A 72,089-nucleotide genomic window follows, 5' to 3' on the forward strand; every position below is an offset into this window, starting at 1 on the left:
GGATTATAATGAAGAATAGAGTGACCAGTTTTGGTGACCGGGATTCGAGATCCATTGCCAACTAACACAGAAATTTGAATTAGTGCACGTATCGCTAAAAGACTTGAGGATACCTGTGTCGTTGTGAAGATAAGCGGTAGCCCCAGTGTCCATATACCAATCCGCGTTGCTTGGGTCTTGTAGACTCATGGTATTAATGCTTGAGGTAAATTGGTGGCTTGATCAAATGATGGATGCTGAAAGAATTGCATTTGTTGAGGTGGGTATGTGGGTTGACCAGTAGCGAGAAGAGCATGTGGTTGAGCCGACTGAGATTGAGCCCAAGGTTGTTGGGTCGGTGTGCTGCTGATGGGCCATTGTGGTAGCTGTTGTCGTGGGCTAGAATTAACGGACCAAGGAGAAGCAGTCCATGGGGCCGTGTTGAATGGAGCGGGAAGTATACCACGTTAAGGAACTGGAAAATACACCGGCCAAGGAGTCTGCCCTCCCCAGCCAGCGTGTTGTTGAGAATTGCCTCCATTACCGCCTGACCCGCCTGACCGACCTCTCCCCCTGCCGGAGCGACCACCTCTGCCACCCCCACGGTGGTTCCGACCACCACCTCTGCCAAAATTTTGAGAGTCACGGTTTGGGGGATGTGACTGGTGTACAGTGTGAAGAACAGTCGAGGAGGAAGGGCTGTCTTGAATGAAAGGATTAAGTGACTGAGATTCTTCTTTTTTCATGATGCGTTCTTCCAAAGTAAGCTTCGATCTCATCTGGAGAAAGGTGGGGAAGGGAGATGTGTGGCGGATAGTAAGGGCAATATGGGCATATTTAGATGTCAAGCCATTAATTGTATAGATAACTAGATTTCTTTCATCAACAGGTGATCCAAGATTGGTGAGCAGATCCGAAATTGATTTCACTTTAGAGCAATATTCAAGAATTGATTGGTTACCGATGGAGAGATGGTGCAGTTCATCATCAAGTTCGATGATCTTGGTCTGTTTGTTTTCATGAAAGAGGTCTTGAATAGTCAGTCATACATCAGCTACAGTGGAGTCTGGTTTAAGAACCGATTGAAGCACTGTTTGAGAGAGAGTTCCATACAGCCATTGCTTGACAATGTTATCCACTTCAATCCACTTTGGATCTTCAGGGTTGGAGTCTGTACCAGTGAGGTGATCATACACAGAATATCCAAGACAGTGAGTCTTGAACAACTCTTTCCATGAGTCGTAATTCATCCTGTCGAGATCAAGAATAAGGGGCACGTAAGATTTTATGTTGGTGCAGCCATAAATACGATCAGTGGAGTTTGATTTTAGATTGTTGTCTGCAACGTCGGCCATGATGGAGGGAACAGAGAGAAAGAATAAACGAGTGAAGATGGAAGGAATACGTCGTAGGTAGAGGATCGACTTAGGTTTAAGTCTCTGATACCATGTACGATTAGTATTTTCCCATAAAATCTCGTATATGCATATCATGGATATAAATATACATAATACAATAACAGAGTAGGTTACAAAGTAAATGGGCTCTCTCTAATACAATATGGAGTACAACTATAACATATACGAATACATAAATGTACGCTAACAGGAATTTCGACACAGCCGCTACTTCTCATGTTACGAATGATCAAGGTAAACTCAACAACTTCTCCACTTATTCACCAATGGCGTCAATAATTGTTGGAAATGGTAACAAAATTCTAGTTATGGGTTTAGGATCTTCCATAATACACACACCCTCTAGACCACTCCACCTTAAATCTGTCCTTTTTAATCCGAAAATAATTAAAAACCTTATATTTGTGCGTCGCTTCAATATTGATAATTACACTTCCATTGAATTTGATCCCTTTGGATTTTCTGTGAAGGATTTCAAGGATGGCACGATCCTGAGTCGTCACAACAGTTCGGGTGACCTCTACCCACTCACTCCTAATGCTTCCGCCACCGCTTGCTTCGCTTCAACCAAAGAGTCTCCCGTTTAGCACAACCGACTTGGACACCCGGGTCAACCTGTCATGGAATTTCTTCGTTCAAAACAGTTTATTTCTTGCAATAAAATAAATTCAGCATCTATTTGTCATTCTTGTCAATTATCCAAACATAAGCATTTATCGTTTTCAGATTCTTTAACTCGTACTTTAGTGCCGTTTTCCATTTTACATTGTGATCTATGGACATCACCTATTCTCAGTCATGCGGGTTATAAATACTATATGGTTTTAATGGATGATTTCACACAATACACGTGAGTTTATCCTTTAAAATTTAAATATGAGACTTTCACTAAGTTTACTCACTTTCATCAATATATTGCAACCCAATTTCACATGCCAATCCAAGCATTCCAATGTGACATGGGAGGGGAATTCGATAATACTAACTTTAAAAATTTTGCAAATACAAATGGCATTCAATTTCGTTTTTCGTGCCCACACACATCTGAACAAAACAGAAAAACAGAACGTATGATTCGACGTCTAAATGAAATTATGTTCACATTACTCACCCATGCATCTCTACCCTCCTCGTTTTGGGTTGAGGCTCTTCACACCGCCTCATATCTTCATAATATTCTTCCTACAAAACTCCATAAATTCCACGCCCCCACATCCCTACTCTACCTTCGCCAACCATCCTACGAACACCTTCGCGTGTTCGGTTGCTTATGTTATCCAAATACTTCATCCACTCGTCCCCACAAACTTGCCCACCGCTCAACCGCCTGTGTCTTTTTTGGCTACCCGGCCAACTATCAAGCGTACCAGTGTCTAGAAATCTCAACCGGAAAAACTATTTTTTCTAGACATGTCACTTTTGTTGAAACTCAATTTCCCTTTACCAACCCATCTAAACCTGCACCCACTCATACGTTTCTCGACCCTTCTCCACTCATATTTACATAACCCACTTCCATGTCAAACCATGAGACACCTTCCACCACCCAACCTGACCAAATAAGCCCGCCCCACTCACCTACCAGTCAACCACATGAACCCGCCTTGCATACTACACGATATCCTACTCAAAACCCATCAACCACTACAAACAACCCACATCCTACTTCCCCGCCTTCACAATCCGGACACCACCCACCTACCCCACCACATCAGAATGAATCGAACTGTAACACCGTAAATTTTCAAACCAATTTTTCATTTTTAAATCACATAATTCTCATAATATAATTCACGAAAATCTCATTTATTCATTTACAAAACACAACTCCATGATTAGTTATTTTAAATCCAGGATCCTCATAACTCTTCCTCTGGTGTGTACAATCAAGCCGGTGCCTTCCCGCGATCTTGAGAAAAACCTGAAACACATATCACATAACACGGTAAGCACGAAGCTTAGTGAGTTCCCCAAAATACCACATACAACACATAAGCCACTCAAGGCTATAACTCGGTATGACCCTCCGGTCAATGTGTCTCAGTGGGACCCTCCAGTCTCGTAGCTCGTTGGACCCTTCGGTACGGTCTAGCTCGTTGGACCCTCCGGTCCAGTCTAAATCGTTGGACCCTCCGGTCCGGTCTGATCGAGGACCCTCTGGCCTCATGAGTCGTTGGACCCTCTGGTCCGGTCTATATAACACATAGCATACATATAACACAATGCACATAAATCTCAAACATACACATACACATAAGACCCTCCGGTCTGCACATAGATACCACTCTAGGTAATGTATAGTGAGAAGACTCACCTCGTAAGCTGGCTAGCATAACCTCGTACACGGAATCTTCCAACTAGCCTCCGCCTAATACATAGAATAACTATCTCTAATCATTACTCTGCTCATACTCAAATTCACTATAGGTTGACCCCCTTCTCTCTAATTCTTGGAATAAATAAAAGACCATTTTACCCTTCCATGGTCTCCATTACTCATGTTGGTCAAACCTTAAGTCAACAGCAGTCAAACTCGAGTCACCAGTCCCAATTTGACCTGACTCGCCGAGTACACCCAATGACTCGTCGAGTCCACCTGTTTTTCGCAGAAGTCTCGTGAAGGCCCGACTCAGCTCGTCGAGTTGACCCCCAACTCGCCGAGTTATCGCATGATTCAGCTCTTCGGGACAACCCTAACCAACTCGTCGAGTCGTCTCATTGACTCGGCGAGTTCATACTAACTCAATCCTCATTCAGACGATTATAAGCAGATCTACAACCCCACACTCCATATCTATCCTCCTAAGGCTCGAATAGCACGTAAAGCTGCAAGCTTTACGTTCATGCATGGCATATAAGGCTCACAATGCCAAAACATGATCCAATAAGGGATAGATGCTCAAGAACTTGCTCCCATCTCAATAAAGCTCGGTTCTCTGGACTCACAAGGCCACTCATAGTCCAGATCTGAGGTTCCAACCTCAATCCATACACAAATCACTCCATGACACAAGATAAATGGAAGAAAGGCCTAAAAGTTCTCAAAAATAAGATCTCATGAGGAAATGATCAAGCTAACATCTTTTTACCTCCAACTGAAGCAAAGCCCTGAAAAATCTATGGATCCAAAAGCCTTCTCTTGATCCAAGCCAAGATGCTCTCCAAATCCCTTCCCAAAGTTGCACAAGAACTCCCAAGTTAGCCTCCTTCTCTCTGCAAAATGGATGGAACTGATCTAGGGTTTCCCACAGGCCTCTCTGGAGATAAGGGAGGCGGAAATGAGGGCTTAAGGCCCTTTAAATAGGACACAAACCCGGAAAATTAGGGTTTCTCTTCTCAGCACCTACTCGGCGAGTCGACTCTCTAACTTGTCGAGTCCACTCACTAAAGTCACACGGTCAACTCGACTCTACTCGACGAGTAGGAATCACAACTCGTCGAGTCACTTCATAATTCTTCAAAATTTAAACTTACATTAATGTACCTGAAAATCTGGATGTTACAATTCTCCCCAACTTGAATTAGATTTCGCCCTCGAAATCGCTCTTTAGTCTCACATAGATCAAAACCCAATAGCCTGGGGAGCACCACCAAAGAGGATTTCATTCCACACACTATCTTCCTTCATAACGTCTGAAAACTCATTGCCCTTCTGATTCTCTCGCAGCAACTGATAGAAACAAGTCGATGCCCCAAGAATTCGCCACCGATCACTCATACTAGTCATACTAAGCGCTCCATATCATCCTCCAAGGAGAGAAAGATTCACATTACACCAGAGACCCATCCACTGTACTGCAATCCTAGCTGATCAAAGAACTCTTAACACCCTATCCTCAGACGCGAGAAAATGATCAGGCTCGCTTAGGAGTATCCTCTGCCATTAAATAATCATAAGCCCCAGCTCCCTCTCAAATATCTCTTTCGATCACTGAGCAGCAAGTCAACTCTCGACCCACTGTTGATCCTCCAGAGATTACCCATTGCATATCCCAAAACATCTCACTGGCTTCTTTCTCCCAATTGCTATCTCGGCCCATTATGACACACAAGTCTCGAAATTTGCCTTAACACAAGCGAATACTACAACCTTATTGAAATCGTCACTCTTGACCTCTATCGTCTACTACTCATTAGCTCCATACATCTCGCGGTCCTTCTCATACAATCAAACTGACCTACACAGGTCTAAGACTTCAGGTGACACACCATGCCTCTCAAGGTGAAACCCACCATTAAATTCGGAATCTCATTTCGCCTTCTCGATACGCCACTAGGGCTAACTCGAAATCAAGAGTCTGACTCAATATCAAAGTTGGAACCACTCATTATAACGAAGTACTCAACCCATAGCCCATGACCCGCAACTTATGCGTACGCCACTTCTCCATTTCCTTCTGCTTACGATAACTGCACCTTAACTCATAATATGATAACTCCCGACCATTAGGGAGACCGCAGTCTCGCCCATGGCCTGACCACCAGGTTCCCACAGACTCAATGATAAGGCTACCCAAGCCTAGGAACTCCTCTACGTCGTGCTCTGACTAGCGAAGACTACGGCTCCCCGTAGTTCCACAACGCTCTCTCTTACTGCTTGGCGAATACTATGGCTTCCCGCAGTATCACCACACCATCTCGCTGACTGGTGGACACAGCGGCTCCCCGCAGTACCACCACACCCTCTCACACTAACTCATGGATGCTGCAGCTCCCCGCAGTCTTACAACACTTTCTCTTACTACCCCACGATCTCATCCTCAATCGACGCTATAATACATTCACTAACTCTTGTTCCGCGGCCCAACATAGATAGGCGCACTCACACCCCTCAAAAAAATAAGCACCACTACTCCTGTTGGCAGCCGCCTCGTCAAAACTCCTTTTCTCGCTACAAATCACATTCCTACATAATCTCGCTTGATATCAGTTAGCCGGAGGGCTCCCACTAAAACCATAGATACTTGCTACACCACATTCCATCTCTTAACTCAAAACTCAGTATCATACTCAGAACACCATCACAAAACCTCACGATACCTGGCCTCAATCACTGATCTCATACTCATGGCATCATACTCAGATGCCGCATTACTTCATCGGAATCTCGTAACCGATCTTCCTCTCGTACCACTTGTAACCTCGGCATACTCAATCTCCCAATTTGAAACACAGGGGCATCGTCAATGGCTCCGAACGTGTTGACGAAAACCTCAAGCTTCATCCTCTACAGATCATCACCCATACGAAACTATTGTTGGATATAGTGTCTAACTCCATAACTATATTTGGTATGTACTTGACCCGACCCAACATGGTCCATTTGGGTTGCACTTCACCCGAACAATTTATGGATAATCGTTTGAGAATAGTATAAGTTATGATTTATTAATATATTATAAGTTCTAATATATTAATATAAAATCATATTATTTAATTAGTGTTTATCTATAATAAATTTAGAATTAATTTAGAGATCAAAAGTATGACTAATTAAATATGGGCTCTTGTATTTATATAGTGTGGGCTAATGCTTATTTGGAATGGGCTAGGCTTGCATGGAAAGTCCATGGATACTCCATGGAGCTTTAACCCATGGATCTCATGGAAATGAAAAGACATGGGTATTAGGGTTTACATGGATGTAACCCTAATCCACCACACTATATAAAGGAGGCTTTGGTTCTTGAAATAACACTAGTTGATGTGTGTAAACCAAGAGGGCCGATTTCAAGAAGTTTGTGACTATTCTCTCAAGTTTCCAAGTTTGTGGTGATTTGTGACTTCCATTTGAGGCATCCACATTATTGGTGCTAGGCTCTCAAACTCCAAGCAATCAACTACTACTACAAGGTAAGTAATTCTACTAGTTTTATTTGATTCAAGTATCCCATGCCATGCTAGTTAGGATAAGAACCTTGGAAAAATAATTATTTGCATGTATCTTAGTCAAACATAGATCCAAGGTTTCTAGGGTTGCATGTACACCATAGGAGTGTTAGAATGCTCAAAACCCATCAACTACTCATACCGACTCTAAATTTGGTTGACAATTCAACTACTGCCCCCTCCTGGAGTATAGATCACAATCTATACCTATACCTGCAAATCTCTGCTATTGCACCCTGAATTCAGCGACCCAATCACGCTCGACTCAACATTGCAAACCTGAAATGGCGCTTCATAGTTCAACAGAGTTTAAAGAGCTACGATTGCTGATCGGTTCCTGAAGTCATACTTGCAACTATAGTTATTAGACTTATCCAAGTGGGAGACTGTTGGATATAGTGTCTAAGTCCATAACTATATTTGGTATGTACTTGACCCGACCCGGCATGGTCCATTTGGGTTGCACTCCACCCGAACAATTTATGGATAATCGTTTGAGAATAGTATAAGTTATGATTTATTAATATATTATAAGTTCTAATATATTAATATAAAATCATATTATTTAATTAGTGTTGATCTATAATTAATTTAGAATTAATTTAGATATCAAAAGTATGACTAATTAAATATGGGCTCTTGTATTTATATAGTGTGGGCTAATGCTTATTTGGAATGGGCTAGGCTTGCATGGAAAGTCCATGGATACTCCATGGAGCTTTAACCCATGGATCTCATGGAAATGAAAAGACATGGGTATTAGGGTTTACATGGATGTAACCCTAATCCACCACACTATATAAAGGAGGCTTTGGTTCTTGAAATAACTGATGGGTTTTAGGTAAAACAAATAAACTAGAAAACAATTCCTAAGTTCACATGCAACCTACTTTGGATCTATGTTTTAACTATTGAACATATAACTTTGAATTGCAAAACAAGAACCCTAGAGGAGAGAGGCTAATTTCAAAATTAACAAACTAGGGTTTAGGAGTTACATACCTTTCAATTGTTATAGCAAACAATTGATAATCCTCTTGATCTTGATCTTGATCTTCTTGGAAGCTTAGCACCACAAATGTAATGCCTCTAATGGAATCACACCCAAGAACTAGCAAAAAGGAAACTTGGAGGAGAGAGGATAGAGAGAGTATGCAATTTTGGCCTTAGGGTTTCTTCCAAAGAAAACAGTGACCTCAAATGTGAGCCAGGAGGCTCCTTAAATAGCTGAGGGATCTAGGGTTTAGGGAAAACCCTAGTTATCCTTTGCTTAGGGCCTAAGCAAGATCCAAAGGCCTTATTTGGACCCCTTGGACGAAATCTCTAGGGTTTCCCCTATGGATTTCGTCCACCTCCTTCCAAGGGGGTTCTGGATCCTTCCACTCAACTATTAGTTAATTGCAAACTAGTCCCTGCAGTTTATAACTAATTCTTTTAACCCCAAAATTAATTCTGATTAATTTCTGGCTAACTATTAATTAAACATAATGATTTCTAATTAATATATTAATCTTTTAACATATTAATAAATCATTTATATATATATATATATATATATATATATATATATATATATATATATATTAATTTATTAATCTTATAAATTAATATCTCTCCTTTCATAATTTCCTTGTCCAGTTGCTAGGTTGAGGGCAACCCAAAAGGACTGTGCTGCTATCAATTCAAGTACATACCAATTATAGTTATGGACTTAGACACCTAATCCAACAGTCTCCCACTTGGATAAGTCTGTAACTATAATTGCTAGTATGCCTTCTAAATTTGACCAGCAAATTATAGCTTCCAAAAGCTGCTGCCGAACTCTGACCCAGTCAGTTACGTGTCCTAAGATAAGTGATCATATAATCCTTCGTTCTGCTAGATATCCCTAGACATAAGACATGGAATGTAATCAATCTCTTTGTCCAGAATCTATGTTTCCCGATTCCTGATTTGTGATGATGTAGGACCTCTAATTGAACACATCAATTTAGTCCTGGCTGGGCCCAGCACATAAGTCAATACCAAATCATCGAGGGGCCCACAGATATCACTTTTCCTATTAGGGCAAAAGGAACAAATAAACGTTGACTCATATGCTTGTATCTTTTACTCATCAAATTATACATGACAATACGTTTTATAACACCAAGTTACTGATGCGTTTTCGTATCACCAATGCATGATCGACTTGTAAATTGCAACTCATATATCTTCGTTTCAAGATTATAAGATATTATCGTCTCAGTATTACTCGTGATGAATTCCATGAAGTGATACTCTGAGCGAGGGTTTATCCAGTACTCAAATCTCAATTTCTGAGTACTCATGAACGTTGCAACAATTCTATTGCCATGTCTATCCTTAGACAATCTACAATCCAGTTCATGACAGTCTTAATTCACTACTTACTTCCAAAAGTATGAGTGACTGTGGAGTTTGAATAATCTTATTATTCGGGAAGTAAAACATGCAAAAATGAAACACAATAATAAACAATTGACAAAAGGCAGAAACCAAACTTATAAATAATATTTTATTATTTAATCACCAAAAGTCAATTACATTTACTTTGTTACAAGTTTTAGAATAAAACTAATATCATCTTTCAGTCCTATGCTCCGAGCATGCTGAATATGCTTAGCCCTACTCAGACCCTTTGTGAGGGGATCTGCTGGGTTATCTTCAGATGACACCCTCTTTACTATAAGATGGCCTTCTTCAACTCTATGTCTGATGAAATGGTACTTTCTGTCGATATGTCTGGTCTTACCATGCTTTCTCGGTTCCTTTGTCAAGGCAACCGCTCCTTCATTATCGCAGAACAGTTCTATAGGCTCCTGGATGGTTGGAACAACTCCGAGATCCCCGATGAAGTTCCTCAACCAAGCTGCTTCTTTCGACGCTTCACTTGCTGCTATGTACTCTGATTCACAAGTAGAATCAGCCACCGTATTTTGCTTGGAACTCTTCCAAGTAACTGCTCCTCCATTCAGTAAAAACACCCAGCCCGAATGAGAACGGAAGTTATCTCTATCCGTCTGAAAGCTGGCATCACTGTAACCATCTACTCTCAAAGTATCACTGCCACCAAGCACAAGGACCCGGTCCTTTGTCCTTCGCAAATACTTGAGTATATTCTTAACTGCTATCCAATGAGCTCTACCTGGGTTTCCCTGATAGCGACTGACCATGCTCAAAGCAAATGCCACATCAGGGCGAGTACATGTCATAGCGTACATGATCGATCCGACAGCGGAAGCATAAGGTACATGACTCATGTCATCTATTTCAACATCTGTACTCGGGCATTGAGTCTTACTCAATTTGGTATTGCTCTGGATAGGTAGCTCTCCCTTCTTGGAATTTTCCATACTAAACCTCTTTAGTACCTTATCCAAGTATGTGCTCTGACTAAGTCCAATTAGTCTCTTCTTTCTATCTCTCAATATTCTAATCCCAAGAATATAGGCAGCTTCTCCAAGGTCTTTCATGGCAAAACACTTTCCAAGCCAAGACTTAACTTCTTTCAAGGTTGGAACGTCGTTACCAATGAGTAATATGTCATCGACATACAACACCAGAAAAGTTACTATACTCCCACTAGCCTTGATATACACACATAACTCATCTTCACTTCTAGAGAAACCAAACTCTTTGACTTTCTCATGGAAGCAAATATTTCAACTGTGAGATGCTTGTTTCAATCCATAAATGGATTTCTCAAGCTTGCACACTCTATTAGGGAACTTTGCATCAACAAAACCCTCTGGCTGACTCATGTAAACATCTTCAGCCAACTTCCTATTAAGGAAAGCAGTTTTGACATCCATCTGCCAGATTTCATAATCATGAAAGGCAGCTATGGCGAGCAATATCCTAATAGATTTAATCTTAGCCACTGGCGAGAAGGTCTCATCATAGTCAACCCCTGGGGTTTGAGTGAAACCTTTTGCAACCAGTCGAGCCTTGAATGTGTGCACATTTCCATCCATGTCTGTCTTCTTCTTGAAGATCCATTTGCACCCAACTGTCTTACGACCTGGTGCACTATCAACCAAATTCCAAACTTGGTTGTCATACATGGACTTAATCTCGTTGTCCATTGCCTCTTTCCACTTGGAAGCCTCTGGGCCTGCCATTGCTTCCTTATAAGTGACTGGTTCATCTAAGTTTACCAGTGTTCTGTCACTTATGAATGTGTCACCATCTGAAGTAATATGAAAACTATACAACTCAGGTGGCACACTCACCCTAGTGGATCTTCTAAGAGGTAATGAGTTATCGATTGGTTCAACATGAACTGTTTCCTCTGGTTGAGTGCTAGTGTCATCTAAGGTTCCTTCATTGGCTGACTCTTGAATTTCTTCAAGGTCAATAGTGCTCCCACTGTCCTCTTTGAATATGAGCTCTCTTTCAAGAAAGACTCCTCTTCGTGCTACAAAGACCACGTTCTCACTGGGCCTGTAGAACACATTTCTCACTTCTAGCTGCTAGCTTGTCGTGAGTCTCTCGTCTTACGAAAGCTTCACAACCCCAGACTTTAATATGTGCTAACGAGGGAACTTTCCCTGTCCACATTTCGTGAGGTGTTTTGGCAACCTTCTTTGTAGGGACAAGATTAAGGATGTGGGCGGCTGTCTCTAAGGCATACCCCCAGAAGTGAATGGGAAGCGAAGCCCGACTCATCATAGAACGAACCATGTCTAACAAGGTTCGATTACGCCTCTCAGCTACACCATTTAACTGTGGTGTCCTAGGAGGAGTCAATTATGAGACTATCCCACATTCTTTCAGATAGTCGTTAAACTCGATACTAAGATACTCCCCGCCTCTATCGGATCTAAGTATCTTTATTTTTCTGCCCAGTTGATTTTCGACTTCATGCTTAAACTCTTTGAACTTTTCAAAAGTTTCTGACTTATGCTTGATCAAGTAGATATATCCATATCTGCTATAATCGTCAGTGAAAGTCACATAGAATCGATTAGCATCTCTTGTAGTTGATCTGAAGGGCCCACACACATCTGTGTGTATGAGATCCAACAGACCTTCACCTCTTTCACAAGACCCTGTGAATGGTGATTTTGTCATCTTTCCCAAAAGACAAGATTCACACACATCATCTGATTTTAGGTCAAATGATTCCAACACTCCATCCTTTTGGAGTTGGGCTATGCATTTCTTGTTAATGTGTCCAAGACGACAATGCCACAAGCATGCCTTGTCTACACTATTAGACAAGTCAATATTAAGTACACTATTTCCTAAGCTATCAACACAAGTCACTGTTTCATACACACCATCACAAGGTAAAGCTTCAAACATAAAAACACCATTCTTATAAACAGAAATTGAACCATTCAAATCATTAAAAGAATATTTGAAACCTTGTCTGAACAATGCATGAAATGAAATAATGTTTCTCGTCATCTCAGACGAATAGCAACAATTTATTAAATCTAATCTAACATCATTGCTAAGTAGAAGCTGATAAACTCCGATCTTGGTCACTGGTGAAGACTTTCTGTTTCCCATGATCAAGTTAATCCTTCCTCGCTCTATCTCCTCACTTTCCTTTAGTCCCTGCAAATCAGAACAGATATGAAAACCACATCCTGTATCAAGGACCCATGAACGAGAAGATAATGAGTTATTAGCAGAAATAGTGTAAATACTTGCCGAAGATGGCTTCACTTTGCCATCCTTGATATCTTGCAGATATTGTGGGCAAGATCTCTTCCAATGCCCCTTTTGATTGCAGTAAAAGCAAACGGCCTCTTTTGGATCAGAAACATGGGGAGTGGAACCATTGGGCTTAGCCTTTGCGCCATTACTAGACGACCCAGCTTGAGCCTTGCTCTTCCAGTTTTGCTTGGGAGGACCTTTCCTCTTTTTCCCTTTTCCCTTTCCAATAGCCAACACAAGGGTACTTGTAGGCGTGGAGGGTATACTTTTACCCTTCATTCCTGCCTCAGCTGTCTGCAAAAAGTTGTGCAATTGGGCCAAGGTCTGCTCAGTATTGTTCAAATGGTAAGTTAGAATAAACTGACCATAACAATCAGGTAGTGAGTTCAAGACCATGTCAATGGCCAATTCCTCATCAAAGTGAATGTTGAGCTTGACCAAACGCTCTATGTAGCGTTGCATTCTTTGCACATGTGACACAACCGATTCCCCTTATTTCATCTTGCAAGCCATGAGTGACTTGACTACTTCAAACTTTTCTTGACGAGCTCGCTTATGGTACTTTTCCATATGGTCCTTGTTCATCTCAAAAGGCCAGTAGTCCTCATAGTACCTCTGCGGTTCTGGGGACATGGTTGCCACCATGATGCACGCCACTTTGGTAGCATCATCGTAATGTTTCTTGTAGGCAGCAAGATCTTCAGGAGTAGCTTCAGATTCATCAAGCTCTTTGAGCTCCTTTTCAAGAACATATTCTTTGTTCTCAAAACGAAGAGCCATCTTGATGTTGCGCATCCAATCGTTATAGTTTGAGCCATCCATAACGACTTTGGAGCAGATATTGAGCAAAGAGAAGTTCTGGTTGGAGGAGGATGAAGCAGAAGTGTTTCCAGGAGTAGACATCTGAAAAGAAAGAAAGTTTTAGTTAGATTTCAAGATACCTCAATATAATAACCCAAAGATAAAATATCAAGGTTAGGATCCAACTATGAAGATTCACAACTTAGAAATGGGATGCCGAGATCCAAGTGTAAATTTCATAAAGGTAGGTGAATGACGATTCACCAATTCCACCATTAGACGAAACAAACGAAGTGAAATTCCTAATTCTTTTGAGATACATTGAAACTATTCAATAGCATGTTTTAATCTCAGATTATGCTCTTCTATTTGTGACTGGGATACCGAGGATCACAAACAAGATGTGAATAACCATGCAAATGTGCTTGGTAACCTCATTGTCTTTATCATTAACTATTGATGTGCTGGTAAACCACACACGCTCCATCAAAATGACAATTATGAGATACCCATTACTACTCTTTATTAGTGCCCTTTAGTGTGCTGGTTAACCACACACGCTCCACTAACGACCACTAAAGCATAATGTGCAATTTCATGGATTAGCATACTTTTCACATTTTTCCTAAAGTAACTAGAGTTGGGATTTTAAAAATAATGTTCTAGTACTTTCTTTAATGTCATTATACTTTTAATGAGAAGTAGTTGTCCTATCAAATCCGTTCTGCTAACGACCCTCCACTAATCAAGGAAGCGGTGGGTGAGAGTGGACACCCATTCAACTACCATTTTATAGGCAGTTTCCTTATACCCCCCCTTATAGATTAGCTTCGTGAATGAGGCATACTAGCGATTTGACTGACCATATTCTTATACATATATAATATTAAACTTTTAATCATAATACATATATAGGGTGTGTTTTAAAACATTTCAAAACTTCAAGGGTTTATATAAATTTCGAAATTCAAACTATCAAATTTAAATTTAAATAAACCAATTAACTAGATTTAATATTTATCTTTTAATTAACTATTAATCAAAATATTAAATCTTGTAAGGATTATCTAATTAAATTAATCAATTAATTTAATCCTAATCCTTATCCCTCTAAATTTCAAAAATTAGGGTAAGGATAATTATCCAATTAATCTAATTAAGTAACAATTATCCAAAACAAGAAACCCTAAAACTTCTAGCAATTTCGAAATTTACAAGGGAGGAGGCTAGGGTTTTCAAAACCCTAACCCTTATTTCGATTAGGGTTCTTTGGAGGCTAGGGTTTTCGAAAAAACCCTTTTATCCAAAACCCTAGAAATCGAAAATTTGGCCTTTAGGGTTTAATAGCTATAAACCCTAATTTGCAATTCAACAATTACAGCAATTCAATTTAAAACAAACAATGGCTCTGATACCACTGATGGGTTTTAGGTAAAACAAATAAACTAGAAAACAATTCCTAAGTTCACATGCAACCTACTTTGGATCTATGTTTTAACTATTGAACATATAACTTTGAATTGCAAAACAAGAACCCTAGAGGAGAGAGGCTAATTTCGAAATTAACAAACTAGGGTTTAGGAGTTACATACCTTTCAATTGTTATAGCAAACAATTGATAATCCTCTTGATCTTGATCTTGATCTTCTTGGAAGCTTAGCACCACAAATGTAATGCCTCTAATGGAATCACACCCAAGAACTAGCAAGAAGGAAACTTGGAGGAGAGAGGATGGAGAGAGTATGCAATTTCGGCCTTAGGGTTTCTTCCAAAGAAAACAGTGACCTCAAATGTGAGCCAGGAGGCTCCTTAAATAGCTGAGGGATCTAGGGTTTAGGGAAAACCCTAGTTATCCTTTGCTTAGGGCCTAAGCAAGATCCAAAGGCCTTATTTGGACCCCTTGGACGAAATCTCTAGGGTTTCCCCTATGGATTTCGTCCACCTCCTTCCAAGGGGGTTCTGGATCCTTCCACTCAACTATTAGTTAATTGCAAACTAGTCCCTGCACTTTATAATTAATTATTTTAACCCCAAAATTAATTCTGATTAATTTCTGGCTAACTATTAATTAAACATAATGATTTCTAATTAATATATTAATCTTTTAACATATTAATAAATCATTTATATATATATATATATATATATATATATATTAATTTATTAATCTTATAAATTAATATCTCTCCTTTCATAATTTCCTTGTCCAGTTGCTAGGTTGAGGGCAACCCAAAAGGACTGTGCTGCTATCAATTCAAGAACATACCAATTATAGTTATGGGCTTAGACACCTAATCCAACAATAACACTAGTTGATGTGTGTAAACCAAGAGGGCCGATTTCAAGAAGTTTGTGACTATTCTCTCAAGTTTCCAAGTTTGTGGTGATTTGTGACTTCCATTTGAGGCATCCACATTATTGGTGCTAGGCTCTCAAACTCCAAGCAATCAACTACTACTACAAGGTAAGTAATTCTACTAGTTTTATTTGATTCAAATATCCCATGCCATGCTAGTTAGGATAAGAACCTTGGAAAAATAATTATTTGCATGTATCTTAGTCAAACATAGATCCAAGGTTTCTAGGGTTGCATGTACACCATAGGAGTGTTAGAATGCTCAAAACCCATCAACTACTCATACCGACTCTGAATTTGGTTGACAATTCAACTACTGCCCCCTCCTGGAGTATAGATCACAATCTATACCTATACCTGCAAATCTCTGCTATTGCACCCTAAATTCAGCGACCCAATCGCGCTCGACTCAACATTGCAAACCTGAAATGGCGCTTCATAGTTCAACAGAGTTTAAAGAGCTACGATTGCTGATCGGTTCCTGAAGTCATACTTGCAACTATAGTTATTAGACTTATCCAAGTGGGAGACTGTTGGATATAGTGTCTAAGTCCATAACTATATTTGGTATGTACTTGACCCGACCCGGCATGTTCCATTTGGGTTGCACTTCACCCGAACAATTTATGGATAATCGTTTGAGAATAGTATAAGTTATGATTTATTAATATATTATAAGTTCTAATATATTAATATAAAATCATATTATTTAATTAGTGTTTATCTATAATTAATTTAGAATTAATTTAGAGATCAAAAGTATGACTAATTAAATATGGGCTCTTGTATTTATATAGTGTGGGCTAATGCTTATTTGGAATGGGCTAGGCTTGCATGGAAAGTCCATGGATACTCCATGGAGCTTTAACCCATGGATCTCATGGAAATGAAAAGACATGGGTATTAGGGTTTACATGGATGTAACCCTAATCCACCACACTATATAAAGGAGGCTTTGGTTCTTGAAATAACACTAGTTGATGTGTGTAAACCAAGAGGGCCGATTTCAAGAAGTTTGTGACTATTCTCTCAAGTTTCCAAGTTTGTGGTGATTTGTGACTTCCATTTGAGGCATCCACATTATTGGTGCTAGGCTCTCAAACTCCAAGCAATCAACTACTACTACAAGGTAAGTAATTCTACTAGTTTTATTTGATTCAAGTATCCCATGCAATGCTAGTTAGGATAAGAACCTTGGAAAAATAATTATTTGCATGTATCTTAGTCAAACATAGATCCAAGGTTTCTAGGATTGCATGTACACCATAGGAGTGTTAGAATGCTCAAAACCCATCAACTACTCATACCGACTCTGAATTTGGTTGACAATTCAACTATTGCCCCCTCCTGGAGTATAGATCACAATCTATACCTATACCTGCAAATCTCTGCTATTGCACCCTGAATTCAGCGACCCAATCGCGCTCGACTCAACATTGCAAACCTGAAAAATCCCTGCCCAAAATAAATTATTTGTCCAACGGCCACTTGCCGTGGATGCACTCATTCCTTCTTAAACACATACTCACACCTCTTCCCGTCTGACACTTCGCCTCATCCACCAATAACCCAGGTCTCATGCGTTCGCACCGCAGATCCCCATAACCATTTCTCTAACCGCACTTGAACGGATCACTGATCCCCCTCACTAGAATACCCAGTTCTCCCCCACTCAGGTTTCGAACCATCACTAAATGACACATCCACAATTTACTCCATAGACTGTTTCACCAGGTATGTCACATTTGACTCTTGAACGTATTACACACTCATTCAGAGAACTTCCCAAAGGAAACCAAACAATCTCCAAATATCTTATCCCTGACAAAATCTCGGAATCCTCTCCACGCGACTGCCTCTAGTCACCTTGAGGCCTCAGACTGACACACCGCCGGAAATCCCACAGTTCCGAATCAATTCTGACTCAAAATCTGAAACAATGCACTATCACGCACTTCGACTCTGACTCCTCGACCAACTTCCTAATTCGGGAATAATCATAGAAGCAATAGACCTCACTCTCATTGTCGATACACAACAAAGACCACGAGGGCCACCGCCCCGATATACTCCTCTTTTCCACCTGGAACTGCTAATAATAGTTCGCCTTCCTCAATAAGGCAATTCCTTGTTCTCATCCATCTTAGTCCCACTAATGACTCTCTCATGGGATAAAAATACCCTGCAGCAAATGTACTGCCTAAATACTCTGGTGAAAAGGTCACAACCCCTTGCTACCCCACCGGGTCTACCTCCAACTCTGAAACCGGAAGCTCAATATCCCTTCTGCTTCTCACAGAAAATAGCACAACTCTGGTCATAGAAAGTGGCATCTCCGCTATCAGTCGACTGCTCAGCTCAGACCGTAATCCTCCATAAAGCACCACCTCTACTCATCTCTGAGTCTTGCGACTCCAACTGACATCTCACCAAAATCTCTCGGAAACCAACTCGATCCCCCCCTCGGGGTATGCTCCATTGGAACTCGTTCAACATGGCCCTCCGACCCCACACTCTATCTCATCTGATCCCAGCCTAATCAATCCCAACGGGATAACTGGTAAAACCAGAAGCACTAACCGCCACGAATCGTGGTACTCGAACCACGTGTTCACCTCTCAATCTGATACGGATCATGGTACTCGAACCATATGATCACCTATCAATCTGATACAGATCATGGTACTCGAACCATGTGGTCACCTCTCAATCTGCTATGGATCATGGTACTCGAACCATGTGATCACCTCTCAATCTACTATGGATCATGGTACTCGAACCATGTGATCACCTCTCAATCTGCTACAGATCATGGTACTCGAACCATGTGGTCACCTCTCAATCTGCTATGGATCATGGTACTCGAACCATGTGATCACCTCTCAATCTGCTATGGATCATGGTACTCGAACCATGTGGTCACCTCTCAATCTGCTATGGATCATGGTACTCGAACCATGTGATCACCTCTCAATCTGATATGGATCATGGTACTACAACCATGTGATCACCTCTCAATCTGATATGGATCATGGTACTCGAACCATGTGATCACCTCTCAATCTGCTACGGATCATGGTACTCGAACCATGTGGTCACCTCTCAATCTGCTACTCAGAACCTCTGGAATACTCCATGCATAAAGTATGGGTCCTCTGCTTTTAGTAGTACGGGCCCATACTACCTGCCACATCTACCCATACTTTCCACACAGACCATCCCAGATTTCCTAAGTAGTTGCTCAAATTTCTCGTTCGTCCATCCCGTTACATGTGTTCGCTCCCAAGAGAAAAGCTCTACCCTGCCAGCGCACTCATCTGACCACGGTCACCCCCTAGGCTCTTCCTAGGTGCTCACACTTCTTCGCCATCAGCTGCTGAAGAACTCCTAATGATGCCAGCCGTCTACCTCCTGGATATCGTCATATTCACTTAGTAGCTGACTCCCATCACCGAGAGTTCCACAAAGCACGAAACAAGCAGTATTCGGGCATCGAATAATCTCTATCAACACGTATCACCACTCTAGGTTACAACTCCGCTTGCTACACCCGTACTCAAAAGATATCACCGAGCTCAAGCAACTCCACCCCTCACGGGTATCCGACTACCTTCTCAGTAGGCTCTTCAAATGCTCATCTAGGTATCTCTCCTAGATTACTCCTCTACTCAGATCCCTCTCTAAAAGGATTCATGTTGGATACTCTTACTCCGCACATACTCAAAAGAAAATCACAGATGGCAACAACTTCTAGGCTAAGGCATCACAAATCAGGCCACTCTAGTCCTAAAATATGAAATACCTAGCCTACTCTCTAGCATGCATAACATGTCTCATAACAACTTATAATACATAAGTAAGGGTATTTTGGGAAATCACCTTTCGGGCGCTGGCTGATTGTACACAATGCTCGTTTCCTCTTTCTCTTAAAATTCTCTTACTCATTTTTAGAAAAATCGTTCCTTTTGAAACTTTTCTCAAATCCTCAATTTGAGTCCAGACATACCCGAAGGTGTATCCGAATCCCTCAAACCAAGGCTCTGATACCAACTTGTAACACCGTAAATTTTCAAACCAATTTTTCATTTTTAAATCACATAATTCTCATAATATAATTCACGAAAATCTCATTTATTCATTTACAAAACACAACTCCATGATTAGTTATTTTAAATCCATGATCCTCATAACTCTTCCTCTGGTGTGTACAATCAAGTCGGTGCCTTCCCGCGATCTTGAGAAAAACCTGAAACACATATCACATAACACGGTAAGAACGAAGCTTAGTGAGTTCCCCAAAATACCACATACAGCACATAAGCCACTCAAGGCTATAACTCGGTATGACCCTTCGGTCAATGTGTCTCAGTAGGACCCTCCAGTCCCGTAGCTCGGTGGACCCTTCGGTCCGGTCTAGCTCGTTGGACCCTCCGGTCCGGTCTAAATCGTTGGACCCTCCGGTCCGGTCTAAATCGTTGGACCCTCCAGTCCGGTCTGATCGAGGACCCTCTGGCCTCATGAGTCGTTGGACCCTCTGGTCTGGTCTATATAGCACATAACATACATATAACACAATGCACATAAATCTCAAACATACACATACACATAAGACCCTCCGATCTGCACATAGATACCACTCTAGGTAATGTATAGTGAGAAGACTCACCTCGTAAGCTGGCTAGCATAACCTCGTACACGGAATCTTCCAACTAGCCTCCGCCTAATACATAGAATAATTATCTCTAATCAATACTCTGATCATACTCAAATTCACTATAGGTTGACCCCCTTCTCTCTAATTCTTGGAATAGATAAAACACCATTTTACCCCTCCATGGTCTCCATTACTCATGTTGGTCAAACCTTAAGTCAACAATAGTCAAACTCGAGTCAACAGTCCCAATTTGACCTAACTCGCCGAGTACACCCAATTACTCGTCGATTACACCTGTTTTCCACAGAAGTCTCGTACTCAGCTCGTCGAGTTGACCCCCAACTCGCCGAGTTATCGCATGATTCAGCTCTTCGGGACAACCCTAACCAACTCGTCGAGTCGTCTCATTGACTCGGCGAGTTCATACTAAATCAATCCTCATTCAGACGATTATAAGCAGATCTACAACCCCACACTCCAGATCTATCCTCCTAAGGCTCGAATAGCACGTAAAGCTGCAAGCTTTACGTACATGCATGGCATATAAGGCTCACAATGCCAAAACATGATCCAATAAGGGATAGATGCTCAAGAACTTGCTCCCATCTCAATAAAGCTCGGTTCTCTGGACTCACAAGGCCACTCATAGTCCATATCTGAGGTTCCAACCTCAATCCATACACAAATCACTCCATGACACAAGATAAATGGAAGAAAGGCCTAAAAGTTCTCAAAAACAAGATCTCATGAGGAAATGATCAAGCTAACATCTTTTTACCTCCAACTGAAGCAAAGCCCTGAAGAATCTCTGGATCCAAAAGCCTTCTCTTGATCCAAGCCAAGATGCTCTCCAAATTCCTTCCCAAAGTTGCACAAGAACTCCCAAGTTAGCCTCCTTCTCTCTCAAAATGGATGGAACTGATCTAGGGTTTCCCACAGGCCTCTCTGGAGATAAGGGAGGCGGAAATGAGGGCTTAAGGCCCTTTAAATAGGACACAAACCCGGAAAATTAGGGTTTCTCTTCCTAGCACCTACCCGGCGAGTCGACTCTCTGACTCGTCAAGTCCACTCATTAAAGTCACACGGTCAACTCGACTCTACTCGACGAGCCGGGCTCACAACTCATCGAGTCACTCCATAATTCTTCAAAATTTAAACTTACATTAATGTACCTGAAAATCTGGATGTTACACTGTGACAACCGTCAATTTTTGGCCAAGTCAAATTCAACTAAAGTCAACAAGTCAAACCAGTCAACTCATCTAACCCTTGTATATTAGGGTTTCCATTATGATTCTTATTGTACTACTCGCAATCTTAAAATAAAGTTTCACTTAGAGTTTTCACGTGTTCGGAAATTCTAAACCCTAATTGGGGTAAGTGATGAATCTACTCGATAAAACATTATTCCATACCCCTCGAGAGCGTATAACATTCATAACAAGGCTTAACAGAGTGTAAGAACCTTGCGTTGCGAAGCCAAACACTCAAAAAGGTCACAAAAGAAGTCTCTCCAAATCTCTTTCACTCTAACTCTCCCAAAACTCTCTAAGTAAGAGAATTCTCTCCAAGAATGTAAAATCTCTCCTAAATCTCTCCAAGAATGTGAAATCTCTCCCAAATCTCTCTCTGTATGAGAAATCTCTCCAAGAATGTCAAATCTCTCCCAAATCTCTCCAAGTATGTGAAATCTCTCCCAAATCTCTCTCTGTAGAGAAATCTCTCTAAGAATGTCAAATCTCTCCCAAATCTCTCTCTGTATGAGAAATCTCTCCAAGAATGTGAAATCTCTCCCAAATCTCTCTCTGTATGATAAATCTCTCCAAGAATGTCAAATCTCTCCCAAATCTCTCCAAGTATGTGAAATCTCTCCCAAATCTCTCTCTGTATGAGAAATCTCTCCAAGAATGTCAAATCTCTCCCAAATCTCTCTCTGTATGAGAAATCTCTCCAAGAATGTCAAATCTCTCCCAAATCTCTCAAAGTATGTCAAATCTCTCCCAAATCTCTCTCGAGATCTCCCTCAACTTTTCATAATCACTCGTGGCATCCCGCCCCTCGAATTTGACGAAAACAGCCCAAAAACGGAAGTCTACGCAAAAAACGGACTTAAGGAGCCGAAACCCCTCTAAGGAGCCGAAACTCCTCTTAGGAACCGAAATTCCTCTTAGGAGCCGAACCTCCTGAGAACCGAAACCCTCTCAACCGAAATGGACCGAGCGCTCGGTCTATTTCGGTCCCCTGATCATTTCGAACCGAGCCTGACCTTCTGCTCTTCTCTTCTCACCTTCGGTCCGAGGACCTGACCTTCGGTCCGAGGACTTGACCTTCGGTTCCGAGATGCGAGTCTGGACCGAACCTCGCAGATAGCCACCGAGACCGAGCCTCGCCTTCTGTTCCTTCTCTTCGCACCTTCGGTTCCTCTTCCCCTTTTCTCGGATTCCTCTACAGCGACCGAACCCTCCTCTCGGCTCCCACCTACTTTCGGTTCTAAGCTCCTAAGGAGCCGAGCCTTCGTATTCTCGGCCTGCACTTCGGAATTTTACATTTTTGCCCGGTTTTTGACCCAAACTTCGTTTTAAGCCCGTTTTTTGAGATTTTAACGCGGGATTTTCACCAAAACTCGTATTTTAACATAATAAACCCCAAATATTAATATTTTAATTATATTTTGGGGAAAATCCTTGTCTAAGAATAAAATATAGTTGGTAAGATCTTTAGGAGGAGTGTTGACTTATCCTTTGGACAAGGACACAAGCAACCTCCCCATACCTTCATAGTACAACCCCTAGTCACTATTCACCCATACCTAGTCAATCATTGTCCTTTTCCCACTCTTTTTCAACCATAATGTTGAACAAAAGCTGGAAATATCCTCCTCTCTCCTCCCACTTTATTCACTCTTTCTTGAGAAGAACAAACACCTTTCTTCCACTTTCTCTCTCTAAAAATTCGAGATTCAAAGGCTGGTCTTGGGTTTTTCTTCCACATTTGGTAAGTATCTTCCTCCCACACTTAGATATTCTACTATCTTTCATCCAAATCATAGATTGCTTACACAAATATCGTCATATTTGTGTTAGATCTTCAAATCTTCAAGCACCTCCCAAGTGTTCTTGAGTTGAGCACTTCTTTTCTCCATCATCCACCTACTGAAATCACTCAAGGTGAGTTCATACCCCTGTCTTTTCATGTTTTTCTTAAATTTTAAGGGGGGGAATACAAGTTAATACACCAAGAACACAACTAAACTCATTTAATAGCCTTCATCAGAAAAGTTCAACTCCATTCACGGACTGTTTTGGTCAACTTAAACATTTTAGTTTTCAAAACTATATTAGGTGCAAATATTTCAGGTTCATACCTTTAAAATGACTACTTGCACATCACCATACAATTTTTCTACGATTTATCGTGATTTTTACAAAACTGCCTATCATTTCAGAAACAAATTCGGACCAGTCTGTGAATATGAACATTTTAACACAAGTTAAAGACTTCTAAAAATCATAATAAAAATTATGAATAAACTAAACAAATTTTATGAACTCTCAGAATTTACGGATTCAGTTTTCGACTTCGTATGATTTTTCTATGATTTTTATAAAACAGTGCAGAAAGCTTAAAAACTAGTTAACAACTTATAACTTTCATAACACTTTGTATAATGTTGAGCAAAGTGTATAACAATAAGTTCTAAATATTGAATGTAATTTCTTGTTAGTTTATCATCATAAACTGAAATTTAGTCATTCATGATAAGATTTTTCATTCATTTCGAACACATATAATAAGCTATAATAAGCATAGTTTATGGATTCATAGCACTAATGTATTTTCATAAAAGAGTTCCTTTTTCAGTACAAACGTTTTGGATAAACCATAATAGGTATAGTTTATGTATCATTTACATTTCAAACTCATTTACCAAATGTTTTCAGTTAAGTTCACGTAAATCTGTTAATGAATAAATTTGTGAGACATTCGCTTCGTGTTACCTTCATGGTAACAAAGTCAAAAGTCCTGTAAATTGTAACCAGAGTCTCTTGTAGGGAGAACGTGATAGTTGTGTATAGATCTATATTGAGTTTGACAAATCCACACCTGAGCTGCATGCAACAGCTAGACCGACAGGTCTGTGGTGACAAGTGTCATTTAACGTGCGACGCCTGAAGAACGTCGTATTACGAGGTCGTCTGAGTCATAGTATGGTTATAATAACTCACATGTGGTATTAACAAATCATAAGATTTACGGGTTCTTACTTTTAAATTAGCGAGTTATGTCGATTTAACTCACAGGAAATACTTTAAGTATGGAAAAATACTTGTTTATCTTCGGTCCTGGGATTTAGGACCACCTAACTTTAAAAAGGGTTTTATGCCGATTTAAAATCGATTTTATATCTTTAAGTATGGAAAAATACTTGTTTTCGGTCCTGGGATTTAGGACTACCTAACTTTTATAAGGAAAATATTGGATTTTCTTTGGAACATATTTCTATTAAAACTACATAAAGCTAGAATTGTTAGACTTCAGCTATAATTGCTAAGTGTATATGATAGGGTTATATAAGAATCTAGTCACAATCGACTGAGAATTGGTGGGCCCGCCTCATCTCCTGTTCCTTGTTTGGTTGTGGACCTAGGGCAGACCCATTATATTCAACGGTTTATTCAACTTAAATTTTATATAACTTAGATACACTGGGCGATTATAGAAGGAATCTATGGGTCCATCTAGGGTTCATTATCGCATAACATAGAAGCATTCATTTCACTTAATAAAGAAAATATTGGATTTTCTGTAAACATACTTTGTCGCTTTTACAAGGAAAACGGTTTCTTTCTCAAACAAAACTCTTATGAACTCACCAACTTAATTGTTGACACTTTTTCAAAACTACTTGTATTCTCAGGAAATCAGTGAAACAGGAAAATCAACAGCTTTTTGAGGATGGGACGATAAATCGTCAAACGTTTCATTTTGTCATCATAATGTAATTGATTTTGAAACATGTAAACTTATTCCATGGTGTAACCTTTTCAATTATATTTATGATGGTTGTATTTACTTTGAGCACTATTATATTCGTTGTTGTGATACTATACATGAAGTCCTCCACCCCCGGACGTTTCCGCCATCCTTGGTTTGGGGGTGTGACATACACGAACAACCCCCCACCACCTCCCATCACTACAACATCCACTCATCCCATGCAAACGCGGTCTCAATCCGGTATTTTTAAACCACGTAAAACCTTGTCTCTTTTAACCAAAACATCTCCCACTATCTCACCATTACCCAAATCATATCTCACCGCTCTCACTGACCCTAACTGGAAAAATGCCATGACCAATGAATATGAAGCTCTATTGTCAAATAATACGTGGGAACTTGTACCGAGACCTAAGGATGTTCCTATTATTCTTTGCATGTGGTTATTCAAACATAAGTTCCATGCTGACGGTTCTTTGTAACGACACAACGCACGACTTATTGTTAATGGTAAGAGTCAAACTGTAGGCATCGACTGTGATGAGTTAAGCCCACTACAATACGCACAGTCCTTAGCTTGGCAGTATCCAAGGCATGGCCCATCCACCAACTAGATGTCAAAAATGCATTCTTACATGGGCATTTGAAAGAGACCGTCTACATGTTTCAACCACAAGGATTCACTTCTTCCTCACACCCGAAATATGTGTGCAAGCTTAACAAATCTCTATATGGTTTGAAACAAGCCCCACGGGCATGGTATCAGCGTTTTGCAGGCTATCTTTCCAGATGTGGCTTCAAGAGTAGCATATGTGATGCTTCGTTATTTATATATCACAAGGGCGATCAAATGGCTTACTTACTCCTCTACGTGGACGATATAATACTCACAGCATCTAGTGACTCTCTCTTACGAAACATCATCAAATCACTATCTGTTGAGTTTAACATGACTGATCTCGGTGATTTACACCATTTTCTTGGTATTGCTGTCCAAAAACAAAAAGGTGGACTTTTCTTGACACAATCCACATATGCAACGGATATATTGTCACATGCTAACATGTCCAATTGTAAGCCAGTTAACACCCCAATTGAAGTCGGCTCCAAGCTCAGCGCTACTACAGGTGCCCCGTTCGCTGATGGGGCTTTCTATCGTTGCTTAGCCGGTGCATTGCAGTATCTCACCATCACTCGACCGGACATATCCTATGCGGTCCAACAAATTTGTCTCTTCATGCATGCACCGCGTGAACCACACTTTCAGCTACTCAAACGGATCCTCAGGTATATTAAAGGTACTATCAATCAGGGTCTAATTATATCTCCCACCTCAACCACTAAACTTATGGCCTACTCAGATGCGGATTGGGGTGGGTGCCCCGATTCTCGTAGGTCCACCTCCGGCTACTGTGTATTCATGGGTGCAAACTTAATTTCTTGGTCCTCACAGCGTCAACCCACGATTTCATGATCTAGTGCCGAAGCATAATATAGAGGAGTAGTCATCACTGTCGCAGAAATCAGTTGGATCAGAAACCTTCTACTCGAACTGCACATCCCTATTAGACATGCCACACTCATCTATTGTGATAACATCTCGGCCGTCTACCTTGCTGAAAAACCAGTGCAACATCAACGAACTAAACACGTTGAGCTGGATATACACTTTGTTCGGGAGAAGGTCCGCCTTGGCACTGTTAAAATCCTTCACATTTCGGCAGATTATCAATATGTGAACATCTTCACCAAGGGGCTACCTAAACATTTGTTTCAACGTTTTCGATCCAGTTTATGCCTCCGCTCACCTACGGCTCAAACTGTGGGGGAATGTTAGCCGATAATATCTCCCATATTATTGGCATGTATCTTGTGATTACTTTGTATTTTTCAATTAGTTAGAATTGATTGGTTTACCTTAGATAGACCCATAATTACCTCTCTCTCTCTCTCTCTCTCTCTCTCTCTCTCTCTCTCTCTCTCTCTCTCTCTCTCTCTCTCTCTCTCTCTCTCTCTCTCTCTATATATATATATATATATATATATATATATATATATATATATATATATATATATATATATATATATATATATATATATATATATATATCTTGGGAACAACATTGAGAAATCAACAATCTCACAATAACATCAATTATAGTTACTTGCGTTTTTAACATACATACAAATCTCATAATGCTTTTCAAATTAACTCGAAAATTACCCAAATATATTTATTCACTACCACTCAACAAATCTATTGGCTTCGCCGCAAATATTATTATCCTAAATAATTCAAACCATAAGGATTCACCATACTCAATGATTCATAATCGTAAAATCTCACCACACTCGTTGGATATACCCTCAAGCTACTCATTATGAGCCTAATTATAGTCAAACATCTACTCCTCATAAATTTTAACCACTAAAAGTTACTGAGCAGGATTTCATAGCTACTAACTACCTATTGGTAATTAATACTACTTGGCTACAATATAATAAAACTTTACAATGATCAATATTGTATTAGGGCTACTCATGTTATCATCTTAGCTAATAACAATCTATAATGCCACTACGTAGAAGTTTTGTAATTCACCATACTCATTAAGTTACCACCACAAGGATCTCGTTACATCAATTAATTGATTTATACAATATCAATTAACTATAAAGCTTAGTAACACCAATGGCATGTTGGTACTTCACCTTTGAAGTGATTTACATGTACTAACTTCCAACGCTAGAAGTTTCTTTCTCATTCCAATTCTACATCTCTACAACATCTCAAAGTAACACATTCATTCTAAATATTATAACCATAGACACAACTTACTCATATATTGACTCAATTTTCTTCTCAATTATGTACTAAAACTTGTTAAAATCTAGGTGTTACTTATCTTTTTGTCTTAATTCATCAAGACATATGTTCAAATCCATATCAATCATCATTTCACAAATTCATATATCACCACCCAATTTATAAGTCTTTCATATATAACTGAATTCATAACTAACTTTTATATTAAATTTAATTATGTTTCATCAATAAATCATCTAAATTACTTAATCAATTCAAACTTAAACTCCGTTCATTTAATCATAACTTAACACATCCACAGTTCATTGTCTTCTTCCCTAAAATCAAAGGTTAGGCATGTATATTATCTATATCATTAAAAATTACAACTAGTAAACTTACTACAACACCAACATTTGTAATTTATTCATTCCATGAGATCTATGTACTATTATCATTACTCTCTTAAATTGCATCATAAACATTAGTTAAGTTCGTGTGAAGGGAAATATACATGTTAATCCAGATAGATGAATACTCCTTGTTCCTTTACTTTGAAATTAGAAATTAAACTTTATGCTTGAGCTCCAGCACTCCCAAATCTCATCCCCCTTCTCTCCAGATGTGTTTTGTATAGAAAATAAGAGCAAATAATTTAATTATCATGTTGAAATCTGTTTTGTGTTGTCGATATCTACATATTGCATGAATTTCTTATACATGTCGTGTTCTCATAGTAGCATCTCATAATCTACCTGTTTCATGCATTTCATGACCAAATTCCATGTTTAACCTTGGTCATGAACAAAACAACCTTTAACAGCTCAACTAAACTCTAAAATATCATAAAAACATTTATCAGCATAATTCTCAAGCCAAAAATGTGAAAATCTCATAATATTTAGAAAATTGACCAAAATGTATTTATGGTCAAAACAACCATATGAAATATATATTCGACCTTACAAAACAGGTGTTACATTTTTTTCTTTATTTCCATTAAAACACAACTCAAATCATCAAGATATTGTACGAAATATATGTATAAATATATAAATATCATCCACTATTATTTGAATTAATTTAAACTTTCATATCTTTATGTAATCTATTTTATTTAAGTAATATTATAACCACTATTACTTTTATTTTTATTTCACTAAATAATTTTACTTAATAATATAAAATTTCTAGCCTTAAATGTAGGTATTACAATTTACATATATAAATTTAACGTAAAAGACAACTCTATTGATTTACCCAAATGACAACTTCATTGATTTACCCAAAAAAAAAAAGGGACTTGACGGATTCCACCAAGATTTTATTTAGACTACCCAGATTACCAGTTGTTTAATCTCTCTGGGAAGTCTATGAAATCGTCTATAGATTCAGATGTGTGTCTGATGGAATTGAATCGTTGATTTTCTTGCTTCACAGAGCGTCAAATAAGCATTTGTAACTTTTAAATATTCAACCTTCGATAGTGTACTTGAAAAATAGAAACTACAAGATCTCTTATTACAAATATATATCCTACTATCAAGATCAAAATCATCAAGATCAATAATAGAAGTGAGTTAACTGTTAAAAATGTGGATGTATATTACAATCTCATATTTATTGTTTAAAATAAAGTGTTATGTAATTGAGGGGTTATTGTGTAAAGCTGGTATTCTTCTGGGTAGTAAAGTCTATATGCAGGTTGGTTGATACGCGGGTTATAGCTTGGGTCGAGTTCGGTTCGGGTTGTATCTGTGGTTGATATCCAGGATATAAAGGAAGAGAGAGAAGGTTGTTGGTGTATAATTCATCTCAGATCAGTTTAGGGTTTTCTCTCTATTCTCTCATTCTTTCTTTCTTTCATATGATCATCTTCATCTGTATAGACTAGGATATTATGTACAAGAGTGTTGCTGATTAGTTCTTGATCATTGTGTCTTGGTTGATATAGATTAGGTTGAGTGTATTGTAACGAGAGTAGATTAGGCATTTTGTAGTGAGGTTTGATCTGTAAGTTTCTTGAAAACCACCTGTTTCTTTGTCCTTAAATGATATGAGAAATGGTGATGTTGGGAAAGTTTATCTTGTGTGTTTTAACATGGTATCAGATCTCTAAGGCTCGTGGTTTTTGATCCTGACGTCTCGCTTCGTGTTCGTTAATCTCCTGTTGTTGACGATATGTTGAAAGGTATTTCGTCTTCTTTCTCTTTCTACAGTTTTTTTGTTCATTGGGTTAAACGATTGAGAGTTTTTGGGTTTACTGTTTATTTACCCTAAACTTGAGTCTATTTGTTAAGATCCTGGTACTGAGAAGTTTTTTGTTCTTGATCTTTCAGGTTGGTGAGGATCAGATTCTTAACCAAGCACTGTTGTTGAGAAATCAAACCTTCGTGGTGTAATCGATCAATCCCTTAAATCTGAAATAATCCTCTTGGGGTTGGATTTCATCACCGATAAACCCTTGAAGGGAACAGATTTAAGGAGTCGATTCTGTTAATCGGTTCTAGCCTATTGCGCTGTGAGGTTTTCTTGTTCTCTTCTTTTTTTCCTAGCTGTAGATGTGGGAGATCCTGGTGTCTAGTTACTTGTTGTTTTTTTTTAACATTGTGTTGATTGTCTTGGGCCCCGACATACTGTGGTGACCATCTGGACTTTAAGTCAACACAGGTGTGTGTGATTTCTGATTTCTTGGTTGATCTGTTTGCTATTTGCATTTTTTCTGTTTGTGTTTTTTCTGTGATCTACTATGGCTGTTGTTACTCCAGAAGGAAGTGATAGTATTAAAGATAATCCAGTTGATTTTGATGATCCTTTATATGTTCATCCTTTTGATAATACTGTAACTTCTATTATAACAATTAAGTTGACTGGTAATAAAAATTATCGTCTGTGGCGTAGTGCTATGTCTAGAGGTCTTAAGGCTAGAAACAAATTGGGTTTTGTGGATGGTACTATTACTCTTGAAAAAACTGAAGCATCTAAAGCATCTAAGTGGGAACGTGTTAATGCTGTTGTTTGTAATTGGATCTTAGGGTCAATTTCTGAAACTATATATGCTAGTCATGTCTATTCTGATAAAGCTAAAGATATTTGGGATGAATTATTTGAGACTTATAATAAGGCTGATGGGTCTGTCATTTTTAATATTCATCAACAAATTAACAACTTAAAGCAAAATGGTTCTTCTCTCTCTGATTACTATAATAAGCTAGATTCATTATGGAAAGAATTTGATGGTTTGACTAGTTTAACTGGATGTGTTTGTGAGGCTGCTACAATGCTTAATGATCATTCAAAATTGATGAAACTAATGAAGTTTCTTTGTGGTCTTGATGATGTTTATAGTCAAGTTAAGAGTCACATTCTTTTGATGGAGCCTTTGCCAAATGTTAAAATTGCCTTCTTTATTCTTTCTAGAGAAGAGTCACTTCAAAAGAATGGGTCTCTAAGTAATACTATTTCCTCAAAACCACAAGTCTTTGTTTTTAATAGTAAAGCAAATGAATTTAAACGAACACAAGGTCAAACTAGATCTAGAAATCAAGGATTACAATGTAAACACTGTAATCTTAAAGGTCATACAATAGATAGGTGTTATAAACTGATTGGTTATCCAAAAGATTTTAAACCTAGAAATGATAATAATAATAATTAGAATAAGTCTTTTTCTATGAATTCCTCTTATGTTGGATCTAACAGTAACACTTCAGCCTCTTCTGAGTCTGTTCCTGGTAATGGTGCTCACTTTCTCACTGATGAACAATATTCTAAGTTCCTTCGTCTTATTTGTGAGCATTCTCCTAATGAAGATGTGTCTGCCACTACTAATATGGCAGGTATATCATTATTTCAGTGTTGCAATTCTTTTGTTAGCTCTAATAAATCTCAAAGCTGGATTGTTGACTCAGGAGCAAATCAACATATGATAGCTTCTGAGTCACAACTTCAAGATGTTGTAGATGTGTCTAGACTAAATCTTCTTGTTAAACATCCTAATGGATCTTCAGCTCCTATAAATAAAATTGGAAATCTTCACTTGTCTTCACATCTTACCTTATTTGATGTGTTTGCTGTTCCAGACTTTAATGTCAATCTTTTATCTGTTCATAAACTTTGTAAAGATAGTGGGTGTGAAGTTGTTTTTTCTGAACATAATTGTAAAATCCAGGATTCACTATCAAAGGAGATAGTGGAGAATGGTAGAGAATCAGGGGGATTATACTACCTTGATTGTGTACCCTCGGGTATTCTAACTAATGTAGTCTCTAGATGTTGTGTTTCTAAACTAACCTGGCATAGTAGACTTGGTCATCCAGCTGATCAAGCTTTGACTTCTTTAAAAAAGGTGTTAAACCTTGGTAATGAGTCCCTTCCTCCTTGTGATGTTTGTCATAGAGCAAAACAGACTAGAGAATCTTTTCCTCATAGTCAGCATACTTCAACCAAGTTAGGTGAATTGATTCACTTAGATGTTTGGGGACCTTATAGGCTTGCTTCAGTTGAAGGGTTCAAATATTTCTTGACTATTGTGGATGATTTTACTAGGGCCACTTGGGTTTTTCTTTTAAAGTCTAAAATTGAGGTTTTTAATTGTTTTAGGTCATTTGTTAATATACTTTTAAACCAGTTTAATGTTACCATTAAGGTTGTACGTTCAAACAATGGCACTGAATTTGTTAATAATCAAATGAAGTTTTTTTGTTTTGAAAAGGGAATTGTCCATCAAACATCTTGTGCTTACACTCCACAACAAAATGGGGTTGTGGAAAGAAAGCACAGACATATTCTTAATGTTGCAAGATCTCTTTTATTTCAATCAGGAGTTCTTGTTAAATATTGGGGAGATGCTGTTTTGACTTCTGTTTTTTTTAATAAATAGAATGCCTACCTCTGTCTTAAATGGCTTATCTCCTTATGAACTTGTTTTCAAAAAGGTTCCTATTTTTGATCATTTGAGGGTTTTTGGTTGTTTGTGTTTTGCTGCTAAACAAAATGTTACTGATAAGTTGTCTGAACGTGCTGAAAAATGTGTTCTATTAGGATATTTTTCTCATAAGAAAGCTTATAAGCTACTTAGTCTGGATACTAATTCTTCTTTTGTTTCCAGGGATGTGAAATTCTACGAGTCTGTTTTTCCGTACAAATTAAAATCAACTAATGTTGATAGTGTTTCGAATATTTCTGGCCCTAGTGATCCTTTTTCCTATGATGTTTTTGACACAAATGAGTATATAAATGATTCTATTGATCTTGATGAGCTGAGAGTAGAGTCCCAGTTGGATGGTACTGATGCAGCCATTAGTTTGGATGACACTGGTCCTAGTGAATCTGTCAACCATGGTGGCGAGGCAATTGTGCCTCCTACTGGTTCTTCTGTTCCTTCATCTTCAAATGTGTCTGAGGAAATTAGTCAGTCTGTTTTAACACCTTCAGTGGAACAACCTATAGGTGCTTCTAGGACTAGACGTGAATCACATATGCCTGTTAAGTTTGCTGATTATGTTGTTGAAGGGAAATATAAATATGGTATTGAGAGGTCTGTTAATTGTTCTTATCTTGATAATGAAACTAAGTGCTTTATTTCTAATCTTAATAAGTCTGTTGAACCAAAAGTTTACAAAGAAGCTTTGTCTGATCCAAATTGGGTTAGGGCAATGAATGAAGAGATGGAAGCTCTTCATCGTAATCACACTTGGGAAATAACAAAATTGCCTAAAAATAGAAAGCCCATAGGATGTAAGTGGGTACTTAAAATAAAATATAAGTCAAATGGAGAGGTAGAAAGGTATAAAGCTCGTTTAGTTGCTAAAGGGTATAATCAAAGAGAAGGAATTGATTTTGAGGAAACATTTTCTCCTGTTGCCAAAATTGTTACTGTATGCATTGTTATTTCTTTGTTTGTGCATAATTCTTGGCTTTTATATCAGTTAGATATAAATAATGTTTTTCTTTATGGTGACCTTACTGAGGATGTTTATATGTCTCTTCCACCTGGCTATTATTCAAACAATGATTCTAGGGTTTGCAAGCTTACTAAGTCTTTATATGGCCTAAAGCAGGCTCCTAGGAAGTGGAATGAAAAACTCTGTGCATCATTGTTTATGTTTGGCTTCCAGCAAAGTATTAGTGATTACTCTTTGTTTGTTAAAAAATCTGATACATTTATAACAATACTTTTGGTGTATGTTGCTGATATTATACTAACTGGGAATAGTGAAGTTGAGATTCAAAAGGTTAAGGATTTTATGATGAGTCAATTTTTGATTAAGCATCTTGGTATCCTTAAATATTTTCTTGGAATAGAGGTAATAAGTTTTAATGATGGTTTGTGTTTAAATCAAAGAAAGTACTGTTTGGAATTGTTGCATGAGTATGGGATGCTTGGGTGTAAACTTGTAAGTACTCCTTTGGAAACAAATTTTGTTGTAAGTTCAGGTGATACTGATGAAAGGGATAAGTTGCTGGAAAATAAAACTGAATTTCAGAAACTGATAGGTAAACTTATTTACCTTACAATTACCAGACCTGATATTTCTTATGCAGTTCAAGTTCTTAGTCAGTATATGCACAAACCTAGAAAGTCCCATTTAAATCTTGCTTTTAAGTTGTTGAGATATTTGAAAAATAGTCTTGGAAAAGGTGTAGCTTTGACTAAGTCTAGTGTGTTTGAATTAAAAGGCTATGTTGATGCAGACTGGGCTAAATGTTTGGTGACAAGAAGGTCTGTATCAGGTTATATGGTTTATTTTAATAATTGTTTGATTTCCTGGAAGAGTAAAAAATAATCTACAGTTTCTAGATCTTCTACTGAGTCAGAATATAGAGCTCTTGGTTCTGTTACTTGTGAAGTAATTTGGATTTTAAAGATTTTATTTGAACTGAGGTTAAAAGTCTTACTCCTGTTTCTATTTTTTGTGATAATAGTTCAACTATCAAATTGGCTCTTAATCCTGTTTTTCATGAAAGAACAAAACATTTTGAGATAGATTTACATTTTGTTAGGGAAAAAATTGCTAGTGGTACTTTGAAGTTAGTTAAAATTGATTCTTCTGAACAGAATGTTGATATTCTTACGAAATATTTGAGTTCAAAACAGCATGAATTTTTAATTGATAAAATGGGTCTTATTGATATTTTTAAAAGAAAATAAATATTTCGATTGAGGGGGGATGTTAAAAATGTGGATGTATATTACAATCTCATATTTATTGTTTAAAATAAAGTGTTATGTAATTAAGGGGTTATTGTGTAAAGCTGGTATTCTTCTGGGTAGTAAAGTGTATATGCAGGTTGGTTGATACGCGGGTTATAGCTTGGGTCGAGTTCTGTTCGGGTTGTATCTGTGGTTGATATCCAGGATATAAAGGAAGAGAGAGAAGGCTGTTGGTGTATAATTCATCTCAGATCAGTTTAGGGTTTTCTTTCTATTCTCTCATTGTTTCTTTCTTTCGTATGATCATCTTCATTTGTATAGACTAGGATATTCTGTACAAGAGTGTTGTTGATTAGTTCTTGATCATTGTGTCTTGGTTGATATAGATTAGGTTGAGTGTATTGTAACGAGAGTAGATTAGGCATTTTGTAGTGATGTTTGATCTGTAAGTTTCTTGAAAACCACCTGTTTCTTTGTCCTTAAATGATATGAGAAATGGTAATGTTGGGAAAGTTTATCTTGTGTGTTTTAACATTAACTTTTATACCTTGATTAAATCTATATCGAAATGACCATCTGTGAAATCATATCTAGGTTCAAAGTCGGGTTTATTTGATTCACTCGTCATGTCTATCTTCTTAAAATGTGGTTTCCTATATGAGTATATTGAGAGGAGTGGCAATGGCTAGGTCCAGTTCTCTGTTGAAGCAGATAGAGCAACTCTACGATGAAGGGATTGTCTAATAAAGATGGTGGGTGTGTGTCATTTGATTTGATTTTTTAATTAAAATAAATTGTAATTAAGAACTACAAATCTAATAATTAATTTATATTAAATAGAAGTTCAAAAGTAACATTTATTTTATATTAATAAGATTTTAAAACATAAACGTGTACCAAAAGGCTTTCACCAAGTGTTATGGTGAACTATCCCTCCTTATTTAGGTCGATGGTTCATATGTTACTTGAAACATATATATGGGTTAGATGTAGAATGGAAGTAATTTAGATTGTTGATTGACTTATTTAACTCTAAGGTTGTACCCATTTATTTCTTTTGCTTTTATATAAACTAGCAAAGAACTCGCGGCTACGCCGCTTTTGGGGTAATATGGGGAAAATCGGCAAACTTTAAAAAATACGTGCTGAAAGTGTAAATCACCGCAAATAGGAGAGAAAGTCGACAACCCCTAAAATTAGATGTCCAAAATGTACGACAACCAAAAGAAGGGACACTGGTGGAGAAAATCCAAAAATGTTGTGGCAATAATGTGAAAGTTGCCAAAGTTGAGAAAATATGGTGGCAAAATTCTAAAGGAGGTTTTTTGTGTTTTTTATGTCAAAATGTAAAAGTTTTGACTATAAGGACGAAAAGTGTCAATTTCATTAAAGATTTGTGGCAAAAACACCAAAATATAAAACTTTTCACTGCAAGGACGAAAAGTGTCAAAGTTACTAAAGATTTGTGGCAAAACCCTAAAAGCACAAAAACTTAATCAAAACACAAAATTGTAAAAGTTTTCACTTTAAGGACTAAAAGTGTCAAATTCACTAAACATTTGTGACAAAAACCTAAAGACATAAAATACTATTGCTAACTTCCTTTAGATTTAATATATATATATATATATATATATATATATATATATATATATATATATAGAATTAGGCACCACAAACATTTTAAGATATGTAAATGGGCATTGTTGCTTCATTCTTTTGAATGTTTAGCGTTTTAGTGTTTCTCTTTTATGAAAATGGTATCTATTATAGATATTAGCAACACATTTCAATTCATCAAACCTATGTGATAACTAACTCAATTTTATTTGAAATTACGTATCACATGAACAACGTGTTTTATGATATTAACTAACTCAATTTTATGTGAAATTACTTATCACATTTCAATTTTATGTCAAAATACAAAATCTTGAAAATTTGGATACTCTTTTACACAAGTACGGACACTTTGGTGGTCTTTCTTTTTCTGCAAAATCTCTTCTTGACCTCTTATGCCTGCGCTATGCAGACAGGACGCAGGCGTTTAGTCTCGCAGACTGTTTGTTTTTTAGAAGACCGCAGACATAAAAACGTCTGCACGTCCTCTTCTTGACGCTGATATAGACCTATGTCTTCTAACATCTTCCAGCATTTTCTTACCTTTTCCACAATGTATATTTAACTTTTATAAAATAAATTTTTTTTTGGTAATTGTTAGTGTCATTTTTCATTTTTTATACATTTGTCCTCCTTTTTTTATGTAATTATTTGCTTCTCTATTTATTGTTTTTTATATCATAATTATGTATTAACCCAAATGTTTATGTATATGATTATGTTCATGTTTTTCTATTAAGCTTATCCAAATAATTTTAACTTAGACCATCCGTTATACCCACCACATACCACGTTATACCCACCACATACCACATATGTGGTGGGTGCCACATCATCACCACATTCCCCTACCACTAACATGAGATACTTACCACTAACACACCACTCCACCTCATTTTTTTATTTAAATTTAATTCAAAAACATAATAAAACATTTTTTTAATTAAATTTAATACAAAAACACAATAAAACATACTTTTTTTAAACTAGTTTTTTATTCAATGAAACATGATTACATTAATTTAAAACACACAACATAAAATATAAAAAAAACATAAAAAAAACATTAACATGCAACCACAAACAACTTAAACTAATTTTTAAACCTTATTTTTAATCACTAAATTTTTGGCACTCTCTCAATTTTCGCCAAGCTTTGACGTGTTTAAAGGTGTGTGTTTCGTGTCTTCATATTGGTGCATGGTCACACCAAACGGGTCGCCTTCGTGTACTTTGTTTATAACAAAGTTATAAATACCATTGAATTCAAGACATTTAACCCTCATATCGCGATACTTGACACATATTTCTTCAAGACTATGACTTTGGCAACCCATTAAATCATGGAAAACGTTTCTAACTTTTACCCAAAAATTAGGAGGCGTTACTAGGTCATCTGAAGCCGCTACCCATGCTCGTGCTAAGTTCTCTTCATCATTTTCTGACCAATTCATCATTTTAGGAGCCATTGGTTTTAAAAGAATGCAAAAGAAGTGTGAGATTGTGTGAGAAAAGAAAGAAGAAATTGCGTTATTATGTTTAATAGAAAGTGTGGTATTTATAGAAAAAGTTTAATATGTTTGAAAGGTAAAAAAAAAAAAAAGAACGTTACAAAGAAACTAGCCGTTGCAAAGCATCGACCAATACCTATTTCTGTTTGATTTCGTGGAACACACAACGAGCAAACACGACCACGACCGACCGGGATGGTGTGCACGGTCGTGGTCGTGGTCCACGTATACCACGAGCCTTCTCGTGCTATGTATACCGTATGGCCTTAGTTATGTGGATATTTTTATTTTTGTGCACGTTTACATTTAGTAGGTAAATCTGGTAACTTTTTCTTTATGTTATTTATGATAGAAACAATATCATCGATTAATTAGTTCAAATATATAATATCAAAAATCTTAATGAAGTTTTATTTTTCACTTATCATAATTTATATCACGCTAATAACTAAGTTCATTTAATTTTTTGATTATTGAATCCCAACATAGTTTTATTTTTGTGCACGTTTCAGTTTATTATTTTCGGTTTGTTGCGTTTTTATCAAGTTTTTTTTATCGGTTCTCTAACTATATTTGTGAATTAGTTGTACGCTTTATTTAGTTGCTTAAGTTATAACCGATGAAAAATTCAGTTTGTTGTAATATTTTTTATATTTAAAAAATCGATATGTCTAAATCTCAGTTTATTTTAACAATATACAGACGTTAAAATAAACAATTTTCTTCTTGCAGACTACATATATTTTGGTCCACCTCTTCTACAACTGAGATTTACAGATATGGTCAGCACACCGCATACATTTTGTTTCCAAAAAAACAAACACCTTTATCTTTTTTAATCATATCATATGATTAAAAAAGGTAAGTTGGGTTAAATTTTTAAAACTATATTTACAGTTTAATACATATATTCCATACATTAATTTCTAAATTTATTAAAACTAATAATTATCAAAATCAATGCGTTCATACATATTTACACTACCACAAAACATTTATACATTATTAGACCACTCATTATATATATATATATATATATATATATATATATATATATATATATATATATATATATATATATATATATATATATATATATATGAATAGAAACATTACCTTAGAATTTAGAATAGCACTGAGAACAGAACAAAGAGTTGCAACAGATGCTTTGTATCGGAGTCGAGCTTCATTGAGAGCTCCATTGATTTTATCGAAGATAATATCTGAAATCTCGATTCTATCGTATCTTCCAAATGTTTTTTCCCTTCCATCGCCAACTCGTGTGTCGATTTCTAACTTGTGATGGTTGTGTTGCTAGTCTCGTCTATTGATTTCGAATCTTAACACGAAATTGAAATTGTGGATCAGAAAACAATTGCAAACCCTAATTTTTGCAATTGACTGAAACAGGAAGAGGTGAGGCGACGATAGGAGGAGAGAGATTTCTCATCGTCGTGTTCTCTTTCAATCTCTCATCGATGTTATCCTGATCGAAGGAATCATCGTCGCAAAGGCGTAAAGACGTGTGTGTGTGTGTGTGAGGGAGAAAGATAAGTGGGGGAGAGACGATGAAGAAGGCAATTAATCGATATGGTGACGATTACCGGAGGCGGCCATGGCTTTCAGATGGTGGCATTGGATTTCATCAACCGATCAGCGATGAAGTTGACGTGATGAAGGTGTAGGGAGAGGGACGGGATGAAGAGAGAGAGAGAGAGAGAGAGAGAGAGAGAGAGAGATGTAGGGAGAGAGTCGACGTGATTAATCTGATAATGGGGTATCAATTACAGTTTCCCTAAATGCCCTTGATTTATTTTAATAAGATGCCCCCGTCCCTTTTTATTTTCAGGTATTTACAAAAATGCCACAAAGCATCCTAACCCTTTATTATTTTAATCTAACGGTCATTGTTTAGTTCTCGGGTTCTCGGGAAACTTTGAGTTCTCAAATGATCCTTGCTCTCTCTATATATATCATTTGATCATACTCCTATATATATGTGTATATATATATATATATATATATATATATATATATATATATATATATATATATATATATATGAGTAGGATCAAATGAGAACACCTAAAAGGTTGAGAACGCGAGAACACTTAGCAGCCAATCATTTTATTAGGGTATTTAAGTAAATTTGCATTTAATACAATTTTTAATTAATATAATACAATTAATAATTAATATATTATCCATTATTATTTACCTATAATTAAGGGATATTACATAGTTATCGTTGAATTGAAGATACGATTTCTAGTATACGATTCGGGATTTAGTCAATCGACATTTGTATCTGTAACATCGTTTATGGTTGAAGATAACAACGTAGGAATTTGTTAACCCAAAATATCGATGTCGGACTGTTTTGATTACAGTAGCGATGATACCGAACATGATGATCAATATGGCGACGAAGCATTCGACAATAATCAATATGATGAAGACGATTTCTATCATTCGGATGATCAATACAGCGGAAGAATTCAATTATCTGATAATACAGCGGAAGAATTCAATTATCTGATTATGCGAGTGAAGGTAACAATATCAACATCTTTTAAATACAGATCGTGTATTACAATCAGTATTGAATTTATGTATATGATTAATAAGACGTGTCATTTATTCAGTACATATTTGTATACGATTAATCATATACGTTTTATGTATTAATTAGTTAATGCTGGTGTATATCACAAATCGTTGTACATTGTTTCGTAAGTTTAATACAATGTTTCTTAAGTTTGATAATCATTGGTGATTATGCGTTAATACAATAATCATCACTTAACAAACAGTGTAATTAAGTTAGTCACAAAAACCAGTAGGGACTCCTACTCCATTATTCATTACTTACTACATCATGTACATGATCAAAACCACATACATACTCAATAAAGTACCCATTCACAACCGAATATGCCTTTAACAATCTACATAATATACAACCAACAACAAGGATTAATACTAGAAAAGTATTTCTGTAGCACAAACAATCAGATTTTACAAATAATCAATAGTGAAGACATTTATACCCTTCCTTATTATTTTGCTATTAAACACCATTCAAAATCGAATACTAATATCAATTACTCCTCTTGTCCTACTGATAATCTACTTACTTTGCCATTCAACAATACGACTCTGAAAAAAAAAGTAAAAAAAACCCCTAATTTTTGGGTTTTCGTAATCATACTTCAGTTCAAAGTAGTCGACTACGACTTCACATGTATCTGCATCTTAAAACTTTCAATCACAATCATAAACGATTAATCTTAAATACATTCAATATCAAACTACCGTAACATCGAAACTCATCTACAATTACCATTTTCATTTAAACATTCACATACACCAACGTTTTATTTGTAAAATACAAACTTTAAATCAACAATCATCAACGATTTAGAGTCACTACAGTTCATAATAGATGATATAAAGAAAAAACAAAAAAACGTAATTCTAGGGTTTTAAGAATCGTTAAAATGTACACATTAAGAAAAACTAAACCCACTACTACACCCGTTTTCCACTCAATCGACATTCAAAAAAGATTAGAAAGCTTACTTCTTCCACTTCGGTTGATGATCGACGACATTCCTCCACCTTCAACCCTTTACGGACTTCTGAATGCACAAATCTCTTTACGGATGAACAATAGTAATCGAGTGTCGTATAAATGTTTAGCTGTGACAATATTTTGCATTGCAGATACGATCGAATCCTCCCAAAGATAAGAAGTTAGCTGTGATTACTAAAACATAGGAACGGTTTCTTTTAATTGTCAAACTTACCTGATATATTCAAAATGGATGACATCATAAAATTACTTGAATACCCTTTTATATTTTTTTTAATTAAAAAACAATTTAAATTCATTTAATATTATGTTTAAATTAATGATTAATGATAGCCTTAGATTTTAAATATTTAATGTACCAGATTTGTTCACGTGTTCTCAACCTTTTAGGTGTTCTTATTTGATCATTTTCACATATATATATATATATATATATTTACTATCTTATAAAAGAAATCTCACTATTTCCAAAAATAGATTCAATATAATAATAATATTTTTTTAAGACTTTCAAATGTCTAAGCTTAAAGTACAACCAACGATCATTAAAATAATAATATTTTTTAAATGGTACTATATTTAGAGCATTACGTACAATTCCATAGCATATGATCTAACTTGAATATCTCTACTTACGTGCTATGAATTGAATCGGTCAAGCATTCAATCCATCTATTTGTCAAACGTGCTTTTGACCGAATCCATCTAAACTTGATTGAAGTCTACGTTGAATCCCGAGATCACGGCAAATATCTATCGATTCTGGCCAGCCCGCTCCTATATTCGACGTCATCGTGGCCATTAAGTAGTCACCACAATATCGTCACTATTAAGCAGCAGCTATCATCGTCTATCAGACGCCATTACACCCTTTTTTCCTTCCGCCTACAACCATCCACAACCACCTACATCGGACCATCCCACCTTAAACCTAGACCCAGTCGTGATGATCTTCAAAAAAACCCAACCATGAATAGTGTGCCCACCATCACAGCCGCTCTGCCTCCTTGTTTCAACCATTGTCACCAACCGTCTCTCTGGTCCAACTGATGCCATTTGTGAAGACGTTGATCCTGCAAAAACATTTCCCCTACATTATGGTGCTATAATGGGTAAATTGACAATGGTTTGTAATTAAGGCTCATGGTAAATATATTTTGCACTCTATCTGTTCGATCAAGTGCCTCAAAGAGTGTTTAACATACGTTTTTTTTTTCAATCAGCTCAAGAACGATTTGGATTAATGTGAAGATAAAGAGCCTGAAGAGGAGGTGTGCAGAGGTTGCCACTTAAGAAAGCTCCAAAATTTTGAAATCGTCTATGGAAATTTTGGGGTTCTGTCAAAGCCAAACTTGGTTCCTGGTAGTTTTTCTCATTTTCAATTATCAATACAACCTCTAATTTTGATTTTGTCATCTCAAGCCGCCTTTTGCTATTCTACTTCTGATTTTTTTTACAAAGTGTCCTTCCTATTGGATAAGAATTATTAGTTGCCAATTAGATTATAAATGAATATGTTATTGATATCTTTTGCGATAATAACTTACGTAGCAAAGAAACTCATATCATTATTTTGTTGGATTGAAATATTATTATTTGAAGAGTTGTGCTCTTGGCTTTATTGAAGGCTCGAGATTTGAAGAAACATATGAAGAGGCTCAATGAAGCACTTCGGTGAAACTTTCTATTTTCTGTTGTGGAGGTATTTTACATTTTACACATTCTCTTTTCATTTGTACCCATTAGTGGAAATTGCATTTTCCAAAAAGGTATTGTCTTTATATTGTTGATATTATGTAGGCAAGAACGGAGGAGTATACATGCCATGTTCGAAGTATCCATTTCTAACCCCACCTATTGATACAAATAGTGAAGCAGGAGGAATGATAACACGAGAGAAAGTCCTTAAACTTCCCACGTTCCAAGTCTTATAAGTGTCTAGGTGTGTGATTTTTTTTTTTCATATTACCATACTGTTGTTTTGTTGACATGAAGTTTTTGATTGGTCATATTTGTGATTGTTTTCTTTATGGTGGTTTTGTTGTTGTAGGTTTGATCCTTACAACAAGGGATTCTCGATTAACTATTTTGCATAAATGATTGAGCTCTGACACCAAGGCGTGACCGATGTGTACAGGTTTTTATAATCGTGAAAGAGATTTTTTTTTTGTTAATTGGTTTACTTTTGCAATTTTCTTATTTAATTTGTGATAAATTTATTTGAGAGGTTGTTAAATTTATTTGACTGACTATGTTAGTGTTGGAGAGGGAAAGGAGTGTATTCCTATAATTAGTGTTGAGCTATGTTAGTGGTGAGAGGGAAATGATTTTATTATTATATTAGTTTTTTAATAAAAACTTAATGTTTTATACAGGATACAAAAAATGATTGGTTGAAGGAGCTACTTACGATTTATTTTATGTAATATTTCTAAGAAAAACTTGTTAATAGGTTAGACTCAATTATTTTGATTGTTTTATAAGGTTTTAAAAAAAATCATAACAGAAGGGGAGTTATTTGTGTGTGTTCCGTAGTTCCTCTCAAAGGTAAAAGTTTATTATCTTGTAATATACATAAAGTTATGTATTCTACGTTATTAAAAAATGTGTATAAAATTAATTAATCTAATTCAAAACTAGATGTCTTATTTTTTCGATTTAATGTATTTTTTTTGTAGATTATCGTGAAAGTTGTTGAAACATATCAACAATATGTAATTGTTCTCCGGTGTCGGTCATATTCACTTGATGGTGATTGATTGGGTCGTTTTAATCACTCAATAGATGGTGTTAATGTTATTGTAATCAAAGTTCATTTTGTTATTATTTGGCATTATATTTATTTTGAAATACTTACTTTTGAATTTCTTCCAAGACATGTTGAATGTATTAGATAATTCAGCTAGATTTGTTAAAATGTTTCATTTTCCTCAACCGATAAGTTTATTTTTAAATAAAATGTAGCTTGAATTTTTTAAAAAATTTTAAACACTAATATGGAAGGTTTTATTGTAGGTAACCGGAAGTGGAGGGAATACAAAAGAGAAAGTTGCTAGGCGTTGGACTTATGAAATATGAGTTCTTTTAGGCGAACAACTTCCTAATGTTATACTTTTATTAATTTAATTTCATTTAGGTTAATTACGCAGAACAACTTATAAAAGAGATCCTAGATAATGACTATATCAAGTGTTTTGCTACAAAGTGTTCATTAAGAATTTCAGCCGATCATATTGTATGCCAATACTTCTTTTCTTTTTTTTTATCAATAATTGCTAAATGCAACAAAATAGCAATGTATTTTGAAAGTACCTAATTAGAGCATAGTATTTTTAATTTAATTTCTTATTATGAAATTATACTTCGAAAAGTATCTACACTTTTTGTAGTGATGAAAATTGCTTTGAATTTGGATTACATTGGTATAAATTCTATCCTCTGCTTTATTCATCTATACCCCCATATCCTCGTTGGGTATCTTCTCTTCACGCCTCCACCATGACTCTTAATTTTTGACTTACTCGTAACGATTCCTTCTTCAAAAACGAACCCTTCTTCTGGGTTGATTTGCGTTGAAGACGACACTCCGGGAAAGCTGACGTCCGGCTGCCTGTGTTTTGCCTGAAGCATCCAGTTTTGATTTTAGGGTTTGTTTCACTTCTTTCACTATCAGGTACATGTAATAATTCATCTGTGATTTCCCCCTTTTTTACTTGTTCTTGATGCTTCGATTGAGGTTTTCACCGTCTTCCTTCTCCAATTAGGAGTTATCGTCGACAACAAAATAGATGTTGGAGGGGAAAGAAGCATCAGGTGGAGGTCGAGATACCGATTATTCGGTTTGTAATGGTGAATGGTTTGTTGAAAGATATTTATATTTAATACAAGATAATGATATAAATTTGATATTGTTTAACCACAACATCACTAATAATGCATATTTCATATATGAAACCACTGATGAGGCAATGAAGGCATCCAAGGAGTTAACCAACAGATGGAAACATGATGTAGACGAGACACAATCGTGCCATCGTGGCAACTTATGAAGTAGGTTTAATATTTTTTGTGTTTTTTATTGTTATTTAAAACATTTGTCCACCAACCAAATACTAAATTTAAAATAAGGCTTTCAGTCAAAGTTTGCAGCTTTCTTTGGAAAAGTATTATGTATTAGCAGTTTAGCACACTCCCTATATAAATTTAACTTAAAACTTTTTGTGTACAACCTCTATTTCTTTCTATTTTCCCATCCATTGTTCTTCTGGATAAAAAAAATAGTTGGAAAATGGTGGGAAAAAATAAATGAGGGGATATTTGTAAAATGTTATACTTAATGGGAAATCCCTGCCTTTCTTTATGAAGTCCTTATTTTTAATCAATATATAGCTTTACTGGATTAAAGGGTTGTTTCTTTTATACCCAAATTAAGTCACGGATGAATTGGTAATGATGTGTCTTAGGTAGAATGTTGTATACACAACTCATAAGGTCTGTTTCATTTCATTTTTGGATAGAATAAATTGTTGTGAATGAAACTAAATGATCATTTTACCCTTACATTCCAACAAACAATCTAACAATATTCATCAATTTTAGCCATAGAGTTGGTGGGAGGAAAAAAATATTAATATTTTTCTATAAAGTTTCTTTATGTCTGTATATTAGTAACTTGATACATTCTTCATGCTAATCTAGCACTGTTCAGATGCATAGATAGCATGACAAGGTCCTTATTACTGGTTGGTGGTTACATTGAAGTTCAACTTGAAGTCACTCGGTTGTCAATTAGTACAATATAATAACTTTAATATTATTTTCGAGCATTTTTTGTAAATGAAAACTATATTGATTTTGCAGATAGCGCTGTAATTACACATAAATAGTAGCTTTATTAGCCAACATCATATTTGTTGCTCCTGATTCAAAAATTGTGAAAGCATATATGTTTACTTTTGAAAAGACAAATATTCTGATCAGCAGTATAAATGATGTGATCATAATAGCAATATAATTGTATGTTTTTACCTTTACTACCCATATACTTGCATTTATTTTATTTTGATTACCTTTAATACCAATCGTTGAACTCAACATGAATGTTTGCAACTTCCGGTTGAACACATAATCCAAAAATTCACCTTACAACATATTGGCCTTTCGTACTCTCTGTTGTTAACTTTTTGAACATTCCGTTAGTTTCCGTCTTTTCTTCATACATATATAGTAGTAGTTTCAGAGCAGCTACTGTTTACCACTCCCATATTTAGTACATTCAACTTTGATTTGGCAAACTACACTCTAAAAAATTAGATTCCTCGATACTGATAAATGATGCTGCTTTTTGGATGTTGACCACTCCCATGTGTACTTTTTTCTTGAGTTAAATTCAAGAATAGCAACCTACTTTCATTGTTCACTTTATTATATATAACATCCTATTTTCATTTCTTAAATTAATTTACCCCCTTTTCATCGGATCATGGCGTCTGGAACATTATCTTTATGCTACAACAACATTGAAGTTTTAGGGGTGTAGTGAAAATAAGGCGTGCTATTTTTTTTTTTTAACTTTAGTGCGCTTTTATGTCGATCTTACTGCAAAAGTAATTGATCCGGCTAAAACTATGGTTGATCTATACAAAGATTTGTATGATTTTTCCTAAATTCTCAAGTCCAATATATAATAATCTTATTAATTAGTAGTACTTATCAAGGGTTAAATGCATATTTATGCAGCCACATTTCACTTTTTCATTTGCCCATTTATGCAAGAAAATGGTTTTTGACATGATTTATGACAATTGGAAGTTACAGGTCAACATGAATATCCCAATTCCAAAATGATCACTAGGATAGAAGCAGCTTACAAATTTGGCAACAACTCTGTCACCCTTACCAAGATGTATTTAGTCTATCGTTACTTTAGTTGTAACATCCGGATTTCCAGGTATATATTTATTTAATTATTTATCTATTTTGGCTATTGAGCTACTCGACGAGTAAGTGCTCCAACTCGTCGAGTAGAGTCGCGATGTACCACGTGGGTTTAATGACCCACTCGACGAGTCCGAGAGTCGACTTGCCGAGTAGACGCTAGGATGAGAAACCCTAATCCCCCGGGTTTGGGGCCTATTAAAAGGCACTTATAGCCTCATTTGCGGCTATACCTTCCTGAGAGAAACCCTAATCGCCCCTTTTAGCTTATAGAGAGAGAGTGTGAGCTAACCTTGAGTATTTTGGTGTATCTTTGCAAGAGAAGAGAAGGATTTCAAGCAAGGAGCAAGAGGAGGTTGCTAGATCTGTTGTTATTCATCTAAGAGCTCCTGTTAAAGGTATAAAGTTCGAACCTTTCTCATTTGTTTGGGTAGATCTCATATTTTTGGAGATTAGGGCTTCTTTTCTATATATTATTGGGACTTTGAGGGTATTGAGTTCATATGAAGGTTTGGACTTCAGATCTGGACCTTGTGAGGTCCCTAGCATCCAAAGGTCCCTGCTTTATTCAGCCTTAATGGAACTCTTGAGTGAAAAACCCTTGTTAGAGCATGTTCTTGGCATTTCAAGCCCTAAGTGCCACGCATGGACGTAAAGTCTGTGACTTTACGTGATAAATGAGTCTTGGGAGTGTAGATCCAGAGTTTGGGAAAGTTTTCTGCCTTAAAATCGTCTGATTGGGGAAAGAGTCTGAATGGACTCGCCGAGTCCAGGAGCCGACTCGACGAGTCGGTTAGGGTTTACCCGATGAGCTGTCAATGCTGTTACTCGGCGAGTTAGGGGTTAACTCGACGAGCTGGACCATTGCAAGGACCTTTGAGTAACGAGTGGACTCGACGAGTCACATGAGTGCACTCGGCGAGTCAGGTCAAAGTGGGACTGCTGACTCGAGTTGACTTTTGTTGGCTTTAGGGTTTGGCCAACATAAGTAATGAAGACCGTGGAGGGGTAAAATGGTCTTTTACCCATTCCAAGAGTTAGAGAGAGAGAGTAAGAGAAACTTTTGTTGTATTTGACTAAGAGTGGGGTATTGATTAGAGATGCTTATCTTTATGTGATTGAGTTGTTTTATGTGTTTATCTATGTATTGTAATATTCTGCATTATGTTTTTGTGATTCATGCTGAATATTGTTGCTATGAGTTTACTGAGTTGGGACCGGAGGGTTCCACTGAGACACATCGATTGGAGGATCTTATTGAGTTATGGCCTAGAGTGGCTAATGAGTTGTGTATGGTATTTTGGGGAACTCACTAAACTTTGTGCTTACCGTGTTATGTGTTATGTGTTTCAGGTACTTCTCAGGATCATGGGAAGACACCGGCTTGATTGTACACACACACCGGAGATTGTTTTATGATTGAAAGGATCCTGGAATTTTATATACATTTTTCTTTTGGACATGAGTTTTGATGAATTGAAATTGTGGCACTTTGTGGTTTTATTATTGGAATGAATGTGTTTTGCAATTAAAAAAAAAAAAAAAGTTGGTCGAAACTTTTACGTTGTTACATTAGTTGACCTGGGTATTATACAATCCTACTATCATCTCCTTTCAAGTTTTTTAGAACAAAAAAAGAATTTAATCAGTGGTTATATTCTCAGCATAAACCGTGTTTTCCATGGAATCACTTAAAATTAACTTATTAATAAATTCTCTAGGGCCGTGATTATCACGGCCTGCATAAGTTTCCTGGTATATATATATATATATATATATATATATATATATATATATATATATATATATATATGGAAATGTCCAATAGATAACCATTATTAGTCATGGAACTGATGAACCAATCTAAAGTGTCGGAATTTAAAGTGATCAACATCAAAATGAAGAGCTTTAACTCCTCGATTCAACAAGAGTTCAAGGGTAGGAGGAGAATAAGAGATTAGCAACGTACGAACGTTTTCCAAGCGAGCCATCGGAGTCTAGGTTTTGTGAACTAGCCCGGACCGGAAAAGAAGCAAGTCTGTATTCTATAAAGGCTTAAGTATTCTCCTCAATTTAAATCGGGCATAACTGTGGGAGATAGGACATAACTCCCATCTCTTAAGGGTAAAAGGTTCATGAATAAGGTAATTAAGAAAAAAGTTAGTCGGGTTTGGGAAGTGAAGAGTGAAAGGCGTAGAGCTTTTTTCAAGCAGTCTACTTTGTGTTTGGGTTAACTATTGATTCAATAATACCGACACGAGATTTTTATTTCCTTTTCAAAGATGCATTCAATGCCATCATCATTGACTTATGCCTACTTTAGAAAGCCCCCACAGAGCGGTAACGAAAAGGCATTGGATGGGATAACTCTATCTATGGGCCCAAATGCTACTATTATATACGCAACCTCACTCCAGTAGCCTTTGTACTTAAGGACAGAGCAACACAAGAGGACCTTGCTAATGCCTTTACCATCAAAAATTTGAGGCCCCGTTCCAATCGAACAAAGGCGTTAGCCAGTGTATTATAAGGGTAGTGTACTTTTTTTCCTTTTCAACAACAAGTTCTTCTTCGGCCCAACAACGCCAATTAAAGTTGAGTATGAGAGGATTGTAGAGAATCTAGGTCGACTCATCCTATACTGGGTGGATCCTATCAATTGTTATCTCTATTTCTCGGAATATTGGAAGAAAAGAATCTCCTCAAAGCAGTTGATCCATTTTCACCTCATCATTAGCCACATCATTAGGGTCCCCCGCAAAAAAAAAAGCCATGGAAAATAATGGACTATTTCCATTTCCGAAGGAGACTCCCACAAATCATAGCAAAAGTCGAATTAGTGAAAACATTGTCAAGCCTAACCCATACGAAGCCCCCACTCTTGCTTATTCGACCAGGTTTTATGCCGCAGTCAATGATGCCACAATCATTAATCATTGCATTGAATTCCTACAAAGATACAAGATTTGGAGGTCTGCCACCAAGTTTTTCAGACACATCAGAAATGGCGTTAAAATTACCTACAACCCTCAATGGACCTTGTATGTCTTAGGACAGTAACAAATTTTTTTCCTAAAGAATTGAATGGATCACTTTGCATGAAGAAAGGTAACCCTTACCAGATCAGCATTAAGGAAGCTGGTTTCGACTGTGATACACTACTCAAAGGCGTCGATGTAACGCCCGTAGATCTGGGCTAGTCAATTTAGAGACAAAGAGCATCAAAAATGACTTTTTTATGGAAGATTATTTAGAAGGAATAATCTTAACTATGATGTAGTATATGTTACAAGGATTCCGTACATATAAAGAACGCCGAAATCCGAGTTATAACGAAGAAGTTATTATATGTCGAAGTTTCGCGACAGAACCGACACGACACAACGTGACGTAAATAGTGAATTTACGATGGAGCGAAATTTGGCCTTAGTGATCCAAACGAAAGTCGTAGAATACGTTAAACCGAGAGCGTCCATAAAAAGAACGCCCAAATCTGACTTCGTATGAGGAAGTCGTGATCTTTCGAAGTTTCGGCTTAGCAGTGTACAACCCGAAGTTCGAATATTAGATCGAACGGTTTTTAGCCAAAACAATCTAAACGAGAATTGAAGATCTCGTCGATAGTAGTCCAACGGTAGAAAGACAGACAAAAACGGACGCTAGACGAAGGAGTTATGGATTTCTAACGGAGTTTTCCTGTCCCGGCCTACTAAAAATAATATAATAAAAATATAATAAGAATAAAGTCAAAATTAGCCGATAAAGTCTAAACAAGAGTTGTAGAGCATAATCTCACCTTCGCGTCGATATAAAGAACGTCGAAAACGGAGTTCGTATGCGAAAGTTATGAATTTCTGAAGTTCGGGGCGCGAAACCCCAAAACTGTCAGAGACCACGACGTGAAATCAGTGTTCACGACGTGAAATGTCTTCTGACGCCTCCTGGAGTCTGCCATACCCAACTTGCGATGACGCATGCAGTGACGATCAAGCCCACGACGTGAAAATACTGTTCACGACGTGAAAACTGAAATTTCAGCCCTATAAATAAAAACCGAAGGCAGCCGGGTTTGGTTGCTAATTTCTCAACCTCTCTCCTACTCTACTCATCTTTAAGCCTTCTTTTAACCCCCCCCCCCCCCCGAAGCCCCGATATGTCGCACCCCCAAACCAGAACGGCGAAAACGTTCGGGGGCGGAGGACTTAAGGTAAGTATCACAACACATGCATCATAGTAATCAAAGTACAAACAACCATTGTATTTAAAAAGTATAAATATTTACATGTGTTCAATCATTGTATATTGAACCAAAACATAGTTATACAAAAGAAGATATGACTCAACAAAGCTCCATCTTCTCAAAAGCTCGGGGAGTACCTGTGTATTATTTCCCTGAGAATACAAGTAATTTGAAAAGAGAGTATCAATATAAAGTTGAGTGAGTGCATAAATGTTTATGTTTGAAAGAGTATCTCTGTATCTTGTATATGTAAACTGTTCCAGAAAATCCTATATTTTCTGTTTGTATATGAAAAGTAGTTTTATTCCCATAAAGCCGTTCTCTGTGTATTAATGTTTTGTATTTGTATTACTCATGAAAACTTGTAACTGAGAGTGTGCCTGGCTCCACCAGCTGTTGTTGAAAACTGTATTGAATCTTTGTATTTTGTATTATGTAAAATAGTACTTTGAAGGTGTACTTTCGTTTAATTATTTATACACTAACGTATTGTTAATATCTTTTTAATGAGTTATTATAACCATACTATGACTGATGGCCTGAAACAAACGCTTTGTGGGCGTTTAAACTGGTGATAACAATTGCCACTCATCTAACTGTAGCTAGCAGCCTGAGTGCGGGGTTGTCAATCCCGATATAGATCTACACACACTTGTTTCGATCCCCGGCTGGAGATTCTGGTTATAATGTCAGGACTTTTCTATGTTGTCTAAATTGAATTAAACAACCTGAATCTAGTGTCTCATAAAAAGCATATAAACGTTACATGTATATTAGTTTGAAAACTCAATCATTCTGAAATAATGATTGACAGTATATTCTTTGAATCAAAACCCGATCATTCTGAAATAATGATTGACAGTATGTCCTTGAATTAGTATTTCCAAACATGTATTTGATAAGTGTAAACCTTGATTTGTTCTGTATCAAAACCCTAGTTTCTTGTGTATTCTAGTATACTTGTATCATGAATTATTGTTCAATGTATAAATTATACCTATTATAATTTATATGTACTCTCTGATTGTGTATTTAACCATGTTTGCATGTAATCCCTTGCTCAGCATGTTACAAAGGTAGTTAAACTGATGAAATAACTATTATATTTATATACATATACAATTTTATATATAAGTAAAATTTAAACGACACTCGGACAAGTAACCGGTACTTTAAGCCCACATCCAAACAAGGAAAAGGACCCAGAATGAGTTATCAGTCCTAAGCCTTTTAAATCTTATATATATATATATATATATATATATATATATATATATATATATATATATATATATATATATATATATATATATATATATATATATATATATATATATATATACAAATATGAATTTTTGGGGAAAAATATAAGATTATAAAAGAGTTTGATGTTTTGAGTATTTTAGATAATTTAATATTATTTTATCATGATTTGAATCATGATTTTATAACACAAAGTTCTTGTGTTATGCTTGTATTCCCCCCTTTAAAACAGTAGAAATTATGAAAATACGGGGGTATGAACTCACTTGATAGATGGTGAACCGGACAGAGTTTCGTTTCACGAAAAAGAGTTTATTTGTCGAGAAACCGGCTCAAATTGGGCAGAGTTTCGACAGGAGAGAGGTTACTTCTCGGGAATCTCGGGGCTTCGAGGCTTGCTTAGGGTTCGAGACTTGATACCGGGGCTTTAGGGGTTGTATATGAGCTTATGGGAGTGGAGAATGTGAAAGAGAATGAAAATTGGGGTGAAAAAGTGTAAAATTTCGGAAGCCCTCGCATGCATATATATAGTCCGAAGGTTCGGACCCGGAGCTATGCGAAGCTGACACGCGTCGGACAGGTGGCTTACTTCGGACCGAAGGCTCGTAAGGTGCTAGGCTCGGATTGGACCAACCCTCGGTCCAATGGGAAGGAGACACGTATGCGAAGGAGGTGTCCGAGGTGCTGTCCGGGGTGTCTCCGGGGTGTCTTCATGCGAAGCTGTTGGCTTCTAAGTGGACCTCGGCTGCGGTCCAATCAGGAGGTGCCACGCATGGCTTCGGTCCACTCAGCGGCTGCCACGTGTCACTTGCGAAATTGCCCGGTTTTGCTATTTTTCTTTATTTTTGTGCCAAAACTTGCGAAAATCATAACTTTCGCATACGAGCTCCGTTTTTGGCGTTCTTTATATGCACGCATAGGTAAAATCATACTCTACGACTTTTGTTTAGACTTCGTCTGCTAATTTTGACTTTATTTTTAATATTATTATTTTAAACAGACCGGGACGGGAATCCGTTAAAAATTCATAACTTCTTCATCCGACGTCTGTTTTCGTCTGTCTTTTTACCATTGTACTACTACAGACGAGACCTTCAATTCTCGTTTAGGTTGTGTCGGCTAAAAATCGCTCGATCTTTCTTTCGAGTTTTTAGCTGTACACTGCTATACTGAAACTTAGAAAAATCATAACTTCCTTATACGAAGTCAGATTTTTTCCGTTCTTTTTATGAAAGTTCTCGGTTTAACATAAACTACAACTTTCATTTAGATTGTTAAGGCTAAAAAGCCTTTTATCAAAAATTCAGTTTTTACACTGAACAGTGTTTTGTCGGTTTTGTCGCGGATTTTCGATTAGTCATAACTTCTTCGTTATAACTCGGATTTTAGTGTTCTTTATGTTTTTGGAAACCTTGTTACAATATCTATCACTTGGTTCATCCCAATCGAGATTGCTAAATAATTTCTTTTTGAGGGTCAATTATGTAAATATGCATATTATGCTAAAATTTCTCTTTATTATTATAAAAAGAACTACACATTGACCTAAACTATTACATAGGTTTGAAATTACGATTTGTTACATTATCCCCCCGTTAGAGAGAATTTCGTCCCGAAATTAATATTTCAGGTAGACTAGGGAAAAAGATGTGGATACTTCTGTTTCATTTGTTCCTCCCGCTCCCAAGTGAATTCAGGTCCCCGTTTTGCATTCCAGCGAACCTTCACTATCGGGATACGGCTTTGTTTGGTTTTCTTAACTTACCTGTCTAGAATCTCTATGGGTTCTTCCACAAAGTTGAGGCTCTCGTTTAACTCGATTTCCTCGAGTGGGATCACAAGAGTCTCATCAGATAAATACTTTTTCAAGTTTGAAACGTGGAAGGTAGGATGAATGTTATTTAGTTCTTGGGGTAGTCGAAGTTTGTAAGCTACAGGACCAATTCTAGCAAGAATTTCGAAGGGTCCTATGTACCTTGGACTCAATTTGTCACGCTTTCCAAAGCGTATCATGCCCTTCCAGGGTGAGACCTTTAACAAGACACGGTCACCAACCTGGAATTCCAAGGGTTTTCTTCATTTGTCAGCGTAGCTTTTCTGTCAATATTTTAGAAGCTTTAAGTCGCTCCCGAATTTGTATGATTTTCTCGGTGGTTTCTCGAATGATTTCCGGACCAGTGAGAGCACTGTCAGGAGTTTGACCTCTAGCTAGCTGCGTGTCACCCACTTCAGCCCAACACAGAGGGTCTGCACTTGCGGCCATAGAGGGCTTCGAATGGAGCAGCTTTAATGCTAGTGTGATAACTATTGTTATAAGAGAATTCAACAAGGGGTAAGTGAATATCCCATGCTTTTCCAAAGTCTATCACGCAAGCTCGCAACATGTCTTCTAGTGTTTGAATCGTCCTCTCACTTTGTCCGTCGGTTTGAGGATGGTAGGCTGTACTCATGTCCAACCTAGTTCCCAAAGAGTTTTGTAAAGACTGCCAGAAACGAGAGGTGAATCTACTATCTCGGTCCGAAATAATAGATATTTGTACACCATGCAGTCTAACAATATCCCTGAGGTAAGTTCGGGTTAGTTTCTCCATCTTGTCGGTTTCTTTTATTGGTAAGAAGTGTGCGGATTTGGTTAATCTGTCGACGATTACCCAAATAGTATCATAACCACCCGAAGTCTTGGGTAATTTGGTTATGAAATCCATTTTAATCCGCTCCCACTTCCATTCAGGGATTTCAGGTTGTTGTAATAAACCCGAAGGTTTCTGGTATTCTACCTTAACTTTGGCACAAGTAAGACACTTGGCCACAAAGGTAGCGATTTCGGCCTTCATGTTAGGCTACCAATATAGTTTCTTAAGGTCCATATACATCTTGTCTGAACCTGGATGAATGGAGTATCGGGTTTTGTGTGCTTCATTCATAACCACGTCTCTGTAACCACCGAACTTTGGTGTCCAGATCCGGTTCATGAAATAATAAACTCCATTATCCCTGACTTCGAAGTTTTTATCCATTCCTCTCAGGGTTTCACCTGCCATGTTTTCGGGTTTCAAGGCTTCTAGTTGAGCTTCTTTGATTTGTGTGGACAAATGTGAATGGATTGTCATGGTCAACGACTTTACTCGGCGTCCCGAATATTCTTTTCTGCTAAGGGCATCAGCTACTACGTTTGCTTTACCAGGGTGATAAAGAATTTCACATTCGTAGTCGTTCAGTAGCTCCACCCATCGTCGTTGTCTCATGTTCAGCTCTTTCTGATTGAAGATATGCTGGAGACTTTTATGGTCTGTGAATATTGTGCATTTCGTGACATATAGGTAATGTCTCCAAATCTTCAGAGCAAACACCACCGCTCCTAGTTCAAGGTCGTGTGTTGTATAGTTGACTTCATGCGTCTTAAGTTGTCGTGAGGCGTAGGAAATAACCTTTCCTCTTTGCATAAGTACACACCCAAGCCCTTGATTTGAAGCATCGCAGTACACTACAAAGTCTTCTGTCCCTTCGGGTAGGGACAAGATCGGTGCACTGCATAAGGCTAGTTTGAGCGTTTGAAATGCTGCTTCTTGCTTCTCCTCCCAACTGAAAGTTACACCCTTTTGCGTTAGGGTGGTAAGTGGTTTAGCGATTCGGGAAAAATTTTGGATAAACCTGCGATAGTAGCCAGCAAGACCTAAGAATTGTCGGATTTCTGTAGGAGTTGTGGGTGCTGGCCAGTTTTCAATTGCTTTGATTTTGGAAGGGTCCACGTGTATTCCTTCTGAACTGACCACGTGACTTAGGAATTCAACCTTCCTAATCCAAAACTCGCACTTTGAAAACTTCGCATAAAGTTTTTCGGTCCTAAAGGTTTGTAATATTTGACGAAGATGTTGGCCATGTTCTTCTTTGCTTCTTGAATAGACAAGGATGTCGTTGATGAAGACTATGACGAATTTGTCCAGGAATGGACGACACACTCTGTTCATTAGATCCATGAACACAGCAGGTGCATTCGTCAACCCGAATGGCATCACAATAAACTCGTAATGACCATAACGAGTTCTAAATGCGGTCTTGGGAACGTCTTCCTCCAAAATCCGTAATTGGTGATACCCGGATCTTAAGTCTATCTTCGAGAAGTAGCTCGCACCTTGAAGTTGGTCGAACAGATCGTCAATGCGAGGTAGAGGGTATCGGTTCTTGATGGTAATTTTATTCAGCTCGCGGTAGTCTATGCACATGCGGAATGATCCATCCTTCTTCTTCACGAACAACACCGGTGCTCCCCAAGGTGAGAAGCTTGGTCTTATGAAACCTTTGTTAAGGAGTTCGTTAAGCTGGCTGGATAATTCTTGCATTTCAGAAGGTGCAAGACGATAGGGGGATTTGGCTACGGGGGTAGCTCCAGGGATTAAGTCGACTCGGAATTTGACTTGTTGTTCGGGAGGTACTCCTGGAAGATCATCGGGAAAGTTGCAGACCTCTGGAATGCTCGCGATATCTTTCACTTCTTGCTTTTTGTCTACCACGTGAGCTAAGAAAGCACAGTATTCCTTGCGAAGATATTTATGTGCTTTGATGCAAGAAATGATCTGAAGGTTTGCTCTGGGTTTGTCGCCATAGATAATAAGAGTTTCGTTAGTTGGTAAGTTCAAACGAACAGCTCTTTCATAACATAGGATGTCGGCATGGTTGGGGCACAACCAATCCATACCTATTATGATGTCAAAACTTTTGATAGAGACCGGCATAAGGTCTATTGGAAAAGATAAGTCATTCAAGGTAAGGATACATCCTATGTATATGTTGGGTTATGAGCATTCTAACACTCCTAAGTGTACATGCAACCCTAAATACCTTGGATCTATGTTTTCTCTATTATACATACAATTATGAACATCCAAGGTATTATCCTAATCTAGCATACAAAATAATAAATATAACAAGATAGAATACCTCTTTGATGTAGAATGTCTTCATGAAGCTTGAGTGCCTAGTGCCCCAAGTGTGACACCTCAAATGGTTCACACAGCACCAAATACACTTGGAATAACTTGAGAGAAACTTGAACACTCCTTGAAATCGTCTAGCCCTCACACTCACACATTAGTGCACGATTTCTTGAGCCATGGGATTCTTTTATATAGTGGCTATTAGGGTTACACCATGTAACTCATAACTTTACCCATTCCTTATGCTCCATGGATTGTAACCTCCATGGAGTATCCCTGGGTCACCCCATGGACTTAGTCCAACATAAGGAATCTTGGATCACAAGCCCACATATATAAGAATGAATGATTTACACAATCAACCCATATATTTAATTAGTCTCCTTTTGATCACTTAATTAATTCCAAATTAATTCTTGATCAATACTAATTAAATAACCTTATTAATATATTAGAACTTATAATATATTAACCAACCTTAAGTGTTATTTCTCTCATTATAGTCTATCCAAATGCATGATGCCATGCAACCCAAATGGACCATGCCGGGTCGGGTCAAGTCTTACCAATTATAGTTATGGACTTAGACATTAATCCAACAGTCTCCCACTTGGATAAGTCTAAAACTATTCTTGCGTATGACTTCAAGAACCGACTGGAAATCGTAGCTCTCAAAAGCTTCCGTCGAACTCTGACCTTGCCGATGATCTCTGACCTTTGTCAATGTCTTGTCCATTAGATAAGGGATCATATATTCCTCCATTCTAGATATCATATGGACTGAGACATGGATTATCAATCATTCTCTCTGTCCATTTGTTGTTTCCCGATTTCCGATTCATGATGACTGACTGATTGAACAAATCAAATCAGTCCTGGCTTGGCCAAGCACTCACATGTATCATCTTTAAATCATCGAGGGGCCCACAGATATCGCTTTTATCCCGAAGGTAAAAGGAATGGATAAACTTCGACTCATATGGCTTGTTCTACTACTTGTTGAATCATACACAAAGGCACGTTTTATAACATCGAGTTACCAATGCGTTTTCGTGCAATCAATGTATAACCAACTCATAGTAACAACTCATATCTCTAGATTTGAAGAATATAAGATATTATCGTCTCATGATCACTCGTGATAAAATCCATGAAGTGATTCAATTGAGTGTGGGTTGAATCCAATACTCAGAACTTATGAGCACTCATGAGTGTTGTAGCACCACTTTGTCCACCAACTTGGACCTCTACAAACCAACCCATGACAGTCTTGATTCATATCTACTTCCAACATATGACCGACTGTGGATGGTTTGAATAACTTAATCATTCAGGAAGAGCGACTTAGTTATTCTGGAAGTCAAAACATGCAAAGTGAAACACAAGAATAAATGAATCAAATATGGTATCAAACCCTATGAATATAAATAAACACTTTTATTTATCACCATACTGATTACTCATTATTCATTGTTTCGGTTTTATCAACTTTATACTTGAATTTAAAACAATAGTTGTCCCATGCTCCAAGCATGTACACTATGTTTTCTAAACACTAGTCATGCCATACACCAAGTATGCATACTATGTTTGTCTATGATCTTTACTTTGTAAAATAGATCAATTGAACATCACTCCAATGATCCTCTTTTCACAGTCCCAAATCCTTACTGCAAATGCAAGAATTCCGAATTCATGCCATTTACTGGAATCTGTTAGATTCTAAACTTATATGCATTGATCTTCTTAATGATTATGCACGAAGTCAGAAAGACTTGACAACAATCATTACAGAGCATTCCAAAGGAGATCAGCTCGTTGGAAACATCCTTCTTTCATTAAGTTTCCTAATCTTACACAGATTGAATAATTTCTAACTTTGAAACATTTCCATATTCCATTTTGACTATCACTTCTGAACAAGAGTTGCCTCCTTACAGATTATGTCAATATGGTCCTTCCAGAATTAACATTATACTTCCAACTGTCCTTGAGCAACCAATCTTTGGTAAACCTTAGATTGTCCTCGACAATTGCTTAATCATTTTAGTCATATCAAATTCTAGACCTTTTCCGTTCATAATGCCCCAGGCATTTGGAAAATTTTAGAAAGGATGAATATAGCACATGTAATCGATCCTATATCTGAAGCATATGGGACACGATTCATGATGTCTCACATAAAGACTAAACCAGTCTTTTGCTATAATATTTCCATTTCAATTTGCCAAGTTCTCAAAATTCAGATTATGAAAAGGGATGCCGTAATCATAATCGAATTTTAGAACGCAAATAATGGACCCATATATAGAATTTCCTTATGTTGAGCCATTCCAACATGAAATTCATATATATATATCCTTGATTAAATACGATTAAAATCTCAATCTAAGCTTTTAGAATTGAAATGAAGTATAATTTCCTCTCCCTTAATTATAGCAAAACAACTTTTTCAACCCCTGCAACCTCACGAATTGAAACTTTTGTTTTCTATAATTAACATTGCTAACTTGCAACCTTTGTCATAATTATCATGCTCCCACTAATATGATGATTATTAGCATAACACTTATGCTCCCACTAGCTTTGACATGTACTTAGAAATCAGCTGACTTTCTTACCAAAGTTCAGATTTCTGATACTAGATTGTTTTGATAAAACTTTATCAAAATCATACACCTCTCTTAGATAGCTCACATGTGTGTCTAAACAATTTTAGAACTATGAAAAGGGATGCCGTAATCATAGTCTCAATTGTTTAGACCTTTGCCACTTCTCACAAGTCCATGTTAGTGTGCCGGTAAACCACACACGCTCCACTAACGACTTTGAGAATGCAAATATCACAATTGCTATCTAGCTAAAATCTACTTAGTGAAAGTGTTTCCTCACCATCATTTTCATGAATCGGAGAGAAACCTTATGACACTTAGATTTAATAGTGTTTGTGTTCTTATCCATGTGAATTTGTCAAAACCATAATCACAAGACAAGGTTAGTGACAAATCCAAACTCATATTGATTAAACTTGTGCAATATTAAATTCTTGCCATTTGGCAGCTCAGGTGCCTGCCATTGCTTCCAAGTAGTTGTGCAACCAATTAAGAACTCTCAGAACTCCTATGCAAAGCCAACTTGAATAGGCACAAAAATTTCAACACGATAGGTTATAAACCTCAAGTCGTGTGCTAGTGAAAGACTTTAGGTTTTATTCTTGATTAAGTCTTGAAACTTTCAAGAGCTTTAAGACTCCCACTGTCCTCTTGACATATAAGACTCCCTTGTCAAATATTCAAGAGATAGTGCGGATTCTTTATCAAGACTAACACTTTACACAATTGGCCTAAGTTGGTCTCTGTTTTATCCAAAACATCACAACTTACCAATTTCAAATGTACAAGAGTAGATAACCTTTTACTCTTACATTTGACTAGTGTTAACAAACCCTCTTTAAGATATGTCACTCAAGTTACAATCTTGGAGTATGACTCTAAGAATTGTTTTGGAATGGAGTATGACTCATCTTTTTGATTTAACCATTTCAACAATTCATGACTCCTCTTCTTAGTCATAAGAATGCACTAAGATGACTTTAGAGGACCAATTGTGATATGGTATCTTAATCATTAAGTACTCTCCCATCTTTTCTGATTTGAGAAACTTTTATCTTTCTGCCATACTTTGATTCTTCTTATTCGTTCTGTCTCACATTGAAACTTCTCCAATGCTACAGACTTATACTTAAACTTATAAGTATAACCATATTTACTGAACTTAAGTAAATCATGACGAATAGTCTTCTTGATCTTTTGTGGTGGACTTGACCAGTGCACAAGAATGTGTACTCGATCCCTTAGTCCTTTCCTTATTCACATAAGGAATTAGTCTTAATTTTCCAAGCTGAAAGTTCTCATTCATCATACTATACAACTTGCATGATTCCAAGTTTCGGTCCAATTGAACCTTGGGTGATGAGAATCTTTCCTTATTTGGTAATATTAGACACTACCACAACCGAAAGAATCAAATCCATTTTTCCAATATTGCTATCAATGGAATCTTATAAGCAACAACTTTTCACAAATGCCATTGTAAGGATACTTAAAATAAATAAAATCAAAACCTTTTTCTTTTATTTTAAAACTTTGCGGAAAAACTTATCCTTACAATCCATATGAAAACCTTGTTGTTATCTATTCCTAAGAAATATAAATATCATAACTCTTAAGTAATAGCCCAAAATTCTGATCACCGAACCATGCGATTGAAATCCATCTTCGCGATCAGAATCAGCATGTACTTAATAGAGTTAGACAATGGACTTTACCTGAAGTAGAGCCAAACTTATTAACTTTAACATCCTTAGGTAAATTTGGCAGCTTCGTAACCAATGCCCCTTCCTTTGGCAATAGTTACCTATGGACCCTTGATAATGGGACTATCTCAGACTTCACCTCTCTCTTTACCATTGGGTCAACCGAGTTGACTATGGCCGATCCCTTTCCATTGGGAAGAGAGAGCTTTACTGGATATCTAATGTCATCATTGTCAATGTCCATAGCGTTTTAGGAAGTTGATGTTAGCAAATAGATAAGATCATTAAGGGTCTTGTCTTAGTCTGTTTCATAGGATTCCCAAAAGAACTCACTATGTGACTTAGAAAGTAGTTGAGCCACCAACTTTCTCAAGACTTTGACACCCAACTCTCCCGGCTTGTCAATATGTGACTACATCTCCAAGATGTGATCACACCTAGACCTTGCCTTGCCAATAGGGCTTGAGTGACCTTAAACTTTTTAGGAACTTGTGGGTTAGGGAGAATAATTGGAGGAGGTGAAAGAAGTATGATATCCATGGGACATCATCTTCATTTAGGAAAGCTTGTTTCAAGAGATTTGGGAAGATCATAAATGTCTAGACCAGACATCTTTTTGGGAGATATTCAAGATAGTTGATTTAAAGTTCTTAATATGACACCCAATATGAAATATTAAGGCTAGGACCCAACAAACTATTTTATAACTTAGAAGAGGGATGCCGTAATCCAAGCTATAAAATATTTGAAGGTAGGTGAATGACGATTCACCAATTTCCACCACGAAAAACGAAATAATTTATTAGGTTTTAATTGGATTTGAAAGTCCTAGATATTTGAGATTCATTGAACTGTTCAAAGGCATGTTTCAATCTCGAGTGTGCCCTTCAGGTTTTGTGACTGGGATGCTGAGGATTACAAAACAAGGTGTGAATAACCATGCAAATATACTTGGTACCCTTAATATTTACCCCTTAATCAGTGTGCCGGTTAACCACACACGCTCCACCGATACTATGATAAATATTAAGTTACCCTTTGCCTACCTTGTTAAGTCCAGGTTAGTGTGCCGGTTAACCACACACGCTCCACTAACGGTTTAAACAAAGTGCAAAGTGTAATTTCATGGATTAGCACCTTATTCACATTTTCCTAAGTAACTAAGATTGGGAATTTATAAGTGTTTAGTTACTTAGTATTTATCATTAATACTTTTAATGAAGGGAGAATTATAGTCCTTGTCCTACCCGTTCGGCTAACGACCCTCCACCAGTCAAGGAAGCGGTGGGTGAGAGTGGACACCCATTAAACTGCCATTTTATAGGCAGTAACCTTATACCCTCCTTATAGACCGGCTTCGTGAATAAGGCCTACTAACGGTAAGACTGACTTGCTCTTATACATATATTTAAATATTATTAACTTATAATATTATAAAGTATAAGGGTTGAATTTTAACTTTTAAAATTATAAGGGCTAACTTGGAATTAAAGTATTCATAAGTGAAAACTTTTCAAATTCCAAAACTTGAGGGCAAGTTTTGAAACTATTCAAAACTAATTAATTCCATAACTTATGTGTTTAAAGTAGTTTTAATTAAAAAAACTCTTCAAGTTCCATAACTTGAGGACAAGTTATGGAAGACTTTAAACTAATAAAAGAATGTAACTTTTCTTTATTTTTGTAACTTATGGAACTAATTAAGGTTACACATTTTATCATTTAATGAAGTGACTCTTGAACCTCCATAACTTGAGGACAAGTTATGGAGTCATAAAACCATTTAATGAGAACAAGACTCTTCATTTTTGTAACCTTTGCCAACTTTTATGAGTTTTATGATTCTTAAATGTGACTTTTCATATAACTTGAGGACAAGTTACAAAAACACACTTTGGAATCAACTCTTAGATTAAAATGGATTGAAAACAACTATTTCACACAACTTTTCTATTAATCTAATAACCTCATAAGAACAAGATAATTCAAATCATCAATCTTCAAGAAATTAGCATGAATATACAAACTAATACAAATCTTGAAATTATGACAATTATCTTAGAAATTGGATTAGCATGAACATTAACACATCAAAAACAAGTTTATAAGTGCAAAAACATCTTAGGGTAATGTTCCTAGTCCAATTCCAGCCAAAACAATCGAATATATGCATCCAACTCGATTTTTCAGCTACTTTTGCAAGTATAACAAGAAAACAAGCCTAGGCTCTGACACCACTGTTGGGTTATGAGCATTCTAACACTCCTAAGTGTACATGCAACCCTAAATACCTTGGATCTATGTTTTCTCTATTATACATACAATTATGAACATCCAAGGTATTATCCTAATCTAGCATACAAAATAATAAATATAACAAGATAGAATACATACCTCTTTGATGTAGAATGTCTTCATGAAGCTTGAGTGCCTAGTGCCCCAAGTGTGACACCTCAAATGGTTCACACAACACCAAATACACTTGGAATAACTTGAGAGAAACTTGAACACTCCTTGAAATCGTCTAGCCCTCACACTCACACATTAGTGCACGATTTCTTGAGCCATGGGATTCTTTTATATGGTGGCTATTAGGGTTACACCATGTAACTCATAACTTTACCCATTCCTTATGCTCCATGGATTTTAACCTCCATGGAGTATCCCTGGGTCACCCCATGGACTTAGTCCAACATAAGGAATCTTGGATCACAAGCCCACATATATAAGAATGAATGATTTACACAATCAACCCATATATTTAATTAGTCTCCTTTTGATCACTTAATTAGTTCCAAATTAATTCTTGATCAATACTAATTAAATAACCTTATTAATATATTAGAACTTATAATATATTAACCAACCTTAAGTGTTATTTCTCTCATTATAGTCTATCCAAATGCATGATGCCATGCAACCCAAATGGACCATGTCGGGTCGGGTCAAGTCTTACCAATTATAGTTATGGACTTAGACATTAATCCAACAGTATATATCATTGGTGGATTCAGATTTCCCGTTAGCCATTTCTACTGTAAATGTTTCATTGAGTGGTTGGGAGTTTTGATTTAGTAGGTGTTTAAAATTATGGCTCACGAAGCTCCTCTCAGCACCACAATCAAATAGAATGCATGCATAAGTATTATTGAGAAGGAACGTACCTGTGACCACAGTAGGGTCTGCCACTGCTTCTTCATGACCCAGGGCTAGTATTCTCCCAACTCCACCGGCATTTCTTGCTTTTGGGCAATCCTTCATGAAGTGCCCCACATCACCGCATTGGTAGCATGCTCGGCCTACTCCAGCGGCAGGTGCTTGGTTAAGTGGTTGGGGTGGCATTTTACAGAATCGGGCAGTATGCCCTTTCCTGTTGCAGTTATGGCACTGTAGGTTTCGGCAATTTCCATTGTGGTGAAAATTGCACTTGTTGCATTTAGGGAGGGTACCAGTATAGGGCTTTGTTGGTGCAAAGTTATTGGAGACAGCAGTAGGTACGGTAGCGGGTATGGTAGCAGGTACAGTAGTAGCATGGACTGCCACTACTTGTTGCTTCTTTGCTGGTTCCAGAGGAGATTTTCCCTTCCCCTTGTTCCAAACCCTCTTCTTGCTGTTGTTGTTGTTCTCCTTGGGTTGTTCTGGAGCAGAGACCACAGAGTTTTGACGGGCTCCGTGGTCGATGAGAGATTGTGCCAGTTCTTTGGCACTGTCAAAAGTAATAGGCTTTGAAGCTAAAACACTTGACTGAATTTGGGGTGACATACCCCAAATATATCTCTCAATCTTTTTGCTCTCGATAGGAACCATATCCGGGCAAAGAATTGCCAGATCACAGAACCTATTGGTATAGGTTGATATATCAGAACCAACCATTGTAAGAGCCCATAGTTCTTGCTCTAGTTTCTGTATTTCCCCTTGCGGGCAGTATTCCCGCATTAACATGGCTTTTAGGCTCTCCCAGCTGATGGAGTTAGCCACAACTAGAGTAAGTGACTTAATGTGGCCATTCCACCACGTTAGAGCCCTATCAGAAAAAGTACAGGCAGCAAATTTAACTTTGCTACCCTCATGACAGGAGCAAATTTCAAAGATTGCTTCCGTCTTTTCTATCCACTGCCTTAGTGCCATAACTCCCCCAGTCCCATTAAAGGTCCTGGGTTTGGCATTAGAGAAATCCTTATAAGTGCATTCTCGCGAATGCCCATGACTTTCGCCATGGTTAGAAGGATGTGCACCGACTCCCGACCCACTAACACCAGGAGTATGAACGTGAGACATGGCAGCCGCTATAGCCGCCATGACTGCCGCTTGAAACATAGCGGGGTCGAATTGAGGAGGTGGTGGTGGGGGTGGCGTCGGTGCTTCATTGGTGTTGACACGTCTTGGATTTCTACGAGGAGACATCTCTTGCTATAAAAGTCAAATAGATAAAAAGATAGTGAGATATCAAGAATGAATATGAATTTGATATCTCTGACTAAACACTTAATTCAACATGAATCTTTCAAAGAATTGGAAATATAAATCCATTGCAAGTATAACTTGCAACAGGATGATATGAAATTGAATGGTTATTTTTCAAAGAATATTAATGTACATGTCGACTGTATTGGTATATTAAGTGTATAAGGTCCAGAAAACTTGACCTTTAAGCAGGATTATAATATACCCCAACATTGAGAAAGTGTCGACATCAAACCGACCTACCGAAAATAACATTTCCGCGGTCGTAGTGAAAGCATGAAAAATAACACTGGAACGTTTCTGTGATCCAAAACTTTGGAATAAGATGATTATGAAAACTGTAATAACTCTTGTTGAAGTAAAGTGCTTATCATTTTATTGATACTTGATTTGTACATAACGTAGAAAGTAGTATACACATTCGATATAGAAAGTAGAAAGTAGAAGTAGTGCGAGCACTACTTGTGACGAGTTCTACGACGATTGCTAGGTTCCGCTTCGTCTTGCTCTCTCCAGTGCCTTTCTTGGGCAGCTTGATGCTCCCTTAGTTCTCTGATCTCTGATTCAGCAGCATTAAGTTGCCTTTGAAGGGCTTCAGTATGGTGTTGGGTGTCATCTTGCATCTCGTCAAGACGAATGATATCTGCAGTGTTAGCCTGCGCAGCCGCATTCACCTCTAGGATTCGATTGATCGACATCCTTGATTGATCGAACTGCCGGGCTATTCGGTTTACTATAACTGGAAGAGCTCTGTCAGCGGTTCCTCCTCTAGATACGTTATAGAAACCTCGTGCCATTCTGTATGGAGGGCGTTGGCCGTCTTGTCGACTCCAATGGTTTATGTATTGGCCCCACTCGGGTATTGGTTGTGCTTCCTCTTGCCTCTGGGGACGCTCCCCAGGGTTGCAGACCTGTGGCTATGTATCCGTACCACTTGACTCGCTGTCCTCAAAGGGTTCTTCGTCTGAGTCTGTGATCCAGCCTGCATTCTGTGGATTGTAGGGGTCTCCCGGTAAATTGGGTGAAGCCATAGGTTCTGTATTATAAATAAGATTAGTAAAATACTCTCCATAGTATCTTTGTATTCTGTTCTATAGTTCTTCTGAATATGTATGGTAAGTTTTAGACATGTCTCAACACTACTATCACTCCCAAACACATGTTGGTCATATCTCAAATCAATATAGTTGATCAGGCTATATTAATTCCAGATATGATTACATAACTGCTCAGGTTTGACTATAGTGCTCAACATCCAAATACTTTTAAGTTCTTATGATTGTGATATTGTACTTGTAAGTATGAGTGTGCTCTTATGACTGTGATACTTTACTTGTGAGTATTAGTATACTTCATATAAAAATACTTAAATCTTTAAAAGTATACTTGTAGTCAGAGCTCCTTGCCCCGATGTATTTATAGTTTGTATATCTTTTATTGATTGATATACTGAGTTCACTATAAACAATGCTCTGATACCAATCTGTCGCACCCCCAAACCAGAACGGCGGAAACGTTCGGGGGCGGAGGACTTAAGGTAAGTATCACAACACATGCATCATGGTAATCAAAGTAAAAACAACCATTATATTTAAAAAGTATAAATATTTACATGCGTTCAATCATTGTATATTGAACCAAAATATAGTTATACAAAAGAAGATATGACTCAACAAAGCTCCATCTTCTCAAAAGCTCGGGGAGTACCTGTGTATTATTTCCCTGAGAATACAAGTAATTTGAAAAGAGAGTATCAATATAAAGTTGAGTGAGTGCATAAATGTTTATGTTTGAAAGAGTATCTCTGTATCTTGTATATGTAAACTGTTCCAGAAAATCCTATATTTTCTGTTTGTATATGAAAAGTAGTTTTATTCCCATAAAGCCGTTCTCTGTGTATTAATGTTTTGTATTTGTATTACTCATGAAAACTTGTAACTGAGAGTGTGCCTGGCTCCACCAGCTGTTGTTGAAAACTGTATTGAATCTTTGTATTTTGTATTATGTAAAATAGTACTTTGAAGGTGTACTTTCGTTTAATTATTTATACACTAACGTATTGTTAATATCTTTTTAATGAGTTATTATAACCATACTATGACTGATGGCCTGAAACAAACGCTTTGTGGGCGTTTAAACTGGTGATAACAATTGCCACTCATCTAACTGTAGCTAGCAGCCTGAGTGCGGGGTTGTCAATCCCGATATAGATCTACACACACTTGTTTCGATCCCCGGCTGGAGATTCTGGTTATAATGTCAGGACTTTTCTATGTTGTCTAAATTGAATTAAACAACCTGAATCTAGTGTCTCATAAAAAGCATATAAACGTTACATGTATATTAGTTTGAAAACTCAATCATTCTGAAATAATGATTGACAGTATATTCTTTGAATCAAAACCCGATCATTCTGAAATAATGATTGACAGTATGTCCTTGAATTAGTATTTCCAAACATGTATTTGATAAGTGTAAACCTTGATTTGTTCTGTATCAAAACCCTAGTTTCTTGTGTATTCTAGTATACTTGTATCATGAATTATTGTTCAATGTATAAATTATACCTATTATAATTTATATGTACTCTCTGATTGTGTATTTAACCATGTTTGCATGTAATCCCTTGCTCAGCATGTTACAAAGGTAGTTAAACTGATGAAATAACTATTATATTTATATACATATACAATTTTATATATAAGTAAAATTTAAACGACACTCGGACAAGTAACCGGTACTTTAAGCCCACATCCAAACAAGGAAAAGGACCCAGAATGAGTTATCAGTCCTAAGCCTTTTAAATCTTATATATATATATATATATATATATATATATATATATATATATATATATATATATATATATATATATATACAAATATGAATTTTTGGGGAAAAATATAAGATTATAAAAGAGTTTGATGTTTTGAGTATTTTAGATAATTTAATATTATTTTATCATGATTTGAATCATGATTTTATAACACAAAGTTCTTGTGTTATGCTTGTATTCCCCCCTTTAAAACAGTAGAAATTATGAAAATACGGGGGTATGAACTCACTTGATAGATGGTGAACCGGACAGAGTTTCGTTTCACGAAAAAGAGTTTATTTGTCGAGAAACCGGCTCAAATTGGGCAGAGTTTCGACAGGAGAGAGGTTACTTCTCGGGAATCTCGGGGCTTCGAGGCTTGCTTAGGGTTCGAGACTTGATACCGGGGCTTTAGGGGTTGTATATGAGCTTATGGGAGTGGAGAATGTGAAAGAGAATGAAAATTGGGGTGAAAAAGTGTAAAATTTCGGAAGCCCTCGCATGCATATATATAGTCCGAAGGTTCGGACCCGGAGCTATACGAAGCTGACACGCGTCGGACAGGTGGCTTACTTCGAACCGAAGGCTCGCAAGGTGCTAGGCTCGGATTTGACCAACCCTCGGTCCAATGGGAAGGAGACACGTATGGGAAGGAGGTGTCCGAGGTGCTCTCCGGGGTGTCTCCGGGGTGTCTTCATGCGAAGTTGTTGGCTTCTAAGTGGACCTCGGCTGCGGTCCAATCAGGAGGTGCCACGCATGGCTTCGGTCCACTCAGCGGCTGCCACGTGTCACTTGCGAAATTGCCCGGTTTTGCTAGTTTTCTTTATTTTTGTGCCAAAACTTGTGAAAATCATAACTTTCGCATATGAGCTCCGTTTTTGGCGTTCTTTATATGCACGCGTAGGTAAAATCATACTCTACGACTTTCGTTTAGACTTCGTCTGCTAATTTTGACTTTATTTTTAATATTATTATTTTAAACAGACCGGGACGGGAATCCGTTAAAAATTCATAACTTCTTCATCCAACGTCCGTTTTCGTCTGTCTTTTTACCGTTGTACTACTACAGACGAGACCTTTAATTCTCGTTTAGGTTGTGTCGGCGAAAAACCGCTCGATCTTTCTTTTGAGTTTTTAGCTGTACACTGCTATACTCAAAACTTAGAAAAATCATAACTTCCTTATACGAAGTCAGATTTTTCCGTTCTTTTTATGAAAGTTCTCGGTTTAACATAAACTACAACTTTCATTTAGATTGTTAAGGCTAAAAATCCTTTTATCGAAAATTCAGTTTTTACACTGAACAGTGTTTTGTCGGTTTTGTCGCGGATTTTCGATTAGTCATAACCTCTTCGTTATAACTCGGATTTTAGTGTTCTTTATGTTTTTGGAAACCTTGTTACAATCTCTATCACTTGGTTCATCCCAATCGAGATTGCTAAATAATTTCTTTTTGAGGGTCAATTATGTAAATATGCACATTATGCTAAAATTTCTCTTTATTATTATAAAAAGAACTACACATTGACCTAAACTATTACATAGGTTTGAAATTACGATTTGTTACACGATATCATCCCGAGACCCGAAGCAAGTCCCGAAGCCCGAAGATCCCGAGAAGAAAAGAGTTTCCGAGCCGAAGCTCTGCCT

General features: G+C 37.1%; 1 long non-coding RNA gene across 1 annotated transcript; it reads left to right on the forward strand.

Moving 5' to 3' along the window:
* Window positions 1-43,169: 43,169 nt before the first annotated feature.
* Window positions 43,170-49,978, forward strand: LOC145132796 (uncharacterized). Its single transcript, XR_013718251.1, has 10 exons — window positions 43,170-43,617; window positions 43,695-43,833; window positions 44,099-44,173; window positions 44,272-44,413; window positions 44,522-44,608; window positions 45,487-46,144; window positions 46,236-46,521; window positions 48,283-48,421; window positions 48,729-48,806; window positions 49,762-49,978. It is a non-coding gene; the product is annotated as an uncharacterized LOC145132796 (long non-coding RNA).
* The last annotated feature ends 22,111 nt before the right edge of the window (window positions 49,979-72,089 follow it).

This window comes from Lactuca virosa, chromosome 8 (assembly GCF_052849685.1).
Source record: "Lactuca virosa cultivar CGN04683 chromosome 8, Lactuca_virosa_CGN04683_v6, whole genome shotgun sequence".
Lineage (NCBI taxonomy): Eukaryota > Viridiplantae > Streptophyta > Magnoliopsida > Asterales > Asteraceae > Lactuca > Lactuca virosa.